The 72,089-nt window shown below is 37.3% G+C and overlaps 1 protein-coding gene across 4 annotated transcripts; it reads right to left on the minus strand.

Annotated features, from left to right (window-relative positions):
* Positions 1–17,877: 17,877 nt before the first annotated feature.
* Positions 17,878–35,722, minus strand: LOC101693299 (P2Y receptor family member 10). 4 transcript variants are annotated; one of them, XM_045066211.1, is made up of 3 exons: positions 35,577–35,656; positions 25,282–25,387; positions 17,878–20,250 (listed from the first exon to the last, which is right to left on the minus strand). In XM_045066211.1, the coding sequence occupies exon 3, from the start codon at positions 20,199–20,201 to the stop codon at positions 19,224–19,226; it is 978 nt and encodes a 325-aa protein (XP_044922146.1). In that variant the 5' UTR covers positions 20,202–20,250; positions 25,282–25,387; positions 35,577–35,656; the 3' UTR covers positions 17,878–19,223. The 4 variants fall into 4 exon arrangements, with proteins under 4 accessions (XP_044922146.1, XP_044922145.1, XP_004777150.3 ...); XM_045066210.1 differs by lacking the exon at positions 25,282–25,387 and adding an exon at positions 20,625–21,220 and having other exon boundaries at positions 35,577–35,643; XM_004777093.3 differs by lacking the exon at positions 25,282–25,387 and having other exon boundaries at positions 35,577–35,722.
* Between the last annotated feature and the right edge of the window lie 36,367 nt (positions 35,723–72,089).

A 72,089-nucleotide genomic window follows, 5' to 3' on the forward strand; every position in this document is an offset into this window, starting at 1 on the left:
GGTTGCATCAGTTTGCATTCCAACCAACAGTGCATGAGGGTTGCTTTTACCCCACATTCTTGTCAGTGATTGCCTCTTGTGCTTTTTATTTTAGCCATTCTAACAGGTGTGAGGTGATATTATGTGGTTTTTAATTTGCATTCCCCTAATAATTTGAGATGTTGAACATTTTTTTCATGTGTCTGCTGGCCATCTGTGTATCTTCTTTGGAGAAAGTTTTTGCTTTTATATAAATCAATAGTCTAATGTTGGGTGATTAATTATTTACAATTTTTAGATCTTGTTGGTGTGTTGACCACTTTATCATTATATAATGACTTACTTTTTCTCTTTTTAACATTTTTATGTTCAAGTTTATTTTGCCCGATATGTGTAGCTACTCATGCTTTTTGCCCAAAGTGTCTTGTTTTCATTTTTCACTCTGTTTATGTGTATCTCTAACACTAAAACAACTCTCTTTAAGGCAGCCTATTGTTTGATCTTGCTTTTGCTTTGTTTTTAACCCATTGAGCCATTCTACATCTTAACACTAGAGAATTTGTTTATGTTTAAAGTCATTATTGATAGTAAAGACTTGCTATTTCCATTTTGTTATTTGTTTTCCCAGTGTTTCATAGATTTGCTTTTCCTCACTTATTATAGTGTGTGTGTGTGTGTGTGTGTGTTCCTGTCTTTTGGGTTCAGTATACTTTATTTATTGTGTTCTTTTGTGTAACTTTTGTAGGACTTTCCCTCAATCTTACCATGAGGCTTATGTAAAATATCTTAAACTTGTAATACCTTATTTTAAATGGACAGCAGCTTAAATTCAATAGAATTTGTACATTTTATACTTTTACTTTTCTTCCCCCTCTTATTTTAGGTTATTGTTGTTATAATTTACAAATTTTTAAATTGTGTAATGAACAACAGATTGTTGTAATTATGGTTATTATTATTATGTTTGTTTTATTTTTTAACTATTACATTAAGGTTATAAATAAATTATGCACCACTCTTAACCATATTGCAGAATCTGACTGGGAGTATATATATTCATTATTGCCAGTGATATTTACACTGAAATTTTTTATTTTTATAATATTAATTAGTGTTCTTTTACTTGCACTCAAAATACTATATCACTTTTTTGTATAACAGGTTTGGTGGTAATGAACACCCTTAGTTTTTGCTTGTTAGGGAGTCTTTAGTCCTTTTTTTTCCCCAAAAAAGACTGCTTTTCCAGGCATGAAAATCTATTTTGACAATTATTTTCTTTAAATATTTTGAATATATCATACTATTTTCTATTTTCCTAAAATATTTCTTCTGTGAAATATGTTGATAGTCTCATGGGGTTTCCCTATTTTGTAATTTATCTCTCTTATTTTTCTGCTTTCAAAATTACTTCTTTGTCTTTGACTTTGACAATATAATTATAATGTGTCTAGGTCTAGCCCCAATTGGTTTTAGCCAATATGGTACCCTTGGGCTTCATGGATCTGAATGTCCATTTTTCCCCATGTTTGGGAATTTTCTAGACATTATTGCTTTAAATATGCTTTATTCCCTTTTCTCTCTCCCTTCTCTTTCTGAAATCCTGAAATATGAATACTGTTTCTCCTCATTGTTTTCTTTACTTTTTTTTTTCTTCTCCTACTAGGTGAATTTCAATACCCTAGCCTTTCTTCTGTGTGATTAAGTCAACTTTTGAAACTCTTGAATTCTTCAGTTTGATTATATTTCTCAACTCTAGGACTTCTATGTTTTGTTTTTCTGTTACTATCTCCTTGTTGAATGTCTTGTTCAATTTATGCATTATTTTAATAATTTCATTTAGTGGCCTGCATTTTATTTTACCTCATTAACCTTTCTTAATGGGATTATTCTAAATTTTTTGATACTTCACAGATCTCCATTTCTTTAGGGTAAGTTATTAAAGTTCTATTAATGTCATTTGGTGGTGTCATTATTTACCTGACTTTTTTGTGATCTTTAATTACTTACATTAATATCTAAGCATTTGAGTAATTGGCCCTATTTTTAGACTTTATATGTTTGCTTTGACAGAGACAGTTCTTCACTAGTCAGCTCAGTAGGATTTCTAGTTGTAACTACTGATAATGTCCTTGGAGAGATGAAGTCTATTATTATGGTCTATTTTTGGGTGAAGCAACTGTTTGAGCTCTGAGAGTTGGGGGCCTGGAGTGTACCACTGTATGATAATGATTGGATAGGGCTGCTGGCTTTATTCCCTATCCAGATTATGTTGTAGGGTAGGCTCCACAATGGTTTGCGTTCTCTGTTAAGACTTACTAGATGGGGGGCGCCTGGGTGGCTCAGTGGGTTAGGCCGCTGCCTTCGGCTCGGGTCATGATCTCAGGGTCCTGGGATCGAGCCCCGCATCAGGCTCTCTGCTCAGCGGGGAGCCTGCTTCCCTCTGTCTCTGACTCTGCCTGCCTCTCCATCTACTTGTGATTTCTCTCTGTCAAATAAATAAATAAAATCTTAAAAAAAAAAAAAAGACTTACTAGATGGTAGGGACTGGGTATTATATTCAGTAGTAGATGGGGCTATGAATTAACTTATGTGCCCTTGCTAGGCAACTGCATGGAACCCAGAGCCTGTACAACTTGTTTTCAGGATCCAAATCAGTCATGTATTTAATTCCCTGGTCAGGTGAGGATGGATACCTGTTGTGCTCTGCAGAAAGGGGAAGGCACAGTTTTTGTTCTCAGTTAAAGTGCCATTGTATGCACAGCTTTTGAATGGGCTATGCATTTTCCTGTATGGTCTGGTTATATTCCCTGGTTGGACAGCTAGAGGTATATTCAGCAATGAACAGAACTACAAATTATATTCTTTGCCTGGGCACAGAAGGAAAAGCAGCTCTAAAGCTTGTAAAACTCTTCGTTGTCTTAAGTCAAGATGACCCATACTCCATGTTCCCTGATCAAAGAGGGCCACTGACTTTTCTCTGAAAACTATAAGCTTTGCCTACCTACCTTTTGGCTCATGTGACACTGGAGTGCACAACTTCCAGGAGATGCACAAGTCTTTTGCAGGAGCTCAGTTGAAGCTGAAAGATACTTTCCACAGTAGGTGGATTTATGTCACAGATTCCTTACCTGGGCAGGAGTGGGAGGAACCTCTCCAGGCTACTTTAATTTTCCCAGTCTTTTTACATGGGAGGTACTAGGAGCTATTCTCAGTTTTGGCTATGAATTAATGTCCCAGCTTGTATATACGACGGGAATGATCCACACCTAGTACTGGCTTTGCTCTGGGTCAATCATTTCTGTCCTCCTGCCACTCAGTTTGAATGCTTCTGAGATGTATTCCTTCAAGAAATTGTTTCCAGGCTTTCTGACTCTTAAAGATATTCTCCACTGCAGAAAGTGTTGTGATTCAGCTTCTTGCTTGGGCATAGGCAAACCAGGTTCTAAGCCAGCAAAATTCCTCATCAGAGGATCCAAATCAGGCATATCCAAACCTTGCAAAGTTCCCTAGTCAGAATATGCCCCTGAGATGACTCTTCAGACCAGCAAAGCTACTGGTTAGGATTACTTTTGGGGAAGTTTACATATGAACTTGGTCTGCTAAGATCCATGTATTGGTTGTTGCAAACCCCATGCTTCTTCTCCATCACAGGCAGATTCCCAGTAGTTGAGTCCTGCAGAATCTCTTGCAATCCTCATTGTGAAAAATCAGAGTAGGGGCTACCACAAAGCAACCTACAATGTTGAAGAGGAGCTGGCTTCCCCCTGGGTTCTTTCTTATTGGAGGAGCCAAAGACACAGAGGAAACTTCTCAGTGTGGTGCTCTGCTAAACTGGAGAAGGGACAATGTAGTCAATGTGTGGCCATTTCTCTTACTCTTATTGTAGTCTGTCTTGGTCTCTGTGGTACAGGAGAGTGCTTCAGTCTCACCCCAGTGATCTAAGATTCTCTCATTTTTCTTAAAAAATCATTAGTTATTCTTCTTGTGATGGGTCACAAAACAGGAACCACTTATGTCACCATTTTTGTGACATAACTCCTATAAGTTTCAGCTTTGTGGTTACTATGATGATTTCATGTAACAACTTATGGTTGTAATAGTCTATTTTAAGTTGATAACAACTTATGTTTGAATTCATTTTAAAGTTCTCAATTTTTACTCTCCCTCCACGTTTTATGCTTTTGATGTCACATCTTAAATCTTGTGTATTCCATAACTAATTATTGCAGTTACAATTATTTGTACTACTCTTTTTTTAACCTTCATACTAGGTATATAAACAATCAATCCACTATATTTACCATATTTACCTTTACCAGTGTGATTCATACTTTCATGTGCTTTCTTGTTACTGATTTGTGTCTTATCTCTTCAGCTTAAGGAAATGTGTTTAATATTTTTTGCAAGTCTGGTATAACCAGAACACCTTTAGTTTTTACTTGTATGAAAAACTGTTTATCTCTCTTTCAATTCTGAATTATGACTTTTCCAGATAAAGTATTCTTGGTTGGGATTTTTTTTTTCTCTTAGTACTTTGAATATACCATGCTATACTTTCTGATTTGAAAGATGTCTGCTGAAAAATTTGCTTACATTTTAATCATTTTTTGTATGTAACAATTTGTTTTTCTTCTGTTGATTTTAAGATTTTTTCTTTATCTTTAATTTTAGACATTTTAAATTATGTGTCTTGGTATGAGTTCATGTTATGTCTATTTCCCTCCTCAGGTTAAGGAAGTTTTCGGCCATACTTGAAATAAATTTTCTGTCTCTGTCTCTCTTCTCCTTCTGGGACCCCTACAATGTGAATGTTAGTTTGATGCTTTCCTATAAATTCCTTAAGCTATTCACATTTTTTTTCGTTTTTTACTGCTCTGATTGGTTGACCTTCTTTCCTTGACTTTGAGTTCACTGATCCTTTCCTGTTTCAACTAGTCTGCTATTGATCCTGTCTAATGTATTTCTCAGTTCAATCAATATATCCCTTAGCTCTGTGACTTCTGTTTGGTAATTTCTTCTACTTACTGTCTCCTTGTTGAAATTCTCACTGTACTTATTTATTCTTCTCCTGAGTTCAGTTAGTATCTCTTTAATTTTTTTTAAATATAATTTTATTTCTTTATTGTGTTATGTTAGCCACCGCAAAATACATTAGTTTTTGATGCAGTGTTCCAAGATTCATTGTTTACATACAACACCCAGTGCTCTGTGAAATTTGTGCCTTCCTTAATACCCACCACCAGGCTCACCCATCCACCCCCACTCTCCTACCCTTTAAACAACTCAGTTTTTTTCTTGAAGTCCACTGTCTCTCATGGTCAGTCTTCCCCTCTGATTTCCACTGTTCATTTATCCTTTCCTTCTCCTAATGTCCTCCATGTTATTCTTTATGTTCCACAAGTAAGTAGAACCATATCATAATTTACTTTCCCTCCTTGACTTATTTCACTCAGCATAATCTCCTCTAGTCTCATCCATGTTGATTCAAAAGTTGGGTATTCATCTTTTCTGATGGCTGAGTAATATATCATTGTATATATGGACCACATCTTCTTTATCCATTCATCTCTTGAAGGGAATCTTGGCTCTTTCCACAGTTTGGCAATTGTGGACATTGCTATTTGAACAATAAGGTATCCATGGTCCTTCTTTTCACTACATCTTTATCTTTAGTGTAAATATCCAGCAGTGCAATTGCCAGGTCATAAGGTAACTCTAATTTTATTTTTTTGAGGACTCTCCACACTGTTTTCCAAAGTGACTATACCAACTTGCATTCCAACCAAGAATGTAAGAGGGTTCCCCTTTCTCTACATCCTCTCCAACATGTGATGTTTACTGCCTTGTTAACCTCTGCCATTCTAACTGCTGTAAGGTGATATCTCAATGTGGTTTTTATTTGAATTTCCCTGATGGCTAATGATGATGAACATTCTTTCTTGTGTTTGCTAGCCATTTGTATGTCTTAATTAGAGAAAGAAGTGTCTGTTCATGTCTTCTGCCCATTTTTTGACATGATTATCTGTTTTTTGGGTGTTGAGTTTGAGAAGTTCTTTATAGATCTTGAATATCAGCCCTTTGTCTGTAGTGTCATTTACAAATGCCTTCTCCCATTCTGTGGGTTGCCTCTGTTTTGTTGACAGTTTCTTTTGCTGTACAGAAGCTTTTTATCTTCATGAAGTCCCAAAAGTTCATTTTCTCTTTTGTTTCCTTTAACTTTGGAGATGTGTCTTGAAAGAAGTTGCTTGGACCAATGTTGAAGAGGTTACTGCATATGTTCTCCTCTAGGAGTTTGATGGATTCCTGTCTCACATGGAGGTTTTTCATCCATTTTGAGTTTGTCTTTGTGTATGGTATAAGAGAATGGTCAAGGTTCATTCTTCTATACATAGGTGTCCAATTTTCCCAGCACCATTTATTGAAGAAACTGTCTTTTTTCGACTAGATATTATTTCCTGCTTTTTCGAAGATTATTTGACCATAGGGTTGAGGGTCCATATCTGAGCTCTCTATTCTGCTCCATCAGTCTATGTGCCTGTTTTTGTGCCAGTACCATGGTGTCTTGGTGAACACAGCTTTGTAATAAAGTTAAAATCAGGCAACGTGATGCACCCAGCTTTCTTTTTCTTTTTCAACATTCCCTTAGTGGTTTGGGGTCTTTTCTAGTTCCATACAATTTTAGGATTGTTTGTTCCAGCACTTCATGGCTGCTGCTCTTTTGATTGAGATGGCATTGAAAGTACAGATTCACTGGGCAGCATAGATATTTTAACAGTGTTTACTTTTCAGATCCATAAGCATGGAATGCTTTTCCATCTTTTGTGTCTTCATTTTCTTTCATGAGTGTTCTATAGTTCCTCAAGTACAGATCATTTATCTTTTTGGTTAGGTTTATTCCAAAGTATCTTATGGTTTTTAGTGCTATTGTAAATGGAATCAATTCTCTAATTGCCTTTTCTACAGTTTAATTGTTAGTATATAAGAAAGCCACTTATTTTTGTGTATTGATTTTGTATGCTGCCACATTGGAATTGTTGTATGACTTCTAGATTTGTGGTGGAGTCTTTTGGATTTTCCATATAAATTATCATGTCTTCTGTGGAGAGAGAGTTTGACTTCTTCTTTGCCTATTTGAATACATTTTATTTCTTTCTGTTGTCTGATTGCTGTTGCTAGGACTTCTGGTACTATGTTGAACAGTGGAGAGTGTGTCTTTGTCATGTTCTGGATCTCAATGGGAAGGCTGTCAGCTTTTCCCCATTAAGAATGATATTTGCTGTGGGTTTTTCATAAACAGATTTTATGAAGTTGAAGAATGTTCCTTCTATCCCTATATTTGGAAGAGTTTAATCAGAGAAGGATGCTATATTTTGTCAAATGCTTTTTATCTATCAATTTAGAGGACCATATGGTTCTTCTCTCTTCTTTTATTGATTTATTCTATCACATTTGATTGGTTTGCAGATGTTGATCCACCCTTGCATCCCAGAGAAAACCTCACCTTGTCACAGTGGATAATCTTTTTAATGTACTCTTGTATCCTATTAGCTAGGATCTAGTTGAGAATCCTGGCATCCACATTCATCAAGGATATTGGTCTGAAATTCTTTTCGATGGTTTTGGGATCAATGTAATGCTGGTTTCATAGAAAGAGTCTGGAAGTTTTCTTTCTGTTTATATTTTTTTAGACAGTTTCAGGAGAATAGGTATTATTTTTTCTTTGAATGTTTGATAGAATTCTCCAGAGAATCTGTCAGGTCCTGGCCTCTTGTTTTTTGGGAAGTTTTTGATTACTGCTTCAATCTCATTACTAGATATTGGTCTATTCAGGTTCTCAATTTCTTCCTGTTTCAATCTTGGAAGCTTATAGGTTTCCAGGAATGGATCCATTTCCTCTAGGCTGTTTGACTTATTGGCATATAACTGTTGACAATTTCTGATTATTGTTTCTATTTCCTTGGTGTTAGCAGTGATCTCTTCCCTTTCATTCATAATTTTATTAATTTGGGTCCTTTCTTTTTTTCTTAGGATTAGTTTAGTCAGTGATTTATTGGTTTTATTAATTCTTTCAAAGAACCACTTTCTAATTCCTTTGATGGGTTCTACTGTACCTCTAGTTTCTAACTCATTGATCTCTGCTCTAATCTTAATTATTTCCCTTCTTGTGCATAGGGTTGGCTTAATTTGTTGTTGATTCACCAAGTTCTTTAAGTTGTAAAGAGAATTTGTATATTTGGGATTTTTTTTTTTTGAGTGAAGCTTGGATGGCTATGTATTTCACGCTTAGGACCAACATTGCATTATCCCATAGGTTTTGGACTGTTATGTCTTCATTCTCACTGGTTTCCATGAATTGTTTAAGTTGTTTTTTGACTTTCTGGTTGATCCAAATTTCTTGGGCCAGATGGTTTTTAGCTTCCAAGTGTTTGAATTCCTTCTAAACTTTTTCTTGTGTTTGAGTTCCAGTTTCAAAACATTTTGGTCTGAGATTGTGCAAGGAATAATTTCGGTCTATTGTTATGGGTTGAGTCCTGAATTGTGACCCAGCATGTGGTTTATTCTGTAGAAAAAGTTCCATATGCACTCAAGAAGAATGAGTACTCTGTTGTTTTAGGGTGGAATGTTCTGTATATATCTATGAGATCCATTTGATCCAATGTATCATTCAAAACTCTTGTTTCTTGGTTGATTTTCTGCTTAGATGATCTGTCTATTGCTGAGAGTGGCATGTTAAGATCCCCTGCAGTGAATGTATTCTTATCAATATGATGCTTTATTTTTGATTAACAGTAGGCTTGTGTAGTTGGCTCCTCCCGTGTTGGAAGCATAGTTACACTTGTTAGAACCTCTTGGTGGGTAGACCTTTTAAGAATGATGTAGTGCCCTTCTGTATCTCTGGCTGCAGTCTTTAGCTTAAAATATAATTTATCTCACATGAGAATCACTACCCCAGTTTTCTTTTGAGGTTCGTTGGTATGAAAGATGGTTCTCCATCCTTTGACTTTGACTCTGAATGTAGCTTTAGGTTCAAAATTAGTCTTTTGAAGACAGCATATGGATGGGTCCTGTTGTTTTATCCAGTCTGCAACCCTCTGCCATTTTATGGGAGCATTTAGGCCATTCACATTGAACATAATTATTGAAAGAGAAGTTTTTATTGTCATCATGTTGCCTGTGAAGTCCTTGTTTCTGTAGATTGTCTCTGTAAATTTCTGTTCTCTAGACTCTTGGGGTCTGTATTCTTTTGTAGAACCCCCCCTTTAATAGTTCTTATAGTGCGGGCTTGGTGGTCATATGATGTTTTAGACTTTGTCTGTCTTGGAAGCTCTTATCTCTCTATCCATTCTGAATGTCAGCCTTGCCAGATAAAATATTCTTGGCTGCATATTCTTCTCATTTAGTGCCTGAATATGTCTTACAGCCCTTTCTGGCTCTCCAGGTTTCTGTGGACAGGTCTGATGTTATTCTGATGGTCTTCCCTCTGTACATAAGTAAACTCTTCCCCCTAGATGCCCTTAAGACATCTTCTATAAATTCATGATTCGCTAATTTAACAATTACATGTCTGATTGTCTTTCTACTCTTGTTGATATTAGGGGGTGTCCTCTGCCTCTAGGACACAAACACTTGTTCCATTCCCCAGATTAGGGAAATTCTCACCTAGTGTGTGTTCAACTATATCTTCTAGCCCTCTTTCTCTCCACCCCTCTGGGATCCCCATAATTCTGACATTGGAACCTTTCAGGGTGTCATTTATTTCTCTAAGAATGTTTTCATGGATCTATGTTTTCATTTTGTTCCAGGCCTCCTCCTGATCCTTCTTTTCTATCAGTTTGTCTTCTAGGTCGATCTTCTGCCTCATTTACACCAGCTGTTAGAGTATTTAGATTAGATTGGATCTCATTGATAGCACTTTTAAGTTCTGCCAGATCAGCTCTCACTTCTGTCCTTAGAGATTCTATGTTGCCACTAATGGTCTTCTCCAATATAATAATTGTCTGGACAACTGTTACCCTGGATTATATTTCCAACATATTGTTTACATCCATATCCAATAGTTCTGTGGCAGAGGTCACAGTCTTTGAACTTTTCCTCTGTTGGGTGTTCCTCCTTCTTGTCATTTTGGTGAGAAGTGGTTGAGGGGATGTATAGCTGAAAATATCAACCACGATCCAGGCAAGGTGTACCCTGGAGAGTTTCAGAGCAATTGGAAGTCACCTCCAAAAAGAAAAGAAAAAGGAAAAAGGAAAGAAAAAAAAAAAAAGGAAAAAGAGAAAAAAGAAAAAGAAAAACCCTGCAAAATAAGCCCCAGAAGTAATATTTATAAAGTACAAATACAAAAATGAACAAACAAAAAGACTGACAAAAGAAAAAGAAAAAGAGAAAGAGAGAAATCCAGCCAAAATGAACCCTCGGAATAAGATTCATAAAGTATAAGAGCAAAAATAAATACACAGGAACACCAAAAAAAGAATAAGATGGGAAGGTGTTTATAAACCTACAATGTAGGCAATGAAGTTTATTTCAGTTCTTCCTGAGTGTATCTTGTTATCTTTGTTAAAGGTCTCAACTTTGCAGAGATACAGGGAAATTAAAACTGGTGTGTGTGTGTGTGTGTGTGTGTGTGTATATATAATATATATATATAATTAAATTAAAACATATATTATTTTTATATTATAATTATAAATATCTATTATTATTTGTATATAAAATATATTATATATTTATATATTTCTTTATATTTATAATATTTATATATATTATATAAAATATATTTTTAATATATTATATTTATATATGTATTTAATTTAATTAAAATTAAATTACAATATATTATAAATTATATATATAATATAAACAGGTATATATATTTATAGTACTGAATAAGAGAAAATGACTACCTTGAAGCCTATATCTATCTATTTCTAAATATCTCTATCTATATATAGATATATATAAAGAAAAAGAAACAAAGGTATATGCATGACAAAATTTCAAGTTAAAAAGATACTATGGAATACGTTGTATTAAACATCTAGTTGAAATGGTAAGTAGGTAAAAATAAATAAAAGAACAAGAATCATGGGAATGAATTAAAAAGAGAGAGAGAGAGAGAGAAGTTGTATCTGTGAAATACCAGGTTTGGGGGAAATACCAGGAGCTTAGTATATTGTTTTCCCCTGATGCTGGGGTTTTACAGTTTTGTGGAGAACCTGTGATTGTTGTCCTCTTGTTCTTTTGACTTGTCTTCTTGGGGCAGAGCCTGAAAAGTTGTTTTTCAGTCAGTCTTCTTAGGCCAAGTTGCCCTGCCTCCTATCAAGGGACTGGTCTCTGTGGAAACCAGTTTTTCAGGCTTTTGTTCTCTGGAGGTTTTTGTTCTTTGGTGGGTTTTTGCACATTTTTGGAGGGTCAGAGCAAAGTAAACTGTGTGCTCTCAGACTTCCACCTCTGAGAGAGGTCACAGTCACTCTTAATCGTCCAGAACACACAGACTCCTGCTCTGCAATCTCTGCCAAATGCTGCAACCTCCCACAGGTGGTGTGCACTCCAAGCCACTGTCTCAGTGGTCACCCAAGGCCCCCACTTTTCTCTGCATCCCCGTGCCAACAAAACCACAAGCAATATTGGTCCAGGCCAGCCCAGTACTGGCAGCTGCCATTTTCTGGACCGCTGTCTGGAGCCCACGCCCATGCTGGGTGCATTCAGCCCCTGTGGTGGTGGAGGCAGCAGATGGCCACAGATCCAGTGACCAACTACAACCTGCATCAGGCTCTCTCAGATGCAGGCGGGTAGCTGACTGTGGGCATCCTGGGACTGTGACTTAAGTTCATGCCTGTGAACACCCAATCCCAGCAATTAATTGCCCCTTAAGTCCCCCCCTTTTTTTGGCTATGTTTTTGTTTTTTGGGGTTTTTTTTTGAGTGCTGCTAACCAGTCTCCAAACTAATGCCAGTCCTCAAGCACAGGGCACTGTATTAGGGTATTACTTTCCAGTGGGTCACTTCTGGTGGCTCCCTCTCCCTTCTGTTTATCCTCCAATATCAGTCTGTGCACTGTCAACTCCTTTGTACCTCTACACTGATGATCCTCTGCCCCTTTAGAGATCCAGAATGTATAATCTTACATTTCAGGCTGATTTCAGGGGTGTTCAGAGTGCTCTGGTAGATATTTAGCTCAATTCAGGAGACAAGTTGAAATATGGTCTCCTACTCCTCCACCATCTTGTCCCTTCTCAGTGAGTGTCTTAAAAAATAAAAAAAATTTTATTTATTTATTTATTTGAGAGAGAGAGAGAGAGAGAGAGAGCAGGGGGAGGAAGAGAGGAAGAAAGAGAATATCAAGTGGTCTCTGAGCTGAGCATAAAGCCCAATATAGAGCTTGATTTCACAACTCTGACATTATGACCTGAGCCAAAATCAAGAGTTGGATGCTTAAGCAACTGAGTCACCCAGACACCATAGTGAGCTTCTTTACAAAAGTTTCTTTGAACTTTTTTTTTAAAGATTTTATTTATTTATCTGACAGAGAGAGCACAAGTAGGCAGAGCAGCAGGCAGAGGGAGAGGGAGAAGCAGGCTTTCTGCTGAGCTCGGAGCCTGATGCAGGCTCCATCCCAGGATCCTGGATCATGACCAAAGCTGAAGGAAGCTGCTTAACTGACTGAGCCACCCAGAGCCATACTCTGAGCACTTTATCAAGTAAATTACTTATCTCTGTTGCATTGTTTTTTTTTCCCCCTGAGGTTTTATCTTTTTCTTTCATTTTGAATATGCTCCATTCTTTTTTTATTTTCATTTTCCTTGACTCTTTATTTTGATTTATGCATTGGATAAAACAGCTGGCACTCCCTGTCAATGAAGGGTTAGCCTCATATATGAAATGAACCTTATTGTTCAACTCTGCCCTAGCTCTTGGTTGTCTCTAAAAACTTTGTGACTGCATATTTTCAGACCACAACACTCTGAAGCTAGAACTCAACCACAAGAGAAAGTTTGGAAAGAACCAAAATACATGGAGACTAAACAGCATCCTTCTAAAGAATGAATGGGTCAACCGGGAAATTAAAGAAGAATTGAAAAAAATCATGGAAACAAATGATAATGAAAATACAATGGTTCAAAATCTGTGGGACACAACAAAGGCAGTCCTGAGAGGAAAATATATAGCGGTACAAGCCTCTCTCAAGAAACAAGAAAGGTCTCAGGTACACAACCTAACCCTACACCTAAAGGAGCTGCAGAAAGAACAAGAAAGAAACCCTAAGCCCAGCAGGAGAAGAGAAATCATAAAGATCAGAGAAGGAATCAATGAAATAGATACCAAAAAATCAATAGAACAAATCAATGAAACTAAGAGTTGGTTCTTTGAAAGAATTAATAAAATTGATAAGTCCCTGGCCAAACTTATCAAAAAGAAAAGAGAAAGGACCCAAATAAATAAAATCATGAATGAAAGAGGAGAGATCACAACTAACACCAAAGAAATACAAACTATTATAAGAACATACTATGAGCAACTCTACGCCAACAAATTTGACAATCTGGAAGGAATGGATGCATTCCTAGAAACATATAAACTACCACAACTGAACCAGGAAGAAGTAGAAAGCCTGAACAGACCCATAACCAGTAAGGAGATTGAAACAGTCATTAAAAATCTCCAAACAAACAAAAGTCCAGGGCCAGACAGCTTCCCGGGGGAATTCTACCAAACATTTAAAGAAGAACTAATTCCTATTCTCCTGAAACTGTTCCAAAAAATAGAAATGGAAGGAAAACTTCCAAGCTCATTTTATGAGGCCAGCATCACCTTGATCCCAAAACCAGACAAGCATCCCATCAAAAAAGAGAGCTATAGACCAATATCCTTGATGAACACAGATGCGAAAATACTCAACAAAATACTAGCCAATAGGATTCAACAGTACATTAAAAGGATTATTCACCACGACCAAGTGGGATTTATTCCAGGGCTGCAAGGTTGGTTCAGCATCCGCAAATCAGTCAATGTGATACAACACATCAATAAAAGAAAGAACAAGAACCATATGATACTCTCAATAGATGCTGAAAAAGCATTTGACAAAGTACAGCATCCCTTCCTGATCAAAACTCTTCAATAGTAGGGATAGAGAGCACATACCTCAATATCATCAAAGTCATCTATGAAAAACCCACCGCAAATATCATTCTCAATGGAGAAAAACTGAAAGCTTTTCCGCTAAGGTCAGGAACACGGCAGGGGGTGTCCATTATCACCACTGCTATTCAACATAGTACTAGAAGTCCTAGCCTCAGGAATCAGACAACAAAAGGAAATTAAAGGCATCCAAATCGGCAAAGAAGAAGTCAAATTATCACTCTTCACGGATGATATGATACTATATGTGGAAAACCCAAAAGACTCCATTCCAAAACTGCTAGAACGTGTACAGGAATTCAGTAAAGTGTCAGGATATAAAATCAATGCACAGAAATCAGTTGCATTTATTTACACCAACAACAAGACAGAAGAAAGAGAAATTAAGGAGTCAATCCCATTTACAATTGCACCCAAAACCATAAGATACCTAGGAATAAACCTAACCAAAGAGGCACAGAATCTATACTCAGAAAACTATAAAGTACTCATGAAAGAAATTGAGGAAGACACAAAGAAATGGAAAAATGTTCCATGCTCCTGGATTGGAAGAATAAATATCGTGAAAATGTCTATGCTACCTAAAGCAATCTACACATTTAATGCAATTCCTATCAAAGTACCATCCATCTTTTTCAAAGAAATGGAACAAATAATTCTAAAATTTATATGGAACCAGAAAAGACCTCCAATAGCCAATAGGATATTGAAAAAGAAAGCCAACGTTGGTGGCATCACAATCCCGGTCTTCAAGCTCTGTTACAAAGTTGTCATCATCAAGACAGCATGGTACTGGCACAAAAACAGACACATAGATCAATGGAACAGAATAAAAACCTTGTTATTGTCCAGGCAGCCTATTCTATTTTTAATAACTCCTAGTACTTGATGGTGTGCCAAGATACCAGTGTCTCAAAGGGGAGGATCTCAATCAGCATCTAGCTTCAGTCTGATTAGAAACCAGGCCCTCAGGCAATAGCTTTTAAAGAATGCAAATATATACAGTCCTGTAAAATTGCAAGTGTGAGCCCCACAGGATACCAGAGCCAGGCCAGAGTTGTTCCCTGAGCAGCAGTCACAAAAACTAGGCCTCCACATAAATGTATAGGTTCTAATCTGGGAGATGCTAATGAGCTGTAGTGAGGTAGAAGGATAGCACAATGGTAATATTCCCCAGCCTATGTTTTCGAAGAGCAACTTTATAGCTCCTATTTGTATGCCAAACCTTAAACCTGCCCCTAAGACTGAAGTTTAAGGGCAAGAAAGTAGGTTTCTTTCATAGAATAGCTGGGTGTGTATTCCAGTCTGCTGCCTGCATATGCGGGGTCTTGGGGGTTATAGCCTGCCAAGAATTATCATTCTGGTGGTTATAGACCTGTGGGGCCCAGAAACAAGATTCCCTGGCCACCAGAGCCAGGTATCAAGGGTTATTCTCTGGTGGCAGCTGCAAAACCCATGGCACCATACATAAAACCTGGGGCACCAGAAACATATAAACACTCACCTTGAAGATGCTAGCACTCTGAAGTATGACAAAAGAAGAGTATGAAAATGTTGCCACTCTCTAAGTTCTCAAGAAAAGTTTATAGTCAGGCCTTAGATATATGCTTAATTAGAAACCTGATGTTAGCTTATGACAATAAGCTAATTAAACCTCTTTCACTGAAAGACTAAGGTCTCAGGTATGTTGTCCTTGCTGTGCCCTCAGGGTAATAGCTGTTAAAGAACATTTCCTCCATTGGGTACAGTTCTGTGAAACTAGAGAGTGTAAGCCCTGCTAGCCACTAGAGTCAGGTAATGTAGAGGTGTCCTCTGGCAGCAGCCACAAAAATCATGGCACCAGAAAAGGTATAAACTCCTTTATGTAAAATACCAATGAGCTGGAGCAGGCAGGGGAGGGTAAAGATCAAACCCAAAGAGTCCTCTTTCTCAGAAAGACTAAGTGTGTATTTCAACCTGACAACCTGTGCAGTACCGTGGTAGTGGTAGTATACCACAAACTGCCTCTCCAATTGTTACAGTCCCATGGGTCTCCAGAGTCAGGTGATCAAGAGTCATCCCTTAGGCAACAGCCACAAAAGTCAGCTCACCAAATGTAAAGATTTGGGCACAAGGTATGTGTGGAAGTTTTCTTCCAGAAGATATTAGTGCTTTGGAGTGTGACAGAGGGAGAATTAAAAAGTTGTTTCCACTGGCTGCAGTGAGGTAAAGTAATACAAAGGTAGAAACTTCTGTAAAAAGGGGAAAAAAAGGAAAAATGGAAACATAAAAATAAAAAGGAAAGGAAAATAAAGTAAGTATTAAAAAGTAAGAATTTAAAAAAGTAGGAATTAAAAAAAAAATGGTGCCTGCTAACTTTAGCAGTGAGGAAGAGCAGGAAGATGTTGTCTGCTTGCCTCTGTCCTAAAGAGTATTGAGTATTTCAACAGATACCTGACCCTCACACCAATGTTCTAAAATATAAAAAGCAATCTCTTTCACATAAAGTCTAAGCACTTTTCAAGGAGCTGCTTTGGACTGAGCCCTAAAATGGGTGACTGCAAAGGAGGGCTTTAAGAGCTGTTTCTCAGTTTGCCACAGCCCCATGGGTTTCATGGTGTTGTGGCTTGCTGGTCTTCAAAGCCAGATGTTTTTGAGGTTTGTCTCTCACATATCAGTCTTAAAAACTGGGATGCCCAATATGGGGTATAAACGCTTTGCTCCTCAAGTTGAAGTTCCAGATTTTGAATCTCCCTCTACCCCCCACCCACCAATTGTGGATCACTGAATCAGGGCAAGAGTTTATGATGAGATTGCATATCAGCTTTCCTTACACACTTTCATGTGGTTTCCCTTTCGTTTTCAAATGTAAAGGGGTCACTCTGCTAGTGTTTAGTTTTTAATTTTTGTCTTTGTTTTCCCCATAGAAAAGTATTCTATATTCTATATTCTCTAGATTTGATATGTCCTTGATCAGGAAACCTGCTAGTCTATAATAATAGCTACTGGAATTTTGCTATTTCCTTTCCCCATAATAGCCAATTTGAAGGTGAGTTTCTGTAAACCAGTTGTTCTCCTTCCGCTTTATCAATTTCATACATTGAAAATTCTCAAAATATCTTAAATATTCATGAGTAGTAAATTTTGAACCCTGGGAGATCAATTAACTCTTTCAGAGGCTTAGAGGATAATAGCATACTTTTACTTGTAATTACATTTTGAATTTGTAATGCACCTAAAGCCTTGGTATTTGGTCTAAAGAGTTACTATGACACCTAAAGTACTTACTATTTAAAAGCAGAATGTAGTTTTAAGTTTGTATTATAAGCACTAGCTTTACTTTTAAGGTGGGTTAATTTAATTTCTCTGTTTTAGTTTTCCCTCCTTCCTTCTCCTCAGCCAGACTATTCGAGAAAACCACTTCCCTTCTCCTTCCTGCATGCAAAGTGTCCACGCTATTTAAATTTCAAGCGTAAGTGTTGAAAGTGATGTATTGAGTTTCATAAATACCAAATTGAAAAGCTGAGGAGTGCCTATACTCAAATCCTCTATAATGGCTCTGAAATAATGAATATAACCCCTAGAAAAATGAAGATAAAGAGATTGCCAGAAGGACTCATGTTTTTCTCCCATTCATTTATGATGTGATAATGTTTTCTATTTCTAATGAAATTCTGTGAGCTCTACTGACAGAACTTTCTTAATAAACACAAATTTGTCAATGTTCAAAAAGAAAGAATCTGGGCAAGCTGCAAAAAAATCCAAATTTCACAGAATGTTCATTTCTCCAATTTTTTTTTGCAGCCCTCTCCATAGCAACATTAGATATGTCAACTAAGTCAAGAGAAACAACAACAACAACAACAACAACAACAACAAAAGTAAATTCTTTGAACTACATCAGAATAAAAGATTTTGCACAGTGAAGGAGACAAACAATAAAACAAAAAAAGCAGCCTACTGAATGGGAGAAAGTATTTGCAATGAAATATCCAATAGAGGGTTAATATCCAAAATACTTAAGGAACTTCTACATCTGTCAGCTTTATAGTCTTCTTTCCTTCATCTATTTATGGGTTCTGTATGACATTAAGCCCTAAAATATATTTGGTAAGACATCATGAACAATGTGGGTCTCCTATACCCCTAATCATTAGACTGTAGATTGGGACAGTATTACAAAACAAAACAAAACAAAACTATTTATCATTTGATAATCTGTAGCCGGAAGTTTGATCTGCCATTCCTATAACCCAGACTTTTCACATAATCTCCAGAAAATTGTGTAGAAATGGCCTAATCTGATGCAGCTTAGCTTTGGCCTGTGTCTTCACCATTTAACTCAAGTTTAATGTTGACTTAGTAAAAGTAACAACACAAATAGAGGGAACAATTTAAGCATATGAGATATATACAGAACTAATTTTACCTCACCACTGTTTATCCTCAGGCAAGTTACTTCCCTTTCTGACGTTCTACTTACTCATTTGTATTGGAAATTTCCACAATTTTATTAGAAGGGTCAGATGAGATGCTTGCTATATTGTGACAGTACCTAAGAAATTGATAACCCAGAATATAATAGGAATCCAGTATATTTTCAGTGAATGGAAAAATTTCCATGCCCTTTATTCAGTATTAGGTTTATGGCCCTGAAATTTATGCATACACTACTTCAGTTGTCACTCCCCCCTTACCTGTGCATTTATTTCTTAGAAAAACTGAAGAATTTTATTCTCATCCACAATTAAAAGTCTTCATATAAAAGAGATTTACAGTTTGGGAAAAGAATTATGTATTTATTGCATCGTATTAACAATATATTTACTAAAATGTTTAGGATAAAATATCTAATTTTTGATTGAAAACATCTGTAAAATTTGAGCTAGGTCTCTTAAGAAAGTATCTTGAATTTCAAAGAGAAAACTGGCAAATTCTATTTTCCCTACCTCTCCCACATTTCTTACACACCGTCATCCCCATTACATCCCTGTGACCACAACTATTATACAACAAGACTTCCATTGTTCATAAAATTCCATTAAACAAATTGTCTGGTTATTCTGGCCTTTGGGAAAAGCTAGGAAACATAGTTAAATTCATAACTGAAGAGTTATTTTATGTTTAGCTAACCATTGATGAACCACTCTCTCTGCTCATAAGGCGGGAACGGATCACAGAGCTTCCATGGCGAGATAGCTGGTCACGGAATTCTGAGGCCATGAAATAATAGAGAATTGGATCCAAAAGACAGCAGAGACTGGCAAGGCACAGACAAAAAGGGTGGAAATAAAGTGTGCTTTGGACAATGGGACAACTACTAATGATGGTTTCCTTCACCATAGTGTAAAAAATAAAGTTAATATGGTAAGGAGTGAAGCAGATGAAAAAGACTGCAGCACACATAAAAACCATCCGCAGTGCTTTCTGCCGCTCACTGATTCCTTGGAAAGCCACTGGTGGCTGTCTCAGGGATATAATAGTTTTCCAAGTACACCATGCGATGATAACCACTGGGACAACAAATCCTGCCAGCTCAGCAACTGTAATCATTCCAACCAAAGCCACTGCATTCATTTTCTTATAACCAAGATCAGCAAAACAGGACTCAGTTTTGTTGCCTAAGTAGGTGCTTCTCAGAAGGGGAAATGGCAAGCAGGCAGTTCCCACGATGATCCAGATGGCAGCACTGATGCCCACATCATACCTACGTTTCCAGTTTCTGGCCCTAAAGGGCTTGAGGAGAAAGAAACATCTCTGAAGGCTGATGCACGTCAGGAAACAAATGCTTGCATACATGTTGAGATATTTCAGGTAGAAGCACAGTAGGCAAAGGGCCTTCTGGAAGGGCCAGTGGTGGCTGATGTAATAGTAAATCCGGAGGGGTAAGGACAGTACATGAGCAAGATCAGCCACGGAGAGGTTGATCATGAAAATGATGGCTTTATTTTTTTTGCTGATGAAGCGGCACAGAACCCACAAAGCTGCACTGTTGGCCAGAAGACCAGGGATGAATATGAGGATGTAGGTGCCTGCATAGAGGGAGTTCTGAAATGTCACATTAGTAGCACTGCAGTCATTGCTGGTACTGTTGCTATCCATCTTGAATATTTCAGTATACTCATCAAGGTAAGCAGTGGAGTTATAATTCCTGCTTGATCAAAGAAAAAAAGAGTATAATGACTAAACAGTTCTATAGCCAAATCCAGATTCCTTTTTATACTTGAAGCGGCAGATTATTAGATTTAAAAAAGACCTGTGTTCAGATGAATTGGCAGATGCTTAAAGAATATCTACTGATCAAAGGTCACCTAATGAATCAGGAAACCATGGGGCTGTCTTCAAACTGCCCTCCCAAATTGTCTAAGTTGTGTCATATAGGCAAGGATGTCCTAAAATACTTAGTTTCTTTTTCTTACCACAACAAAAAGGGTATGGCACTTCAGTCTGTTCCTTTTGCACCCAAATTTTTCCTGCCCCAAACCCTGTTCATGAACACTTGCAATGATAGAAATCCAACCTTACCTTTTACATCCCCTTTCTTCTCTTTTGGGTTCTGACTTCCTACCTTGGTACTACAGCACTTGAAAAATGACCCTGCATCTTTAGCCTACATTGCTAGTATGCTAGTTGAGTTTCAGGACTTGGGACCCCTATCTTCTTAACATTTTATCACAATAGCATAAGTGGTTCTCGTGCACATTGTCATTCTCTCTTGGCTTAGGTCTTTTTCCAATTTACATGAAAAGGATCATTAATACACAAATTCAGAATTTGAACTAGGAATTCCCTTTAGTGATCTGAAAAGGAAGAGACTAATTTTCTTGCTAAGAATTCTGTACTGGTATGACATCATGGACATAGTAGATTATCCAATGGACACAGTAAACATTGATTAGGGAAAGAGTAAAATAGGCCACAAAATCATTTTTGGAAACAATTTAAAGCTTAATACATTTTTTTCATTAAAATAGTCATCATAAGAAGAAAAAAATGTGAATGTCCTTAATCTTATTTTATGTTTTAGTGCGTTTTTTATTATGTAATAAATATGGGACATGGGGAATATAAAGTAATCTTTAGGGCTTCTCAAGTCCTGGTCATAGATTTACGCAGGTTGCCTGCAAGTAAAAGAGAGCAACAACTTTATTATTTTAGTTTAACACTCTTGTAGACTTTTAGACTGGAAAGAACATTTAAAAGATCATTTAATCCAGCCTTCATATAATACATAGAAGTAAGGCCAAAAGGGAGGCTTATTAAGGCCACAAAGCTACAAAACAGAAGATCTGGGACTTCAAATGGGAGTAGAAGATACCTAATCCTTATAAACACCCTTCTCTTCATTTGTTTTCCTCCCCAAAACAAATTTTTACAAACTTAGCTTCTGTTTATATTGCAAGCATGTTTACTGAATTTAGGGCTAGAACTGGTATACAGTAGTGAAGTTGTTTCTTAGGTTAAATAACATTTTTGTTGTCTTCATTGTTTCTCTTCTGTTTTATTTTGTTTTAAGTACATTTACAAAACAAAGGAGTGTTTTGCTTTTAGATTCTCCTCATAAGTAACAGAATGACTTCCTGTATCACGTTTTAAGTCCTATTCCAGGAAATAGAAATGTGGATTAAAAGCAGAACCCCAAATGATTAGTTCACATATAAAAATGTCAACATTGTGAACTACCATTATTCTAAAGGGTACTTTCACTTTGTCTCCCCTAATATTTCATCCTTGCTACTTGACTTGTGATATATCCTAAAAAGTCATGCAGTCATCTTGCTTATGTATGTATAACTTTGAATAGAAGGTGAAGGGTTGTTCACAAGTGAAAATAATAAATAATTATCATGGTGTGACTATCAGCAATGTACCCCAGAATCTGCAATGAAAGTTTTCACTTTCTAACTTGCATTATCTAATTTCATTTTATAGCCATCATCAGAAGCAGGTACTACTATTATTACTTTTATATTGCAGATGAGGTAACTGAGGTTCAGAGAGAGGCAGTTAATTTTCTGGGGTAACAAACCTAGAAAATAGTAAAAATGAGATATATTATTATCCCTTATTTTCTCCAAAGTCTATGAAATTTCCGCTACACCACTTTCTTCTCTCCGCTTAGGAGGGACTACTTAATAGAATGAGGCTCATGTCATCTGGGGGCACATTATAAAAGAACATTTCTAATCCCATAGTAGGAGCTTATAATCTTATAACACTAGAATTACTCTAGTTAGGTTATTATAATATAACCAAATACCTGTCCCCACGAATATCACCCATCGCTCCTCAACACCCACTTCATTATTGACATTTTTGACATTTTTCTACTATTATCTATTATCCATGCAAAAACTGTGAGAAACCAAGGAAAGATTCATCAAGTGCACTACAATTCCAAGACCTGAGAACAACTCACACCCACCCAAATAACACTTCCACTTTTGTACTGTACAGACATGAGTATTTGTTCCTGATTCACTGGTGTAGAAAGTTTCACTTACTAAAGAGAGATGTTCCATCCACACCCATGTGTTAAATAACAGAAACCAATTAAGCCAGAACAGCAAGCTAGAAATCAAGTTCAGACCTTTTGAGTGGGTGGGCAGTGGGGAGGTTATGTCTCTGCAATTCACAGTTTATTGCAATCTTAGAGATTTGCATGGTCCACTTTCCAAAATCTCTTCTCCAGACTGAAAGGAAGATAGGTAGGTTTTGCCAAATCTGGTGCCAAATTTTGTGACAATTAAATGTAAAATTCCCATTGTAGGGTGAAGCTCGGGGAATTTGGTTTGGGTAGGGAAGAAATATAAACCTCATGGAGCCCTGGGTGTTATACACAAACAATCATGGGACACTACATCAAAAACTAATGATGTACTTACTGTATGGTGATTAACATAACATAATAAAAAAAGAAATATAAGCTCTCTCAGGAAATATTTAGCTTGCTGTGGAAAATCTGTGACATTTCTGAAATTTAAGAAAGGAGAACAACCTAAGAAGCCACTAATAGAAAAATACTGAATAGAAGGGCTAAGGTTGGAGTACCTTCCTTCTCTTTCTTTGCTTCTGCCACTGTTTCTCTCTCTGTTGTTGACTATTTCTAGTTGGCTGTGCCACTTTGTTGCCAATTTTTCTACCCTTCAACCTAGATACATCTTTGGTTCCTGTCTCAAAAAATGTGTAAGATTGGTGACTCACTCCTGAGTCTGATCTCCCTTCTCAGTAAGTGTCATGACTCTCCTCCCAGACACTCAAGCTGAAAAGTGGGGATTTAACTAACCCCTATCACTACATTTCTTCCATATCCAGTCAGAAACCAGGTGGTTCTTCCTTTGAAATATCTCTCCAATCCAAATATATTTCTACTGCTGTCATCCTAACATAGGCCACCGTCACCTTTCTTCTTGACTACTGAAACAGATTGATTTACCATACTCCCCACACTCCAGTCATAACCTCTGCAGTCCATTCCCCATACTGTGTCTAGCACTAACATTAATTTTCACTACCATTTATTGAGGGCTACCATTTATTTACAGGCTAAGCACGCTTCATGTATTATCTCATTAATCCTCATAGCGGTGCTATGACTATCTCCATATCACTGGTGAGGAAACTGAGACAAAAAAAATTAAATAAGTTGCAGCAAAGTCACAAAACTTGCTTTGTGTAGAGGTAGTATGTTGGAATTGGAGTCTATGCTTGTTTCCATACTTTCTTACTTTTGTTGTGGCACTTATTAACTCTTTCTAACACTTTCTATACTGTAGCCCAAATAAACTTTCTTTGAAAAGTTTATTATTCTCCTCCCTAAAATCCTTTGCTGGCCCTCTATTATATGAAGGCCAAACTTTTCACCATGTCTCCTGTGTCCTTCAACATCACTTCATTCCATTCCATTTTCTTCCTCATTCTCTATGTTTCAACTACACTGAGATGTTTTCAGTTTCTAGACAAAGCTAATATTTTTTCCTGGTGAAGGTCTCTGCACATTTTTTCTCTGTCTGGAGTTATCTCCCCCCAGGTCTTCACATGTCTGGTTCCTTTTAATCTCAGTTTGCAGGTCAGAAAGACCTTCACTACCAGTGTTATCTAGGTAAACCTGCACATCATTATATATTCTCATGCTCTGTCCCTTCCTTCATAGCATCAACATTTATAATTTAAATGTGTGTTTACTTGTCTGTTGGATTTTTCACCCATTGTGCCATTAGATTCATTCGTGTCAAAACAAGATATGTTATGTTAATCACCATATAGCTAGGACAGCCGGCTACTTAAGAATCACTCATGGAGAATTTGCGTGATGGATTGGCAGTAGTTTAAAGTCCCTGTTTGGAAGCATTAAACAAAAATGCAAACTTGGATGTGTTACCTAATACATTGCTTCTGCTTTCTATTTCCCTATGATGTTGTCTCCTTATTTGCGTTATTATCATCAGTATTCCTTACACCTACCCTTTTCAACTTAGAGAATTCATACCTGTAGAGCTTGAGAAAAATGCAAAATAATTAATTTAGAAATAACAAGCGGTCAGATATATCCTATGGGTAGAAACTAGCACCATTCAAAGTCTCAGAGTATCATTAAGACTATTATCTGGACTTCATGAAGAAGTTAGTCCTTATTGTCTACTTCTAAGAGCACTCAACCCTTTATTTTTCTTGGCTGCCATTCTGCAGAGGGAAAAACTGCTTCATCTCATCAGCAAATAACTTCTTACTTGCCCATGCATAGGAACTGAAAGGAGAGTGAAAATGTTCCATCTCTAATCACCAAAGCTCTCCATACATTAAAAGTAAGCATAAAGGAAAAGATAACTCTATTTAGGTTTTTATTTCCCCTGGCTTTTTGAGGACTCTGGCTGCCTTAATCAACATATATTTAATACATGCAATCTTATAAACTCTGTGCTAGGGTAGGCCCTGTAGCAAATACAGAACTATCTGCCATAATCTCTGTCCCTGAGAAGCTTCTGGTCTGGTGGGGGAAATACTTTTAAAATCTCCAACATCATAATCAGTGCATGACAAGAACCATGGTAAATGGCATAAGTGATAAGAAATCCTCATATTATCATAGCATCAACCCTCTAAGGTAAGTGAGACAATACCAGTAACTACCCCACCATAGTGTTTAATTGACAAAGAGATGCATTCATGAACAATTAAATACCTTGTTCAAGGTCACCTAGGAATAACATGATTGAAATAAGACCAGGAGTCGGAATTGTGGGCCTCTTAATGCTCTTTTTGCAATGTCAGTCTGCTTCTATTAAATTCTGAAATATAGAGCACAGAAGAAATGGCACTTGTTCCAAGTCATCTGCATTTTCTTATTGGTCCCTGTAGGGACAGGGTTGGAAAGAAAAAATAGAAATGGTGCCTGAGGAAGAGATAAAGTTAACTTACTTTGCCTGAAGTATAAATTTAAATCCTAAAAAACCTTTTTTTTTAAAGATTTTATTTATTTGACAGACAGAGATCTCAAGTAGGCAGACAGGCAGGCGGAGGGAGAGAGGAGGAAGCAGGCTCCCTGCTGAGCAGAGACCCCCCCACCATGTGGGGCTTGATCCCAGGACCCTGGGATCATAACCTGAGCCGAAGGCAGAGGCTTTAAGTTACTGAGCTACCCAGGTGCCCCCCTAATAACCCTTTAAAGTTTTGGTCAAGTTTCATCTTTTCAAGGAAACCTGCACTGAGTATCACCAATGCCATTCATCTGGGATTCAGTGGATTATGATTTCATACAGCAAATTAAAAGTATGCTACATGCATCTAGTATGTTGATTGCTAAGAATGTTGGAGTGAGGTGGGAAATTTCATAGAAGGATAATGCATGATTGTTGTCCTCAAAATGTTTATAGTTTTTTAAGAGAGATAGACATAAGAAAAATTACCCATAACAGATTTTTCAAACCTGCTATGAAAGAGATAATGAAGTTTCTATGGGAGTAGAAATTAATACTGCACAAAAGAGGAGGATTGGAAGTTCAACTTAAAGGTAAATCCATTTTCAACAAGCAGTTTGGGTGGGCAGGATACAAGAGAAGAAATAGTAGAAGAATGTCAGCAATGAATAGACAGCATTCAAATATCCTGAGATTAACAAATGATCTATAGAAAGCAACAGCAGGTGTTCTAGTATAGCTGGAAAACAGAGTGAGATGCTGGGGAAGATGGAATGAGAAGTAAGAATGGGAGAAGGTAGCAAAATGAAAAAGAAACTTAAAAAGTAGATGCAGCCCAGTCATAGAGGGTTTTATGGGGAATCATTGAAGGATTCCAGGAAGATATGTCATATTACCATGCTGATGTTTTAAAACAATCACCCTGGCAGAAGTGTAGAAGATGAATTGGGTAGTGTAGAAAATGGGACACAAGAGACAGGAAGTCTATATCAGCTGGAAGTTTGTAGAGTGACTGACAGTTTCGTTTGTCTAAGACTGGGGGTTTCCTGAGATATAGAATTTTTAGTGCTAAAACTATGAAAATCCAAGGAAATAGCACAGTTGGTTACCCTACTGGTGCAACAGTTGAGGTAACAACAAAAACAACAAACTTGGCAAGGCAGGAATAATAGAATTTCAAGTAAAAATCATGTTTGCAAATAGCCAGTTTGGAACACCATTTGACTGAGGAGTCAAAGATACATTCAGTTATAGAATGTGTGAAAATTTATAAAAGATATCAGTTTTGCACCTTTTCAAAGCTCCTTCAGATTACCCTTAATACAGGATTTTTCAAATTTGCACTCTTTGCCAAACCTCATCAATTCTTTTTTTTTTTTCTTTTCGGTATAACAGTATTCATTGTTTTTGCACCACATCCAGTGCTCCATGCAATCCATGCCCTCTCTAATACCCCCCACCTGATTTCCCCCAACCTCCCACCCCCCGCCCCTTCAAAACCCTCAGATTATTTTTCAGAGTCCATAGTCTCTCATGGTTCACCTCCCCTTCCAATTTCCCTCAACTCCCTTCTCCTCTCCATCTCCCCTTGTCCTCCATGTTATTTGTTATGCTCCACAAATAAGTGAAACCATTTGATAATTGACTCTCTCTGCTTGACTTATTTCACTCAGCATAATCTTTCAGTCCCGTCCATGTTGCTACAAAAGTTGGGTATTCATCCTTTCTGATGGAGGCCTAATACTCCATAGTGTATATGGACCAGATCTTCCTTATCCATTCGTCTGTTGAAGGGCATCTTGGTTCTTTCCACAGTTTGGCAACCATGACCATTGCTGCTATAAACATAGGGGCCTAGATGGCCCTTCTTTTCACTACATCTGTATCTTTGGGGTAAATACCCAGTAGTGCAATTGCAGGGTCAAAGTAGAGCTTCCTTAAACCTCATCAATTCTTGACTCTCTAACATTATAATTAAGTTTCACCATACTAGCTTGCATCATACACTCCTAGAGACTTTGAGTATGTAAATCCCTCCAATTCTGATGGTCCAACCCAGCACCCACCCTTATCCTACTTCCTCCCTTACTCAGCCTATAGTAAATGGTTAAACCAACTACTCTCACACATGAAACCTCAACTTCCTTGTTCATCATTCTTCTGCTGTACCAGACTAGCAATGCCTTAATCCCAGATCAAGTCCACAATTCATTTTCTTTCTTACAATCCAAACTGCTGAATGATCCTATTAAAAATACTAGGCCTTATTTGGAATGACAACACTAGAAATTTATGATCTCCAGCCTATGATTTTGTTTCTCCATTATGTTTTTCCATTTTCATGGTGGCCATTCAGCACCTTTATAACTCACTGAAACTTTTTCTCTCCTACTCTGTCATCCCCCACCTTTCTTGGCAGAGTGTTTTTTAAGTTTTTATTTAAATTCTAGTTATTTAACATAAAATATAATATTAGTTTCAGGTGTAAAATATAGTAATTCAGCACTTCCATATAACACACAGTGCTCATCACACAAAGTGCACTCCTTAATCCCCATTGTCTACTTTATTCATCTCCCCACCCACCTCCATTCTAGTAACGATCACTTTGTCTTCTATAGTTAAGAGTCTGTTTCTTGATTTGTCTCTCTGTTGTTGCCTTTGTTCATTTGTTTTCTTTCTTAAATTCAACATATGAGTGAAATCATACTGTATTTCTTTCTCTAATTTATTTTGCTTAGTATTATACTCTCTAGCTCCATCCATGTCATTGTAAATGGCAAGATTTCATTCTTTTTTATAGCTGACTAATATCCCATAGTGTGTATTGTGTGTGTGTGTGTGTGTGTGTGTGTGTGTATCACATCTTTATCCATCCATGAGTTGATGTATGTTTGCACTGTTTCTATAATTTGGCAATGGTAGATAATGCTGCTGTAAATATCTGGATGCATGTATCCTTTTGAATTAGTATTTTTGTATTCTTTGGGTAAATTCCCAGTAATGCAATCGCTGGGTCATATGGTAGTTCAATTTATAACTTTTTGAGAAACCTCCATACTGTTATCCAGAGTGGCTGCCCCAGTTTGCATTCCCAACAACTAACTCTTCAGCAGAAAGTCTTAACTTCTCAAATCACAGAAAAAATTTAGGTTATTGGGTGAGAAGCAACTTAATTTTATCTACTGTCTACCCCCAACACAAATAATCTTAAGTATAGCTACATCTTTCTTACTTCTCAACACAACTACCTTTCCTGTTGCTCAAGATGAATTCCCATATCTTTTATTAATTGTTCCCTTTTCTCTAGGGATCCTCTTTTATTAATTGTTCCCTTTTCTCTAGATCATCATGCTCTTCTCCTTTCTCAGTTGGATCTTTTTCATTAAGTCTCACCAAACTCCAAAATAATTCTTCTCTTGTGCATTCATCTTATTCTATGTCTTTGTACTTTCTTCTGTTGTTTCTTCTTATTTTTTTATTAATTTTCAATTTTATTTCCAATATCGTTAACATACAGTTTTATATTAGCTTCTGGTGTATAATATAGTGAATCAACAATTCTATACATTACTCAAAATACTTGTTTACACTGAATGTTTCCTTTTCTTCACTCTCTATTCTTTATGCACTTCAAGGTGGTTTATATACCCTTACAACCTCACTGAAACTGTTAGCAAAAGTGACAAGTGGCCATCATGTTGCTAAATCATGCAGGGCTTCTTAGCTGCCCTGGACACAGTCTGACCACTTCCATCTTTTTGCAAAGTTCTCTTCCTTTGGCTTTCAAACAAGAATTTCTTAATTCACCTCTTAGCTATTTGTCCATTTATACTGAGTTTCTCTCATGGTTTCTTTTATTTTTTTTCACATCCTTTAAATATTTGTTTTCCCTGGGTCTGCATCTTCTCTTCTTATTCATCATCTTCATGCTGAGTAACATCACCTACCTTAATGGCTTATTCCCTGACATTTTACTTATCTGCCACTATCTATCAGACTTCATAGAATAATCTTAGACTCCTACTCTCTCATTTAATTAACCATGTTTTCTCTCCCTCCCTCACCGTCACACTCTCTCTTCCCTCTCTGAGTTATTGAAACACTCACTAACTGATCCATTTCCCTTGAAGACTGCCCTGTTAAAATCTATTATCTACTCTGCTGTCAAAATAATGTATTAAAAATGCAAGTTGGGGCTACCATGTCACGATAGAAATTCCTTTAACAATATACTCACTGCATTATATCAAATGTTTCTGTTTATATCCATGTTTCTGACTAAAATGTGAGCACTTTGAAGGCAAAAAACACATCTCACTCATTTTTAAATCACTAGAATCTAACAGAATGACTGGCACATAGTCATTCAGTAAATATCTTTAACTGAAAAAATACTCTGCTTTATGACAACTCATATTGTTTAACTATATATGGATCTCTCTACATTGGATTGTGAGGTCAGAGGTCATACTCTAAATTTCTTTATTTCTTTCTCTCTAACTCTAGAACAAGGCTAAACATACAACACTCTTAAAAGAATTAATTTTAACTGGCACATGTAGGAATTAATTGCAAGGACTTAATTTCATTGTTGTACACTCAACTCAGCTAACCAAAACCATACTGACAATAATGTCCAGGAAAAATTATAACCTGTGAAAATACCACATCCTCAGCATATATTTTAGCCCTTTGCTCTGCAGATGTGAGCCACCTAGGTAGAGATAAGAGCAGAATGTTATGTGCCTCTAACACCACCCTTATAGAAGTAAATGCCTCTTGGTCATTCCAGTCCAGGTTACCTATTGCTTACACCAAGGGCCAGGGCCATGGTAGGAGATGCCTCTTCTTTTACAAGAGGGACCTGATGACAGAAGCCAACCCCAAAAGGGAAGATTCTTCCTAGACCCTGTCTCAGAAGCCAATATTTTACTCTTTCTCAGGGTTCTCTCTCAACTTTCATCTTTTCCTTGCCCTGGGAAACCCTATTATGACATCTCCTCCTTTGTACACATATAGTACTTTTATATGGACTTATAGCCTCCATATAAAATGTAGTCTCTCTGACAGAGGACTTAGACTTTTATATTCCTCACTTTGCTTAGCAGAAGGTTAGGCATGTGATGTGGTAAGTGTTCAGTTTGTTTACATTAATTTGCAAAGTCAAGAATATGGAGAATAAGCACATATTGATTGGGCTTTAGGCAGCTTTACTTCTAATATCTTTACCATGAGCTACTCTCACAATCAACAGTCATAGTTTCCTCTGCTACTGAATATATGGTCAAGGCAAGGATAATAAGGCTGGAGTCTAATAAATCTGGATGCCTAAGAATTCCAAAGCATGACACCCTAGATTTTTATTTAAAATCCAACAGGAACCCCAAAATCTTAAGTAGGAATATGGTCATTAATCTTTAACTTTATGGAAATAACTAAATTTTTTCACAGAAAATAAAAGTATGCCATGTATTTAAATCTAACTCAGTGGAGCTGAGTCCAAAAACTTGGGAGGTACCAATATCATCTAACCGAAGGTAGCTTTGCTTCCTAATGCCTAAATGCTGTGATTTTACAAAGGTACAACCAATGTGAAATTATATTATCATGTCATTGCAATTTGTACCAGACTTCTAAGTTTCAGTGAAGTGTTAAGTCCAAGAAGTTTCCACATGCATCCTGTTAGTCCAAGTGTTATTCATATATTACTTTTAATCCTTGTAAGAGCTCTGAGGAAATTAATATTATACTATTTTTACAGATCAGAAAATGGAAGCTCATCAGGATTAACTTTCTTTCTCAAAGTCAGCTATTATGATTTCCATTGTAATAAGGTGTTTATGAGCAGAGAATGCTAAAACTCTTCTGATACAAACAACTTTTTGCACAAATAAGAATTTATTTTAAAGTGGCATTTCTATGGATAAGAGTGTTCATCAAAGATGAAGCTATTCTCAGTTCTAGTTCTAGCCATTTTATATCTTTGCATATATGGCAAATGACTGCCCACCAAGTGTCAGGGTAGTATTGCATCAAAACCAAGGATTTTGGGGGAGTTTTGCCTATGAACCCAAACCATAACAGATCTGTGAACAGAGTACTGGGACAATTTCTTTATAACAGTAGCAAGCTCAATATTTGCTGTAGGTTGGGGAAGACTTAAAAGCAGTAGGATATATTGAAAAGAGTACTGGATTTGGAGCTAAGACATTTAGATTCTAGTTAACTATTAGATTGTTCTTTGTGTTGTTCTGCTAAACCTCTTCCCTTGTGTGGTTTTCATTTGCCTCATTATTAAAATAAGACAGTTTGAACTAGATGATTTTTAACTCCTTTCCAGCCCTAACTTGCTATGATTTTATGGGCATGGCCCCTTTCAAACACTGCCTCTAAATAATACTACCAGCACTGACCCTGTCATCATTAATGCAGCAACCACCATTTCAACCCATCTACTGATTTATACTTTACAAACAATTACTACACATATAATTACTGTTAATCTTTAGTAAAGGTATGTATTATGAATAATCAGGCTATAGAATATCATCCCTGTCTCACAGATCAGAAAACTGAGGCTAAAAGTGTGACCTTATTTACCCAAAGACATAAGGTTAGCAAGTGGCAGAGTGAGGGGAGTGAAACCTAAGCTACTGGCATCAAGGTGATTGCTCTTTTCCTATACAACTCAACAAATCTTCACTCTCTCAGTCCTCCCCTTCTTTTCACCCCTCAGCATTAAGTCATTAATAACATGAAGTGAACATGTTTACCAAATTTGCTTCTCTTATTTTCTTTGATAATAGGGCAGTATGTGGGGTTGTCATCTTTGGAGGAGAGGGGAAAATCAATATGGAAAGTTTTCTGAGGGGTGCCCTCCCACTCTCCACAGGACAGCTTTTACAAGCCATTTGGAAACCTAACTTGATTTGTTTTACTTGAACTTTTTTTTTCTTTAAGCCATGAAATTCTCACATGTATTACCTAAGCCAATCTCACCATGAACATGGTGTCCTTCATTCAATCACTCACAATCACAGCCAAAAAAGAACAACTGGAATTTGGAACTCTGTTATTTCCTGAATTGATTAGAATAAACTCTAAATCACTTACTTGATATTAGAAATGCTAAGATTTGGATATACTCTGTAAGTCTAGACATTTTTTCTATAAATTAGAGGAAGTGAAAATTATTTTTCTCCCAAAAATGAGTTAAAGAAATTATACTGTTCACAAACAAAATCTTAAATGCTTGAATTTAATTTCCCTGCATGCATCTTTATTAGATTTTTAATCATTTAGGAAAGAGGCCTAATTAGATACCATTTTTGCAGTTGGGGCATTATTTTGGAGGTGGAAAGAATCAGGTTCTTTAGGCAGTACTGGGGTCATATCTTAACTCATTTATCAGCTGACTAGCCTGAAGCAACTTTTTCATATCTCTGGGCTTCAGTTTCCTCATTTATAAAAGTAAGATCATAGTCTTTGCAACATAGATTGCTGTAAAGATTAAATGGAAAATGTACAAAAAATGACCTATTTTCATGTCTGGTATACAGTGACATTAAATAAATGTTAGCTCATTTCCCCTTTACTTGTACAGAAAGTAATCTCCATAGGTTTTTGGTTGGATCCTGTACTTCTCTGGGTTTAGAAAATCCCCCAAAATGTATAGTTGTGAGAGATGGCTAAAATAATTCTTAAAGTGGAAGCCTGGAAAGGATGTGTTATTTGAAAAAAGAATATTCTTTATTATAGTAAATATATTTGGGAATCAAAATCATTGTTCCTATAATAGAAACTATTGAAAGTACAGATCTATAAAATCTTTGTAGTTGTTTCACACATAGTTCTCAGAAAATGTCAATGTAATGGGTAAGTTTTTCAGGGAATTCCGGGTCTGGTTCCTAGGGAAGCAAGTCCACAATAACCTTGTAGTGACATTTTTAGGTCTCTCAAAGGGAACTCTGGTTTTAAAAGATTGAGAAATAGTGATTGGGTGACAATGTCATTGTGGAAATCAGATTTCAGAGCTATTTCCCTTGTGTGTTGTTTGTGTTTTTCATTTTAAAAAAAGGAAATTACTTACCAAAAAAAAAACTTGTCTGTGATCTAAAAGTTAAGTCATCATGATAACATTATTCTGAAAGAAATATAATGGCCTCGACAAAGTTTACTGGGTTCCACTTATGATCTAGATTATATTTCCAGAAAGTCCCCTCTGGTTATATTTTCATGTTATAGCCCTATTACTTACTGCTTAATGATACATAACTCTTCTCAGGTCCTAGGAGCCCACAGTCGAGTCACTGCATTGTTACAAAGAAAAGTAAAGACTATTCTAACCGTCCCACTTATTACAGTTAAGAATATGGAGATCTACAAAAATAAAACAACTTACCAAAGGCTATACAGTGAGCCGCTAGCAAAACTTGAACTAGGACAGAAAAATTTTTGATTCTGTGTTTATTGATCCATGTACTTCATTACTCTGCCTGTGATACATACAAACCAATACTAGGTGAAAAACTTCTTTGTAAAAGGAATCTGGATGTAAGCAGACTTCTTGACCAAAAGTTTTATAATAAATCACAGACTCTCTACCAGTCATTGCCCTGACTATTGGAACTCTTAGAATGGTTTCACAACAGACAGCTCTGCTCTCTTTGCTTGAACTGTGCCTGAAAGGTAGAAACTGCCCTATTAGGATATCAGTTGACTTACCTTAAACACAACTGGCCATGAAAAGCCACCCCAAATCTCCCAGAAGTAGGCTTACTCATTTTTTAGCCTTATGCTCCACCACTGCCAGGGTTTGAGCAATCTGTACAACATGAACTCAATGACTTCCCTGGTTAAGTTTCAATAGGAACTGATTTTAACTAAAAAGGACCTATGTTCAACCTTTGTATGCAAAGACAATTACCTGAATGCATTACTTGATTCTTGGTACAATTCAGTCATTTCCCACCTCCGTATATCAACATACCACCTACTTCAGCAGTGAATAATTTTACTGTGTCACAACCAATAAGTGATAAACTCCTTAATTAATAGAAATCGCCATGACATCCTGCATCCATTTAAGCAATCAAAATAAAAATTTCCCCACTGGTAGGATCTTTGGGAGTGTGACTACTCCCCACCAAAATTATAACAAAGCTTATTGTTTTATTCAGAATCATCTTGGTACCAATAGGCACAGCACAGCCCACCTTTAAGGATTCCCCAACAGAAGTTTCCTTTTGACTCGGTCATCTTGACTCATAACCAGAGAGGTTGCTAGTACTCAGAGTAATAAGAAAAATAATCACTTGAAAGATAGGTGCCTCTCTAGGGCTTTGCTAACCAGTAGGGCTAAACTTGGGTCAACAAAGCAACTTATAAAAGATCAAGAAACACCTCTGAACACACTCTTAAATCATTTGTCTTTACTTTCACATTGGTCTGAAATCAAGTGTCTTTACTTCATTGACTCTCAATTTCCCCATCTGTATTGTGCTGGATTTGAATCTCTAAGAGCTCTTTCAACTCCAAAATCTGTGTTCGGATTCCTTTTACCCTAAAAGAACTTACTATTTCTGTATATGTAAAAACTAAACTTACCAAACCAAGAAGCTTATACACAAACTTTTCCTTCATTATGAAACTAGATAAATTATAGAGAGAAAAAATTCAAATACTCTTTTTCTGGCTGAATATGCCAAGTTGTCCCAATAAATCTCACAAAACTGTATTTGTTTATTATTAACATTTTTTGCTATCTTCCCGGGTTGATGGAGAAACAAAGAGCCCTCATCAAAAAGTGAGCTGCATGGCATACTCTATGCTCCTTGAGTAATGGCAGTGACTAATGGCATTAACTGACTTTGTTGTACTCTAGTTAGAGTCAAGGGCAATCAGCATTGATCCTGCTATAAGAAGTCTGAAAAGAGAAACCAGGGACCATTTTAAATTTGGTCAATGGTTTCACATCTTCCTCGATCCTGGATCTTCATGCCCCCACCAGTCTTCCCACATTGAACAATCAATTCCCAGATACTGGGCTATAACTTACCCTGGAGCCTTGTCAGGATTAGCACTCTTGTTTCTTTGCAGGGAGCTGAGGGTGAAAGAGCTTAACTCCGGGTGGCACAGATCCTGCTGATAACTGACAAATTTGTTGTTGAAAGAGGAAGTTGAGTTCATTTGGTGTCTCACCACAGAAACCTTATTTGCACAAACCAAAGGTAAGTCCCTTGAGCAGATGACAGTACTGAAGTTTTATTTCATTTGTACAGAGAAATTCAAAGGAAATGGAGCCCAAGTTTGTGCAAAATCATATAATAACTGCATACTAGCCTTCTTCACTGTTCTTCACCTTATCTCCTTCCACCAAAATATCCCTGTCTATCTGGCACACTAGAATCTCTATGGAAAGATAGAATTTTGAGGCAAAATATGAAGAGAGTTTACTTTAGAACAAGAAAGTTGCAACTTCTTCAAGCCTGAGGTCACAGTGTGAGGAAACCTCAAAAATCTAAGACAGAATTAACAGCAGTAAAACCACCTTTGCTACATTCTTCCCTCACCATGAAGGCTCTTCCCTCAACCTCTAATCCCATAATTTAATGTGTATGTTAGTTATTTTTGTTGATGGTTTATCCCCTGTGTATACTACAAACTGATTGAGGGCAAAGATCATTTTTGACTCTTATCTGTATTCCCAATTAGTCTAGCACAAAGACTTTTTGTGTTTATTGAATGAATAAGTGAAGTAATGAATGAAAAAAACTAAATGCATGAATAAATAAATAAATAAATATTGCTGATTACAGAATCTTTCTCAGTGTACTAAGATTGTGGTCTTCATGTATAATGTTTATGGGGCTTTGTAAGTATGCAAATAAAGAAAAAAATATACACCTGTGGATTATAATGTTCCAAGTCTGAAAGTAGTTATGAAAAAAACAAGACTTGCAAAGCATACAAACCTCTGTTTACATGTAAGAGAACCACATTCAGAACCCAGGGCCAAGAGTTGCAAAGAGCCTTCTGGGTAATAACCATAGCAAAGAGAAAACAAGAAAGTACAGTGGGTTAAGTCGAAAAGTAGTACTTTAATTTATAGATTAAAATAAATTTTAAAAAGTGGATGACAACATTTTTGTAGACTAGACATTTTGTCAAACTAGATCTGCAGCAAACTCTCCTTATAAAACCAGAACCATTCAAGAACTAGATGAAACCATGACTAACACTCAGAGATTTCTAATATAAATTTTAAGGTTATTAAAAGTTAGAAAAGATACACTTTCAGCACTAGAAACTAATAATTGAACTGCTTTATGAAAATACCATGACTTGTGAGGACTGTCAAAAGGAAAGGATACCTATCCTGGCTGAGGTATATCAAATGAAATATGCTTAACCTTGCAATTCCCTTCTTAATTCTGACTTCATATATTTACCCAGCTTGAACCTGTTGTTAATTTAGTTTTCTGACTTCTCCAACTAAAAGAATACACTGACAGTCCAACACACATTTCAGTCCACTTGGCAGTTCTGTTTCTCAGTATAAATTATTAAGTTGGCTTCCTCATAAAAAAAAATCCATTCTTTGTGAATTTGAGCCTACAGTGTGAGCCAGTTTTCCTGAGGTCTGATTATTTTCTGGACAAAGAAAGTTCCAGACTTGTTGAGCTTTAAAGCCAAACCCTGAGACAGTAAGAGAAAAAGATCCCTTTTCTGATAATTAGCTATTGTCACCTCCCGCCTTCATTTCACAGTAAAAAACTTAACATTGCTGAGAAAACCAGCCAGCTTACCTCATTTCTCTTTTGCATGCAAGTATCTCTCTTTTCATTGGTCCTAAAAAGGGAACAGAAAGTTGCTCAGAAGTCAGTGACCCAGTTTAGGCAAAGACAAATACAACTGAGATAAAGCTTTGAGTATTAATTAAAAGGAGTAAATCTGAGGATAAACCAAAAAAGCTGATAATTGAAATATCTCCAATTAACTTTTAGAAGAAAGTTTTTGGTTATTTAATAACAATATCAACTCAAAGTAATAAATATTCAGTCATAAGAGACTAAAAAATAGTATATATTTCATATTTTGCCACGGTTCTGAGCTCCCCTCTTCTTTATATATATCCCCTCAAAGTTTATGTTTAAGTGATACATAATATCTTCCCTAGGCTGGGGTAAATTTATGAGTTAGTGCTTTAAAGGCTTAGGGTATTATTTAATAATATGAGTAGATCAGGAGTGATAGCTATCCTTAAGGACATTATTCATGAAAATATACTATGTTTTTTAGGAGGACACAAGACTACTACCTGATTTTAATATTATGAAGAACTAAATATTTCCCAACCAATTGGTTTGATTTAATTTGATTCTTATGGATACTAATAATTGGTCATATATGTCTTTTTTTTTAATATAGTCTGCTGAAAACACTGGAACTAATTTACAGTCTACTGGGAGCAAATTTGGAGATCTTTTTATGATAATTTTTATTATCATCTTTCATGGCTTTATCTTAATTCCCTTGTTCATTTTCTCTTTATTATTTTACACCTACCATTTATTTATATTATCTTGCTATAGTATGCATCATTTTAAATCATTTTCAATCCTTCCTGGAACAATAGTGAAACAAATAATTTTTTAAAAAGAGTGGATGTTATTTCAATTCCTTTTGTGTTACAACTAGTGAATATTAATTGATTTAGATAAGCAGTATTCAACAGTTTCCCATATCTGGAGAGGAGATAATGGGGGAGATAGCAGAGTAGGTGGATCCTAAGCTCACCTTATCCCATGGATACAACTAGATATCACTCACATTTGTGTATATAACCCAGAAAATGATGCAAAAATTGGCAGGAAAAAAAATTCTACAAAAGGTAGAGAAGGGGCCACATCAAAAAAGTTAAGAAGAGTGAAGATGTGGTTTGGGAGTGAAATCAATCATGGCAGTCCATGCTCAGTAGGAACCAGGTGACACAGAGAAGGGTGAGAAACACATTATCCCACTGGGGAGTGTGCATGGGGAAGACAAATACCCAAAATATTTAGTCTTGAAAACAATAGGGTGAGAGGGGCCAAATTTCATGAATTCTGAAGCAGGAATTAAAATCTAGAACATTAAAAGTTATCAGGATTAACTCTGGATGAACCTGGAGGGCATTAGGAAGCTGAGTCCCAAAACTCTAAAGAGAGAGCACAAAAAACAGCCAGAGGAGATAGAGCCTTAAAGCAGAGTTTGAAAAACTCCAGAGGCAGACAGACAGGAGAGTTATTTACTCATCTCAGTATGGCCCAGAAAGGCAGGGATCATGAAAAACCCTTTCAGGAACAAAGTAGCTGGGAAATGACATTTCCCTCCTCTGCACTTCAGCATAAACCCACAGTCACCTGAGAGAACAAGCTCAAAGTCAACAAACTCTACCTAATTTGCTTACAGCAAGTTCCATGCCCCCATGCTTCAGCAGATCTGTCCTTGCCAGTCACTTTTGCCTCAGTCCCAGTGCTGCAGGTTCCTTCCCTCAAAAAACTGCATAAACCCCACCAACAATTTGTCTCCCAACCCATGAGTTTTGTAAAAATTCATTTCTGGTGACAGTGGCAGCAGCAGGTCTTATTCTGCAAACAGACTGGGGCATACCTTCTTAAAATGTGCTTCACCCAGACGGGGACAAAACACTGCCCACAACAAACAAAATAAAGACTCTTCAGACAACTAAATTGAGGGAAAAAGTGACCAGGGTTCAGCAGGAAGGCACAGGCAACATACATAGGAGATAATCTTTGAAGCACTACATCCCAGGGAACAGACGACACTGCACTACAGAGAACTGCAGGACACCTTATTCAAAAAGCCATTACCTTCAAGAACAGGAGATGGGGTTGACTTTCTTAACACACAGAAACAGACATAGAGATTTAGACAATATGAGGATACAGAGAAATATCTCCCAAATGAAACAACAGGACAAAAACCACAGCAAGAGACCTAAGTGAAACAGATGTAAGTAATAAGTGTGATAGAAAATTTGAAGTAATGATCACTAAGATACCAAGAGTGGAGGACATCAGTGAGACTCTTAATAAAGAGATCAAAAGAATCAAACACAGATGAAGAACACAATGAAGGAAATTAAAAATACACTTGATGGGAAAAATAGCAGGCAAGATGAAGCAAATGAATGAATTAATGACCTGGAAGGCAGAGTAATGGAAAGTATTTGAGCCAAAAAAAAAAAAATGAAAGCAAAAAATTGTGCAAAATGAGAGTAAACTATGAGAATTTAGTTATTCCATCAACCATAACATTCACATTATAGGCATCCCAGAAGAAGAGCTGGAAGAGGGAGCAGAAAATTAATTTGAAGAAATAATAGCTAAAAAATTCCCTAATCTGGGAAATCCAGGAGGCATAGAGATTCCCCCTAACACACAATCAAACCAAGGAGGTCCACATCAAGATACATAGTAAAGAAAAAAATTTTAAAGCAAGAGAGAAGATAGTTATATATATACAGAACCTCATTAGTATATGAGCATATTTTTCAGCAGAAACTTTGCAGCCCAGAAAAGAGTGGCATACTATATTCAAAGTGCTGAAAGGAAAAAATCTATAGGCAAGAATACTCTACCAGCAATGCTATAATTTAGAATAAGAAGGATAAAGAGTTTCCCAAACAAACAAATAAATGAGTTCATGACCACTAAACCAGCCCTATAAGAAATAATAAAACAGGGTGGTGCTTGGGTGGCTCAGTTGGTTGTGCATCTGACTCCAGACTTCCACTCAAGTCTTGATCTCACCACAGTGAGTTCAAGCTCTACATTGGGATCCATGCTGGGCATGAAGCCTATTAAAAAAATAAATAACAAAAGGGATTCTTTGAGTGGAAAAGAGACAATAAGTGAAGGGAAGACATGTTAAAAAAACACAAAAACTGTAAAAATAAATATTTCTATAAAAATCAAGTTATGAAAAAAATAAAAAGAAGTAAAATATGACACCAAATACCTAAAACATGAAGAGAAATAGAGAAGTAAAGAGTGGTTTCAAACTTAAGTGGCCATCAACTTCATATAGATTGCTATATGCAGAAAATACTATCTATAAACCTAATGGAAACCATAAACCAATACTAGATATGCAAAGAATAAAGAGAAAGAAATCCAAATATACCACTAAAGAAAGAAAAACAACAACAACAATAAGAAAGACCCAAAAGAAGAAAGGATCAGAGGAAAGCTACAAAAACAACCACAAAACAAGTAAAAAAAAAATGACAATAAATACATATCCATCAATACTTACTTTGAATGTGGAGTGGGAAGATGATGGCAGAAAGGCAGAACCTAGGCTCACCTCATCTCACAAATACAACTATATAACTATCAAATCATCCTAAATACTCCAGAAATTGTCCTGAAGACTGGCAGAACAGGCACCATGACTGAAAGTAGAGAAGCCACATCAAATAAAGTAGGAACTCTTGAGACACAGTTTTAGAGAGTAATAAATCCTGCAGGTTGAAGGGAGCCACAGTAGTGAAGAAGGGGGAAAGACTAACACACAGGGAATGACATAGGATAAATCCCCCAGAGCAATCATTTTGGAAAGCTAAAGGGGTGAAACTCGTGAATTCTGGCAACTAGCCGAGCTTCAACCCCGGAGGTTTAAAGGTCAGCAAACTTGGCTGGGATAAAACCCAGAAGGCATTGTGCTGATATTTGTGAGAAGGCAGTTAAACAACTTGGGGACGTACAGAATGGTATTAGCAATCTGAAATGCACCCGGGGAGCGTGGTGGGGAAGTATTTGTTCATCTTGGAGTATATCCCAGAGAGAAAGCATTCACGGACACAGCCCTCTCAGAACAAAAGAACTGGCTGGTGCCATTTCTTTCCTTCCATCAGTTAACATAAACACAGGGCAACTTACAAGAACCACCATAGTGCCAACACTGGCTACTAGCTTGCTTACACCAAGCACCGCCCCCCCCACTCCAGCAGAACCACCATTACTAATCATGTTTGCCTCAGTCCTAGCACAATGGGCCACTCTCTGAGAAGACCAGCCCAAATCCCTGCACACATTGCATCTCCAGTGGCAGCGGGGACAGCTCTCATTTCATAGAGAAGAGCACACTTACTTAAAACACCACATTCAGACCATGGACAAAACACTACCATAATAGGCAAAAACAGTCTCTACAGATAACTGGCATGAAAGATAAAGCAGCCAGGACAAAAGAGCAGACCACAAGAAGCACATATTGGAGACACTCTCAGAAGACCCTGGGGAATAGTAAACACTACACATCAGGGAACTACAGGACATCTTCTTCATAAGGTGATAACCTTCAAGAACAGAAAATGTAGCTGACTTTCCTAATACACAGAAACAGGCACAGAGATTTAAAGAAAATGAAAGTACAGAGAAATTTATCCTAAATGATGAGCAGGATAAGTCAGAGATCTAAGCTAAACAGACATAAGTAACATGCCCCATAGAAAATTTAAAGTATTGATCACAAGGATATTCACTGGACTTGAAAAAAGAGTAGAAGACATCAGTGAGACACTTAACACAGAGATAATGAATAGCAGCAGAGAAAAGGGGCCTAACAAACAAAATAAGAAATACACTTGATGGAATGAACAATGGTCTAGAAGAAGCAGAGGAATTAATTAATGAACTAGAAGTCAGTGTAGTGGAAAGTAATCAAGCTGAACCAAAGAGAGAAAGAAAAATTGTGCAACACAAGAATAGACGGGGAATTCAGTGAGTCAATAAATGTAATAACATTTGCAGTAAAGGGATCCTAGATAAAGGAGAGAAAAGGGTGCATAAAATACATTTGAGGAAATAATAGCTAAAAACTTCCCTCATGAGGGGAAGGACACAAATATCCAGATCCAGGAGACAGAGACTACCCCCTTAAAATCAACAAAACCACATCAATACCAAAACATATTGTAATTAAATTGGCAAAATATAGTGATAAAGAAAAAAATAAAAGCAACAAGACAAAAGAAGACAAAACTCAGAAAGGAAAACCCAAAAGGCTTACAGGGGATTTTACAGAAGAAATTTGCCAAGCAAGGAAAGAGTGGCATGATACATTCAAAGACCTGAATGGGAAAAATCTGCAGGCAGAAATGCGATATCCAGGAAGACTATCATTCAGAACAGAATGAAAAATAGAGTTTCCCAGATAAATGAAAAACTTAAGGAGTTTGCAACCCCAAACAAGCCCTGCAAGAAATATTAAAGGGGATTCTTTCAATAGAATGGAAAGACTAAAGTGGTAGTATAAAGGCAAGAAACACAATAGCAGTAAAGATTATTTTTCTGTTAAAAAAAAAAGTCAAGAAACTCACAAAATAAAAAGATGTAAAATATGACAATATTTACCTAATGTAAATTAGGTGGGAAGGAGAATAGTAAAGAATGGGTTCAAACTTAAGTGACCATCAACTTCATATAGACTGCTATATGCAGCTGATGTTTTATACAAAGCTAGTAGCAAACCTCATATTGAAAACCAGTAACAAGTATGCAAAGAATAAAGGCAAAGAAATCTAAATACATCACTAAAGAAAATCAGGAAAGCAAGAAAGAGAGAGACAAGAAAGCATTGGAGAAAATCATCAGAAGCAACCACAAAACAAATAATAAAATAGCAATAAATACATATCTACCTATAATTACTTCAAATGTAAATGGACTAAATACTCCAATAAAAGACATAGGATGTCAGAATGAATTTAAAAAATTAAGATCTGTATTCTCCCTATAAGAGCCATTGTTTAGACCTGAAGGCATGTGCAAATTGAAAGTGAAGGAATGAAGATATGTCTATCATGCAAATCATTGCCAAAAGAAAGCCAGGTAACATTACCTACCTACACAGAAAAAAATACACATTAAAAAATTGTAACAGGAGCCAAAGGACTCTACATAATAATAAAGGGGACAACCAAAAAGAAAATATAACAGTTGTAAATATTTACAGAAGAAACACCTAAATACATAAGACAGTTAATAAGAAACATAAAGGAATTAATCAGTAATAATATAATAAGAGTAGGAGACCTGAATATCCCACTTACCTTAATAGACAATCATCTAAACAGAAAATAAATAAGGAAACAGTGGTTTCGAAGGACATTTTGGACCAGGTAGATTTAACACATATATTTAGAACATTCTATCCTAAACAGCAGAGTACACATTCTTTTCAATAGCACAGGGAACAATCTCCAGAATAGATTACATTCAGCCCACAAAACAAGCTGCAACAAATTCAGGAAGATTGAAATCATACCATGCAACTTTTCCAAAAACAACACTATGAAACTAGAAGTCAACCAAAAGAAAAAATCTGGAAAGACTATAAATATAAGAAGGTTAAATAACATGCTACTAAACAATAAATGGATCAATGGAAATAAAACTAAAAATAAAAAAGCACATTGAAACAAATGAAAATGAAAACACAATGGTCCAAAACTTCTAGGAGGCAGTAAAACAGGTTCTAAGAGGAAAGTTCATACCAATACAGGTCTACCCCCAAAAGAAAACAAATCTTAAATAAACAACCTAACCTTACACCTTAAGGAGATAGAAAAATAACACAAAACTTAAAACCAGCAGAAGGAAAAAATTACTAAAAGTTAAAGCAGAAATAAATGATAAAGAAACTTAAAAAAATGTATCAATGAAATCAGGAGCTGGTACTTTAAAAACCTAAATAAAATTAATTAAACTCTAGCCAGACTCATTAAGAAAAAAAAAGAGAAAGGACTCTAATAATTAAAATCACAAATAAGAGAAGAGAAATAGGGGCGCCTGGGTGGCTCAGTGGGTTAAGCCGCTGCCTTCGGCTCAGGTCATGATCTCGGGGTCCTGAGATCGAGTCCCGCATTGGGCTCTCTTCTCAGCAGGGAGCCTGCTTCCCTCTCTCTCTCTGCCTGCCTCTCCATCTACTTGTGATTTCTCTCTATCAAATAAATAAATAAAATCTTTAAAAAAAAAAAAAGAGAAGAGAAGAGAAATAGCAACCAACACCACAGAAATACAAATAAAAGACAAAGAGAAGACCATATTATGAAAACCTATATACCAACAAATTGGACAATCCAAAATAAATGGATAAATTCCTAGAAACATACAGACTATCAAAACTGAAACAGGAAGGGGACACCTGGGTGGCTCAGTCAGTTAAGCATCTGCCTTCAGCCCAGGACATGATCCAGCATCAAACTCCTTGCTCAGCAGGGAGCCTGCTTCTCCCTCTGCCTGCTGCTCTCCCTGCTTGTGCTTTCTCTCTCTCTGGCAAATAAATTAAATCTTAAAAAAGAATTGAAGCAGGAAGAAACAGAAAATTTGAACAGAACAATAAACAACAAAAATGTTGAATCAGTACTCCAAAAACTCCCAGCAAACAAAAGCCCAGGAACAGATAACTTCACATGTGAATTCTAACAAACATTTAATGAAGAATTAATACCAATTACTTTCAAACTATTCCAAAAAACAGAAAAGGAAGAGAACTTCCAAATTCATTCTATGAGTCCAGCATTACCTTGATAACAAAACTAGATAAACACACCACTAGAAAAGGGAACTATAACCCAAAATACCTCATGAACATAAAAGCAGAAATCCTCAACAAAATACTATCAAAACAAATCCACTAATACATTAAAAAACTATTCATCTAGATCAAGTGGTGTTTATTTAGGGTTGCAAGGATGATTCAATATTCATGAATCAATTAATGTGTTTTGTTGCATCAATAAGAAAAAGGATAAGAATCATATTATCATTTCAATAGATGCAGAAAAATATTTTGAGAAAGTACAGCCTCCATTAACGATAAAACCTGTCAACAAAGTAGGTTTGGAGGGGGATGTCTGGGTGACCCAGTTGGTTAAGTGCCTGCCTTTGGCTCGAGCCATGATCCTAGGGATCAAGTCCTATGTTGAGTTCCTTGCTCAGCTGAGACCTGCTTCTCCTTCAGCCTGCTATTACACTTCCTTGTTCCCTTTCTCTATCTTCCTCTGACAGGTGAATAAATAAAACATTTTTTAAAAATTTAACAATGAAGCTTTGAGGGAACATACTGCAACATATCAAAGCCCATCTATAGAAGAAACCACAGCTAACATCATCCTTAATGGGAGAAATTGAGAGATTCTCCCTGAAGGTTGAGAACAAGACAAAGATGTCTATGCCCACCACTACTGTTCAACATAGGGGATGTCCTAGTCACACCAATCAGACAACCAAAAGAAATGAATATCACCCAAGTCAGTAAGAAAGGCCCAAAACTTTCATTCTTTGCACATGGCATGATACTATATGTAGAAAACCAAAATACTTGACCAAAATACTCCTAGAACTTATAAGTAAATTCAGTAAAGTTGCAGGATACTAATCAATGCACAGAACTCAATTTCATTTCTATACACCAATAATGAAGCAACAGAAAGAAAAATTAAGAAAATAATCCCATTTATAATTGCAGAAAAAGTAATAAGACAACTAGGAATAAACCTAACCAAAGAGGTAAAAGACCTGTATTCTGAAAAATATAAAACACTGATGAAAGAAATTGAAGATGACACTATAAATTGAAAGAAATACTATGGTCATGGATTGGAAGAACAAATATTGTTAAAATGTCTTTACTAACCAAAGTGATCTATACTTTTAATTCAATCCCTATTAAAATACCAATAGCAGTTTTCATAGAATTAGAACAAATACTTCTAAAATTAATATTTAACTGCAAAACACCCAGAATAGCCAGAGAAAACTTAAAAAGAATAAGCAATGCTGGAGGAATCACAATTCTGGACTTCAAGTTACATTACAAAGCTGTGGTAATCAAAGCAGTATGATATTGGCATGGAAATAAACACATAGATAAATGGACCAGAATAGAAAATTGATAAATAAACCCACAATTTTATGGTCAAGTAATCATCCAAAAGGAGGAATCTTCCAAAGTGGGAAAAAGAGTCTCTTCAAAAAATGGTGTTGGGAAAACTGGACACCAACTTGCAGAAGAATGAAACTGTATCACTTTCTTATACAGTAAACAAAAATAAATTCAAAGTTGATGAGAGACCTAAATGTGAGGCAGGAATCTACCAAAATCCTAGAGGAGTATACAGGCAGCAGCCTCTTCAACCTCGGCCACAGCAACTTCTTGCTAGACTTGTCTCCAAAGACCAGGGAAACAAAAGCAAAAATGAATTATTGGGACCTCATCAAGATAAAAAGCCTTTGCACAGCCAATGCAATAGTCAACAAAATTAAAAGACAACCTACGGAATGAGAGAAGATATTTCTAAATGACATATCAGATAAAGGGCTAATATCCAAGATCTATAAAGAACCTATCAAACTCAACACCCAATAAACAAATAATCCAGTCAAGAAATGGACAGAACACTCAAACAGACATTTCTCCCAAGAAGACCTACAAATGGACAACAGACACATGAAAAAAAAATGTTCCAGGGGAGGAGTCAAGATGGCGGAGAAGTAGCAAGCTGAGACTGCTTCAGCTAGCCAGAGATCAGCTAGATAGCTTATCTAAAGATTGCAAACACCGGAAAATCCATAGGCAGATCGAAGAGAAGAAGAACAGCAATTCTGGAAACAGAAAATCAACCACTTTCTGAAAGGTAGGACCGGCGGAGAAGTGAATCCAAAGCGACGGGAAGATAGACCCCGGGGGGAGGGGCCGGCTCCCGGCAAGCGGCGGAGCAACCGCACACAAAATCAGGACTTTTAAAAGTCTGTTCCACTGAGGGACATCGCTCCAGAGGCTAAACCGGGGCGAAGCCCACGCGGGGTCAGCGTGGCCTCAGGTCCCGCAGGGTCACAGAAGGATCGGGGGTGTCTGAGTGTCGCAGAGCTTGCGGGTATTGGAACGGGAAAGCCGGCTGCAGAGACAGAGCCGACAGTAAGCTCACAGCTCGGTGTTACCTTGAACCGGTTGCAGGCTCGGTGAGCTCGGAGCGCGGCCGGAGGTCAGGCAGACGGGAGTAACTGGGCGCTGTTCTCTGAGGGCGCACTGAGGAGTGGGGCCCTGGGCTCTCGGCTCCTCCGGCCCGAGATCAGGAGGCCACCATTTGTATTCCCGTCCTCCGGAACTCTATGGAAAGCGCTCAGGGAACGAAAGCTCCTGAAAGCAAACTCGAGCAGATTACTCACCACGGCCCCGGGTAAGGGCGGTGTAATTCCGCCTGGGGGAAAGACACTTGAGAATCACTACAACAGGCCCGTCCCCCAGAAGATAAACAAGAAATCCAGCCGAGACCAAGTTCACCTACCAAGGAGTGGGGTTTCAATACCAAAGAGAGCAGCAGAATTCCAGAGGAGGAGAAAGCCAAGCACGGAACTCATGGCTTTTTTCCTGTGATTTTTTTTAGTCTTGCAGTTAATTTAATTTTTTCTTTTTCATTTTTTTTTTTCTTCTCGCCTTCGGGTAAAATTTTTTTTTAACTGTTACCTTTTTCTTTTTTAACGATTTTTTACTAGTTTATCTAATATATATATTTTTTCTTTTTTACATTTTTCTTAGGTGTTTTCTTTTTTAAAAAATTCTTTTCTTTTCTTTTCTTTTTTTTCTTTTTCTTTTTTTTCGTTCTTCCTTTTTGAACCTCTTTTTAGCCGCTTTCTCCCCACTCACGATTTTGGATCTCTTCTAATTTGGTTAAAGCATATTTTCCTGGGGTTGTTGCCACCCTTTTAGTATTTTACTTGCCCCTTCATTTACTCTTATCTGGACAAAATGACAAGACGTAAAAATTCAACACAAAAAAAAGAACAAGAGGCAGTACCGAAGGCTAGGGACCTAATCAATACAGACATGGGTAATATGTCAGATCTAGAGTTCAGAATGACAATTCTCAAGGTTCTAGCCGGGCTTGAAAAAGGCATGGAAGATATTAGAGAAACCCTCTCGAGAGATATAAAAGCCCTTTCTGGAGAAATAAAAGAACTAAAATCTAACCAAGTTGAAATAAAAAAAAAGCTATTAATGAGGTGCAATAAAAAATGGAGGCTCTAACCGCTAGGATAAATGAGGCAGAAGAAAGAATTAGTGATATAGAAGACCAAATGACAGAGAATAAAGAAGCTGAGCAAAAGAGAGACAAACAGCTACTGGACCACGAGGGGAGAATTCGAGAGATAAGTGACACCATAAGACGAAACAACATTAGAATAATTGGGATTCCAGAAGAAGAAGAAAGAGAGAGGGGAGCAGAAGGTATACTGGAGAGAATTATGGGGGAGAATTTCCCCAATATGGCAAAGGGAATGAGCATCAAAATTCAGGAGGTTCAGAGAACGCCCCTCAAAATCAATAAGAATAGGCCCACACCCCGTCACCTAATAGTAAAATTTACAAGTCTCAGTGACAAAGAGAAAATCCTGAAAGCAGCCCGGGAAAAGAGGTCTGTAACATACAATGTAAAAATATTAGATTGGCAGCTGACTTATCCACAGAGACCTGACAGGCCAGAAAGAGCTGGCATGATATTTTCAGAGCACTAAACGAGAAAAACATGCAGCCAAGAATACTATATCCAGCTAGGCTATCATTGAAAATATAAGGAGAGATTAAAAGCTTCCAGGACAAACAACAACTGAAAGAATTTGCAAATACCAAACCAGCTCTACAGGAAATATTGAAAGGGGTCCTCTAAGCAAAGAGAGAGCCTACAAGTGGTAGATCAGAAAGGAACAGAGACCATATACAGTGACAGTCACCTTACAGGCAATACAATGGCACTAAATTCATATCTCTCAATAGTTACCCTGAATGTGAATGGGCTAAATGCCCCTGTCAAAAGACGCAGGGTATCAGAATGGATAAAAAAACAAAACCCATCTATATGTTGCCTCCAAGAAACTCATTTTAAGCCCAAAGACACCTCCAGATTTAAAATGAGGGGGTGGAAAAGAATTTACCATGCTAATGGACATCAGAAGAAAGCAGGAGTGGCAATCCTTATATCAGATCTATTAGATTTTAAGCCAAAGACTATAATAATAGATGAGGAAGGACACTATATCATACTCAAAGGGTCTGTTCAACAAGAAGATTTAACAATTTTAAATATCTATGCCCCCAACGTGGGAGCAGCCAACTATATAAACCAATTAATAACAAAATCAAAGAAACACATCAACAATAATACAATAATAGTAGGGGACTTTAACACTCTCCTCACTGAAATGGACAGGTCATCCAAGCAAAAGATCAGCAAGGAAATAAAGGCCTTAAACGACACACTGGACCAGATGGACATCACGGATATATTCAGAATATTTCATCCCAAAGCAACGGAATACACATTCTTCTCTGGTGCACATGGAACATTCTCCAGAATAGATCACATCCTCGGTCCTAAATCAGGACTCAACCGGTATCAAAAGATTGGGGCATTCCCTGCATATTTTCAGACCAAAATGCTCTAAAGCTAGAACTCAACCACAAAAGGAAGTTTGGAAAGAACCCAAATACATGGAGAATAAATAGTATCCTTCTAAAGAATGAATGGGTCAACCGGGAAATTAAAGAAGAATTGAAAAAAATCATGGAAACAAATGATAATGAAAATACAACAGTTCAAAATCTGTGGGACACAACAAAGGCAGTCCTGAAGGAAAATATATAGCGGTACAAGCCTTTCTCAAGAAACAAGAAAGGTCTCAGGTACACAACCTAACCCTACACCTAAAGGAGCTGGAGAAAGAACAAGAAAGAAACCCTAAGCCCAGCAGGAGAAGAGAAATCATAAAGATCAGAGCAGAAATCAATGAAATAGAAACCAAAAAAACAATAGAACAAATCAACGAAACTAGGAGCTGGTTCTTTGAAAGAATTAATAAAATTGATAAACCCCTGGCCCGACTTATCAAAAAGAAAAGAGAAAGGACCTAAATAAATAAAATCATGAATGAAAGAGGAGAGATCACAACTAACACCAAAGAAATACAAACTATTATAAGAACATACTATGAGCAACTCTACGGCAATAAATTTGACAATCTGGAAGAAATGGATGCATTCCTAGAAACATATAAACTACCACAACTGAACCAGGAAGAAATAGAAAGCCTGAACAGACCCATAACCAGTAAGGAGATTGAAACAGTCATTAAAAATCTCCAAACAAACAAAAGCCCAGGGCCAGACGGCTTCCCGGGGGAATTCTACCAAACATTTAAAGAAGAACTAATTCCTATTCTCCTGAAACTGTCCCAAAAAATAGAAATGGAAGGAAAACTTCCAAACTCATTTTATGAGGCCAGCATCACCTTGATCCCAAAACCAGACAAGGATCCCACCAAAAAAGAGAGCTATAGACCGATATCCTTGATGAACACAGATGCGAAAATACTCAACAAAATACTAGCCAATAGGATTCAACAGTACATTAAAAAGATCATTCACCACGACCAAGTGGGATTTATTCCAGGGCTGCAAGGTTGGTTCAACATCCGCAAATCAGTCAATGTGATACAACACATCAATAAAAGAAAGAACAAGAACCATATGATACTCTCAATAGAAGCTGAAAAAGCATTTGACAAAGTACAGCATCCCTTCATGATCAAAACTCTTCAATAGTAGGGATAGAGGGAACATACCTCAATATCATCAAAGCCATTTATGAAAAACCCACTGCAAATATCATTCTCAATGGAGAAAAACTGAAAGCTTTTCCGCTAAGGTCAGGAACACGGCAGGGATATCCATTATCACCTCTGCTATTCAACATTGTACTAGAGGTCCTAGCCTCAGCAATCAGACAACAAAAGGAAATTAAAGGCATCCAAATCGGCAAAGAAGAAGTCAAATTATCACTCTTCGCAGATGATATGATACTCTATGTGGAAAACCCAAAAGACTCCACTCCAAAACTGCTAGAACGTGTACAGGAATTCAGTAAAGTGTCAGGATATAAAATCAATGCACCGAAATCAGTTGCATTTCTCTACACCAACAGCAAGACAGAAGAAAGAGATATTAAGGAGTCAATCCCATTTACAATTGCACCCAAAACCATAAGATACCTAGGAATAAACGTAACCAAAGAGACACAGAATCTATACTCAGAAAACTATAAAGTACTCATGAAAGAAATTGAGGAAGACACAAAGAAATGGAAAAATGTTCCATGCTCCTGGACTGGAAGAATAAATATTGTGAAAATGTCTATGCTACCTAAAGCAATCTACACATTTACTGCAATTCCTATCAAAGTACCATCCATATTTTTCAAAGAAATGGAACAAATAATGCTAAAATTTATATGGAACCAGAAAAGACCTCGAATAGCCAAAGGGATATTGAAAAAGAAAGCCAACGTTGGTGGCATCACAATTCCGGACTTCAAGCTCTATTATAAAGTTGTCATCATCAAGACAGCATGGTACTGGCACAAAAACAGACACATGGATCAATGGAACAGAATAGAGAGCCCAGAAATAGACCCTCAACTCTATGGTCAACTCATCTTCGACAAAGCAGGAAAGAATGTCCAATGGAAAAAAGACAGCCTCTTCAATAAATGGTGCTGGGAAAATTGGACAGCCACATGCAGAAAAATGAAATTGGACCATTTCCTTACACCACACACAAAAATAGACTCAAAATGGATGAAGGACCTCAATGTGCGAAAGGAATCCATCAAAATCCTTGAGGAGAACACGGGCAGCAACCTCTTCGACCTCTGCCGCAGCAACATCTTCCTAGGAACAACGCAAAAGGCAAGGGAAGCAAAGGAAAAAATGAACTATTGGGATTTCATCAAGATCAAAAGCTTTTGCACAGCAAAGGAAACAGTTAACAAAATCAAAAGACAACTGACAGAATGGGAGAAGATATTTGCAAACGACATATCAGATAAAGGACTAGTGTCCAGAATCTATAAAGAACTTAGCAAACTCAACACCCAAAGAACAAATAATCCAATCAAGAAATGGGCAGAGGACATGAACAGACATTTCTGCAAAGAAGACATCCAGATGGCCAACAGACACATGAAAAAGTGCTCCATCTCACTCGGCATCAGGGAAATACAAATCAAAACCACAATGAGATATCACCTCACACCAGTCAGAATGGCTAAAATCAACAAGTCAGGAAATGACAGATGCTGGCGAGGATGCGGAGAAAGGGGAACCCTCCTACACTGTTGGTGGGAATGCAAGCTGGTGCAACCACTCTGGAAAACAGCATGGAGGTTCCTCAAAATGTTGAAAATAGAACTGCCCTATGACCCAGCAATTGCACTATTGGGTATTTACCCTAAAGATCAAATGTAGTGATCCAAAGGGGCACATGCACCCGAATGTTTATAGCAGCAATGTCTACAATAGCCAAACTATGGAAAGAACCTAGATGTCCATCAACAGATGAATGGATCAAGAAGATGTGGTATATATACACAATGGAATACTATGCAGCCATCAAAAGAAATGAAATCTTGCCATTTGTGACAACATGGATGGAACTAGAGCATATCATGCTTAGCGATATAAGTCAAGCAGAGAAAGACAACTATCATATGATCTCCCTGATATGAGGAAGTCGTGATGCAACATGGGGGCTTAAGTGGGTAGGAGAAGAATCAATGAAACAAGATGGGATTGGGAGGGAGATAAACCATAAGTGACTCTTAATCTCACAAAACAAACTGAGGGTTGCTGTGGGGAGGGGGTTTGGGAGAAGGGGGTGGGATTATGGACATTGGGGAGGGTATGTGCTTTGGTGAGTGCTGTGAAGTGTGTAAACCTGGTGATTCACAGACCTGTACCCCTGGGGATAAAAATATATGTTTATAAAAAATAAAAAATTAAAAAAAAAATGTTTTATATCATTTGGCATCAGGGAAATACAATTCAAAACAACAATAAGATACCACCTTACACCAGTCAGAATGGCTAAAATTAACAAGACAGGAAACAACTAATATTGGTGAGGTTGTGGAGAAAGGGGAATCCTCTTACACTGCTGGTGGGAATGCAAGCTGGGCAGCCACTCTGGAAAACAGTATGGAGGTTCCTCAAGACATTAAAAATAGAGCTACTCTGGGGTTCCTGGGTGGCTCAGTGAGTTAAAGACTCTTCCTTTGGCTCGGGTCATGATCCCGGCTTCCTGGGATTCAGCCCCACATCGGGCTCTCTTCTCCGTGGGAAGCCTGCTTCCTCCTCTCTCCCTGTCTGCCTCTCTGCCTACTTGTGACCTCTGTCAAATGGATAAATAAAATCTTTAAAAAAAATAGAGCTACCCTAGGACTGGGCAATTGGACTACCAGGTATTTACCCCAAAGATACAAATGTAGTGATCTGAGGGGCACCTGCACCCCAATGTTTATAGCAGCAGTGTCCACCATGGCCAAACTATGGAAAGAGCCTATATGTCCACTGACAGAGGAATGGATAAAGAAGATGTGGTCTGTATATATACAATGGGACATTACTCAGCCATCATAGAGGATGAACTCTTACCATTTACATCGATGTGGATGGAACTAGAGGGTTTTATGCTGAGTGAAATAAGTCAATCAGAGAAAGACAATTATCATATGGTTTCACTCATATGTGGAATTTTAGGGAACAGCACAGAGAATCACAGGGGAAAGTTGGGAAAACTGAATGGGAAGAAATCAGAAAGGGAGACAAGTGATGAGAGACTCTTAACTATAGGAAAAAAACTGAGGATTACTGGAGGGGAGGTGGAGGGGATGGGGTATCTGGGTGATGACCATTAAGGAGGGCATGTGATATAGTGAGCTCTGGGTATTATATGCAACTGATATATTATTAAATTCTACATCTGAAACTAATGATATGTTGACTAACCAAGTTTAAAATCATAATCTATCACCCCTCCACTGCTCACCACATCTATAGCACCCCACAGTTTGTTCACTAATGATATACTATATGTTGACTAACCGAGTTTAAAACAATCTATCACCCCACCACTTCTCACCACACCTACAGCACCCCACAGTTTGTTCACTATAGTTAAGAGTCTGTTTTCTGGTTTGCTTTTCTGTTTTTTCCCTCTATGTTCAGGTTTTGTGTCTGAAATTACACATATGAATAAAATATGTTTTTGTCTTTCTCTGGCTGACTGAATTTGCATAACATAATGCTCTCTAGCTCCATGACATCACTGTAAATGGCACGATTTCATTCTTTTTACGGCAGAGCAATAGCTCACTCTATATATGTACTCCTTTATCTATTCATCAGTCTGTGGACATTTGGGATCTTTCTATAACTTGGCTATATTGATAATGCAGCTATAAACATCAGGGTGCATATACCCCTTTAAATAATCATTTTTGTACTCTTGGGGTAAATACCTAGTAGTGCAATTGCTGCATTGTAGGGTATTTCTATTTTTAATTTGTTTTAAAAACCTCCATACTGTTTTCCAGAGTATCTGAACCTGTTGGCATTTCACCACAGTGTAAGAGGGTTACCTCTTCTCCACATCTTTGCCAACAACTCTTCTTTCCAACAACTCTTCTGTGTTGTTAATTTTCACCATCCTGACAGGCATGATGTGATATCTCATTGTAGTTTTGATTTGTATTTCCCTGATAATGAGTGATGTTGATCATCTTTTCATGTGTCTGTTAACCATTAGGATGCCTTCTTTGGGAAAAAAATGTCTATTTATGTCCTCTGCCCATTTCCTAAGAGGATTATTTGTTTTTTGGGTATTGAGTTTTATTAGTTATTTACATATTTTGCATAGTAATGCTTTATCAGATATGTCATTCACAAGTATCTTCTCCCATTCTGAAGTTTATCTTTCAGTTTTGGTAATTGTTTCCTTATTTTGTAGACACCTTTTATCCTGATGAAATCCCATTAGCTTATTTTCCCTACTGTTGCCCTTGCCTGGGGAGACATATCTAGTAAGAATTTGCAACAGTCGATGTCAAAGAGGTTACTGTCTGTGTTCTTCTCTAGGAGTTTGATGGTTTCCCACCTCATATTTAGGTCTTTCATCCGTTTTGAATTTATTTTTCTGTATGATGTAAGAAAGTGGTCCACTTTCACTCTTTTGCATGTTGCTGTCCACTTTCCACAAAACCATTTGTTGAAGAGACTGTCATTTTTCAATTGGATATTATTTCCTGCTTTGGTGAAGATCAATTGACCATAATGCTGTGGATCCATCTATGGGTTATCTATTTTGTTACATTGATCTATGTGTCTCTTTTGTGCCAGTACCATGCTGTCTTCTTGACCACAGCATTGTAATATAACGTGAGGTCTGGAATTGTGATACCTCCAGGTCTGCATTTCTTTCCCAAGATAGCTTTGGCTATTTGGGCTCTTTTGTGGCTCCATACAAATTTTAGGATTGTTTATTCTAGCTTTGTGAAAAATGATCATGGTATTTTGATGGGGATTGCATTAAATGTGTAGATTGCTTTGGGTAGTATAGACATTTTAACAATGTTTGTTCTTCCAATCCATGAACATGGAAAGTTTTTTCATTTCTTTGTGTCATCTTCAATTTCTTCATCATTGTTTTATACTTTTTAGCGTATAGGTCTTTCAACTCCTTAGTTAGGTTTATTCCTTAATATCTTATGGTTTGGGGTGCAATTGTCATTGGGACTGATTCCTTGATTTCTCTTTCTACTATTTCATTATTGGTATATAGAAATGAGCATATTTCCATACATTGATTTTGTATCCTATGACTTTATTGAATTCATGTATCAGTTCTAGCAGTTTTTTAGTGGTCTTTTTGGTTTCCTACACAGAATATCATATCTTCTGTAAATAGTAAAAATTTGACTTCTTCCTGTCTGGTTTAGATGATTTTTATTTCTTTTTTTTTTTTTTTCTGAATGCTGAGGTTAGGTCTTCTAATACTATGTCAAATAACAGTGTTAATAATGGACATCCCTGTCTTATTCCTGACTGTAGAGGGGAAAGTCTGTTTTTCCCCATTGAGGATGTTAGCTGTGGTATTTTTATATATGGCATATATGATAACAAAGTATGGTTTCTCTAAACCTACCTTGTTCAGTTTTTATCATGAATGGATGTTGTAATTTGTCAAATGCTTTTTCTGCATCTCTTGAAAGGATTATATGGTTATTTTGTTGTTGTTGTTTTAGTCTTTCTTTAATGACAAACCAATGGATACAGAGGATAATAGGACAGAATGAGAAGAAAACAGAACTGTTTTATCCACAAATTGGTGGCTGAAGTAGACTGTAGAATATGTGCTATATTATATTCTCTTATCTGGACAAAATGACAAGACGGAAAAATTCACCACAAGAAAAAAGAACAAAAGGCAGTACCGAAAGCTAGGGACCTAATCAATACAGACATTGGTAATATATCAGATCTAGAGTTTAGAATGACAGTTCTCAAGGTTCTAGCCAGGCTCAAAAAAAGCATGGAGGATATTAGAGAAATCCACTCGAGTGATGTAAAAGCCCTTTCTGGAGAAATAAAAGAACTAAAATCTAACCAAGTTGAAATCAAAAAAGCTATTAATGAGGTGCAATCAAAAATGGAGGCTCTCACTGCTAGGATAAATGAGGCAGAAGAAAGAATTAGTGATATAGAAGACCAAATGACAGAGAATAAAGAAGCTGAGCAAAAGAGGGACAAACAGCTACTGGACCACCAGGGGAGAATTCGAGAGATAAGTGACACCATAAGACGAAACAACATTAGAATAATTGGGATTCCAGAAGAAGAAGAAAGAGAGAGGGGAGCAGAAGGTATACTGGAGAGAATTATGGGGGAGAATTTCCCCAATATGGCAAAGGGAACGAACATCAAAATTCAGGAGGTTCAGAGAAAACCCCTCAAAATCAATAAGAATAGGCCCACACCCCATCACCTAATAGTAAAATTTACAAATCTCAGTGACAAAGAGAAAATCCTGAAAGCAGCCCGGGAAAAGAAGTCTCTAACATACAATGGTAAAAATATTAGATTGACAGCTGACTTATCCTCAGAGACCTGGCAGGCCAGAAAGAGCTGGCATGATATTTTCAGAGCACAAACGAGAAAAACATGCAGCCAAGAATACTATAAACATCTAGGCTATCATTGAAAATGGAAGGAGAGATTAAAAGCTTCCAGGACAAACAATAACTGAAAGAATTTGCAAACACCAAACCAGCTCTACAGGAAATATTGAAAGGGGTCCTCTAAGCAAAGAGAGAGGCTAAAAATAGTAGATAAGAAAGGAACAGAGAAAATATACAGTAACAGTCACCTTACAGACAAAACAATGGCACTAAATTCATATCTCTCATTAGTTACCCTAAATGTTAATGGGCTGAATGTCCCAATCAAAAGACACAGGGTATCAGATTGGATAAAAAAACAAAACCCATCTATATGTTGCCTCCAAGAAACTCATTTTAAGCACGAAGACACCTCCAGATTTAAAGTGAGGGGTGGAAAAGAATTTACCATGCTAATAACATCAGAAGAAAGCAGGAGTGGCAATCCTTATATCAGATCAATTAGATTTTAAGCCAAAGACTATAATAAGAGATGAGGAAGGACACTATATCATACTCAAAGGGTCTGTCCAACAAGAAGATCTAACAATTTTAAATATCTATGCCCCCAATATGGGAGCAGCCAACTATATAAACCAATTAATAACAAAATCAAAGAAACACATCAACATTAATACAATAATAGTAGAAGAATTAACTCTCCCCTCACTGAAACAGACAGATCTTCCAAGCAAAAGATCAACAAGGAAATAAAGGCTTTAAACGACACACTGGACCAGATGGACATCACAGATATATTCAGAACATTTCATCCCAAAGCAACAGAATACACATTCTTCTCTAGTGCACATGGAACATTGTCCAGAATAGATCACATCCTTGGTCCTAAATCAGGACCCAAACGGTATCAAAAGATTGGGATCATTCCCTGCATATTTTCAGACCACAATACTCTGAAGCTAGAACTCAACCACAAAAGGAAGTTTGGAAAGAACCCAAATACATGGAGACTAAACAGCATCCTTCTAAAGAATGAATGGGTCAACTGGGAAATTAAAGAACAATTGAAAAAAATCATGGAAACAAATTATAATGAAAATACAATGGTTCAAAATCTGTGGGACACAACAAAGGCAGTCCTGAGAGGAAAATATATAGTGGTACAAGCCTTTCTCAAGAAACAAGAAAGGTCTCAGGTACACAACCTAACCCTACACCTAAAGGAGCTGGAGAAAGAACAAGAAAGAAACCCTACACCCAGCAGGAGAAGAGAAATCATAAAGATCAGAGAAGGAATCAATGAAAGAGAAACCAAAGAAACAATAGAACAAATCAATGAAACTAGGAGCTGGTTCTTTGAAAGAATTAATAAAATTGATAAACCCCTGGCCCGACTTATCAAAAAGAAAAGAGAAAGGACCCAATAAATAAAATCATGAATGAAAGAGGAGAGATCACAACTAACACCAAAGAAATACAAAAAATTATAAGAACATACTATGAGCAACTCTACGCCAATAAATTTGACAATCTGGAAGAAATGGATGCATTCCTAGAAACACATAAACTACCACAACTGAACCAGGAAGAAGTACAAAGCCTGAACAGACCCATAACCAGTAAGGAGATTGAAACAGTCATTAAAAATCTCCAAACAAACAAAAGCCCAGGGCCAGACGGCTTCCCGGGGGAATTCTACCAAACATTTAAAGAAGAACTAATTCCTATTCTTCTGAAACTGTTCCAAAAAATAGAAATGGAAGAAAAACATCCAAACTCATTTTATGAGGCCAGCATCACCTTGATCCCAAAACCAGACAAGGATCCCATCAAAAAAGAGAGCTATAGACCAATATCCTTGATGAACACAGATGCGAAAATACTCAACAAAATACTAGCCAATAGGATTCAACAGTACATTAAAAGGTTTATTCACCACGACCAAGTGGGATTTATTCCAGGGCTGCAAGGTTGGTTCAACATCCGCAAATAAGTCAATGTGATACAACACATCAATAAAAGAAAGAACAAGAACCATATGAAACTCTCAATAGATGCTGAAAAAGCATTTGACAAAGTACAGCATCCCTTCCTGATCAAAACTCTTCAAAGTGTAGGGATAGAGGGCACATACCTCAATATCATCAAAGTCATCTATGAAAAACCCACCACATATATCATTCTCAATGCAGAAAAACGGAAACTTTTCCGCTAAGGTCAGGAACACGGCAGGCATGTGCATTATCATCACTGCTATTCAACATACTGCTAGCAGCAATCAGACAACAAAAGGAAATTAAAGGCATCCAAATCGGCAAAGAAGAAGTCAAACTATCACTCTTCGCAGATGATATGATACTATATATGGAAAACCCAAAAGACTCCACTCCAAAATTGCTAGAACTTGTAGAGGAATTCAGTAAAGTATCAGGATATAAAATCAATGCACAGAAATCAGTTGCATTTCTCTACACCAACAGCAAGACAGAAGAAAGAGAAATTAAGGAGTCAATCCCATTTACAATTGCACCCAAAACCATAAGATACCTAGGAATAAACCTAACCAAAGAGGCACAGAATCTATACTCAGAAAACTATAAAGTACTCATGAAAGAAATTGAGGAAGACACAAAGAAATGGAAAAGTGTTCCATGCTCCTGTATTGGAAGAATAAATATTGTGAAAATGTCTATGTTACCTAAAGCAATCTACACATTTAATGCAATTCCTTTTAAAGTACCATCCATCTTTTTCAAAGAAATGGAACAAATAATTCTAAAATTTATATGGAACCAGAAAAGACCTAGAATTGCCAAAGGGATATTGAAAAAGAAAGCCAAAGTTGGTGGCATCCCAATTCAAGACTTCAAGCTCTATTACAAAGCTGTCATCATCACGACAGCATGGTACTGGCCAAAAACAGACACATAGACCAATGGAGCAGAATAGAGAGCCCAGAAATAGACCCTCAACTCTATGGTCAACTAATCTTTGACAAAGAAGGAAAGTATGTCCAATGGAAAAAGGACAGCCTCTTCAACAAATGGTGCTGGGAAAATTGGACAGCCACATGCACAAAAATGTAATTGGACCATTTCCTTACACCACACACAAAAATCGACTCAAAATGGATGAAGGAACTCAGTGTGAGAAAGGAATCCATCAAAATCCTTGAGGAGAACACAGGCAGCAACCTCTTTGACCTCAGCCGCAGCAACATCTTCCTAGGAACAACGCCAAAGGCAAGGGAAGCAAGGACAAAAATGAACTATTGGGATTTCATCAAGATCAAAAGCTTTTGCACAGCAAAGGAAATAGTTAACAAAATCAAAAGACAACTGACAGAATGGGATAAGATATTTGCAAACGACCTATCAGATAAAAAACTAGTGTCCAAAATCTATAAAGAACTTAGCAAATTCAACACCCTAAGAACAAATTATCCAATCAAGAAATGGGCAGAGGACATGAACAGACATTTCTGCAAAGAAGACATCCAGATGGCCAACAGACACATGAAAAAGTGCTCCATATCACTCGGCATCATGGAAACAGAAATCAAAACCACAATGAGATATCACCTCACACCAATCAGAATGGCTAAAATCAACAAGTCAGGAAATGACAGATGCTGGCGAGGATGCGGAGAAAGGGGAACCCTCCTACACTGTTGGTGGGAATGCAAGCTGGTGCAGCCACTCTGGAAAACAGCATGGAGGTTCCTCAAAATGTTGAAAATAGAACTGCCCTATGACCCAGCAATTGCACTACTGGGTATTTACCCTAAAGATACAAACGTAGTGATCCAAAGGGCACGTGCACCCGAATGTTTATAGCAGCAATGTCCACAATAGCCAAAATATGGAAGAACCTAGATGTCCATCAACAGATTAATGGATCAAGAAGATGTGGTATATATACACAATGGAATACTATGAAGCCATCAAAAGAAATGAAATCTTGCCATTTGCGACAACATGGATGGAACTAGAGCGTATCATGCTTAGATAAATAAGTCAAGCAGAGAAAGACAACTATCATGTGATCTCCCTGATATGAGGAAGTGGTGATGCAACTTGGGGGCCAAAGTGGGTAGGAGAAGAATCAATGAAACAAGATGGAATTGGGAGGGAGACAAACCATAAGTGACTCTTAATCTCACAAAACAAACTGAGGGTTGCTGGGGGGAGGGAGTTTGGGAGAAGGTGGTCGGATTATGGACATTGGGGAGGGTATGTGCTTTGGTGAGTGCTGTGAAGTGTGTAAACCTGGTGATTCACAGACCTGTACCCCTGGGATAAAAATATATGTTTATAAAAAATAAAAAAATTAAAAAAAATTTATCCACTATGATGAGGTGGGATTCATCCCTGTATTGCAAGGATGATTCAACATTTGCAAATCAATCAATGTGATAGAACAAATCAATAAAAGAAGAGAGAAGAAACACATGGTCCTCTCAGTTAGTGCAGAAAAAGCATTTGACAAAATCCAACATCTGTTCCTAATTAAAGCGCTTCAATGTATATAGATAGAGGGAAAATAACAACTTCATAAAATCTATCTATGAAAAACACACAGCAAATATCATCCTCAATGGAAAAAAAGCTCACAGCCTTCCCGCTGAGATCAGGAACATGACAAGGATGCCCACTCTCACCACTCTTGTTCATCATAGTATTAGAAGTCCTAGGAACAGCAATCATACAGGAGAGAAAATAAAAGGTATCCAAATTGGCAATGAAGAAGTCAAACTCTCTCTCTTCTCAGATGACATGATACTTTATATGGAAAACCCAAAAGACTCCACCCCAAACTACTGGAACTCATACAGCAATTCAGTAATGTGGCAGGATACAAAGTAAATGTACAGAAATCAGTTGCTTTCTTATAAACTAACAATGAAAATACAGAAAGGGAAATAAGAGAATTTATTCCATTTACTATAGCACCAAGAACCTTAAGATACCTGGGAATAAACCTAACCAAAGAGGTAAAGGATCTGTTCTCAAGAAACTACAGAACACTCATTAAAGAAATCGATGAAGACACAAAAAGATGGAAGACCACTCCATGCTCTTGGATCTGAAGAATAAACATTGTTAAAATGTTTATACTACCTAGAGCAACCTATACTTTTAATGCCATTCTGATCAAAATTCCACCGGTATTTTTCAAAGAGCCGGGGTAAATAATCCTAAAATTTGTATGGAATCAGAAGAGACCCCAAATTGCTAAGGAAATGTTGAAAACGAAAAACAAAACTGGCAGCATCACATTACCTGATTTCATGCTTTACTACAAAGCTGTGATCACCAAGACAGCATGGTACTGGCATAAAAACTGACACATAGACCAGTGGAACAGAGTAGAGAGTAGAGAGCCCAGATATGAACCCACAGTTCTATGGTCAAATAATATTTGACAAAGCAGGAAAAAATATACAGTGGAAAAAAGACAGTCTCTTCAATAAATGGTGCTGGTAAAACTGGACAGCTATATGTAGAAAAATGAAACTCGACCATTCTCTTACACCATACATAAAGATAAACTCGAAATGGATAAAAGACCTCAACGTGAGACAGGAATCCATCAGAATCCTGGAGGAGAACATAGGCAGTAATCTCTTCGATATCAGCCACAGCAACTTCTTTCAAGATATGTCTCCAAAGGCAAAGGAAACAAAAGCGAGGATGAACTTTTGGGACTTCATCAAAATCAAAAGCTTCTGCACAGCAAAGGAAACAGTCAAGAAAACAAAGAGGCAACCCATGGAATGGGAGAAGATATTTGCAAATGACAATACAGACAAAAGGCTGATATCTAGGATCTATAAAGAACTTCTCAAACTCAACACACACAAAACAGATAACCATGTCAAAAAAAGGGCAGAAGTCATGAACAGACACTTCTCCAATGAAGACATACAAATGGCTATCAGACACATGAAAAAATGTTCATCATCACTAGCCATGAGGGAGATTCAAATTAAGACCAAATTGAGATACCACCTTACACCAGTTAGAATGGCCAAAATTAGCAAGACAGGAAACAACGTGTGTTGGAGAGGATGTGGAGAAAGGGGAACCCTCTTACACTGTTGGTGGGAATGCAAGTTGGTGCAGCCAATTTGGAGAACAGTGTGGAAATTCCTTAAGAAATTAAAAATAGGGCTTCTCTATGACCCTACAATTGCACTACTGGGTATTTACCCCAAAGATACAGATGTCGTGAAAAGAAGGGCCATCTGGACCCCAATGTTCATAGAAGCAATGGCCAGGGTCGCCAAACTGTGGAAAGAACCAAGATGCCCTTCAACGGACAAATGGATAAGGAAGATGTGGTCCATATACACTATGGAGTATTATGCCTCCATCAGAAAGGATGAACACCCAACTTTTGTGTCAACATGAACGGGACTGGAAGAGATTATGCTGAGTGAAATAAGTCAAGCAGAGAGAGTCAAATATCATATGGTTTCACTTATTTTTGGAGCATAAGAAATAACACGGAGGACATGGGAAGATGGAGAAGAGAAGGGAGTTGAGGGAAATTGGAGGGGGAGATGAATTATCAGAGACTATGGACTCTGAAAAACAATCTGAAGGGGTGGGGGAGCCTTGTGGTGGGTATTATGGAGGGCACGTATTGCATGGAGCACTTGGTGTGGTGCATAAACAATGAATTCTGATTACACTGAAACAAAATTAAATTTTAAAAATGGATTAAAAAAAAAAGAATGAATGGTGTGTCACTGTTCCACTAGGCAATTTTCAGATCACATAGTTTGCCCTGGGGTTGTTTGCCTTCTTCTGCTCCAGGAATAAGGTAGGATCCTCATGTATCTATCCCAGCCAAGCCCAGGGACCTCTGAAACCTCAATCGTTGAGCCCTGCTGGTTGCAAAAGCATATGAAATTCAGCCAATCTCCCTTTCCCAGCCAGAGGTTTTGGATCATTGTTTTCCTGGCACATATGCTTGTGCATTTCACTCCTCACCTTTTTCCATGACCAGGGCTCCCTCCCATCCACAGCACCTATAACCCATTTCTTTCCCAATCCATGTCTCCACACTTCTTACATTTCTTGAAATGGCTTCTTCTCTCCCTCTAGTTGTGCAGTTTGTTCAACTACATATGGCCTTGATCATGGGGCACATGGGTGGCTCAGTGGGTTTAAGCCTCTGCCTTCAGCTTGGGTCATGATCCCAGGCACCTGGGATCAATTCCCAAATCAGGAAGTCTGCTCAGCAGGGAGTCTGCTTCCTCCTCTCTCTCTGCCTGCCTCTCTGCCTACTTGTGATTTCTGTCAAATAAATAAATAAAATCATTTTAAAAAGGAATGATTTGATCATTATCTAGCTGTGTTCAACATATGAGTCAAGCCTAGGGGCCTCCTACTATGCCACCATCTTAGTTCCCTGAAGGGTTTTAATTCTCGCATTTTTTCACTAAAACTTTTTTGAGCCATACACTGCAGTACCTTTCTTCAAATAGAAAAAAAAAATACTTTGTAGAAGAGTTAAGATGGCAGAAGATTAGGGGAACCCTAGGGTTTCCTCTTCCTTCAAACATAACTAGATAGTTATCAAATCATTTGGAACACCCAAGAAATAAACTGAAGTTTTGAGAGAACAAAAACTGCTAGTCTGCAAGTAGAAAAGCAACCATTTCTTGGAAGGAAGGAGGTACAGAGACTTGAATTGGGAAGGATTTAGCTATGGAAATGGTGGTGGGGAGGGACCCTGCTTACAGAGGCTATAACAAAGTATTATAAACAGCAAAGAGTGCAACATATGGCCTTGTAAAAGTCTGCCACAGTGGGGGATGTGCCTGGCTTATAGGTTTTTGGGTGATGAAGTGGGATGGATTCCTAGGTGTGACACCATGATTTCAGTATCCCCTGGGTTGCAAGAAGAATGGGTAGCACAGTAGTGTTACACTGTTCCCAGGCACAGAGGCTCAGAAGCTGGCTGAGAACAGCAAGTCGTGGTGCCAGCTTTCTGCTCTGATTTGCCATAAACTGAGAACTGCCGTACAGTTGTGTGACCACTCTCCTGGCATTGACCCAGTAAATGACAAAAGCTTATCCAGACCATCCCATGGAGCAACAATGCAGGTTTGCACATCAGGAATCCTGAAAATTTGGAGGGTTGAAACTCAGCCATGTGCCTGAGATAAAAACAACAACAATGACAACAGCAATAACAACATGCCTAAGCCACAGGCAGGGATAAATGCAAGGTTCTGATGGAAACCAGAGACACAAGAGTGATTGATTGGTCTTATGGAAGAGCTCACTGAAGAGTGGGGTTGGGGAGCAGGACTTTCAGCTCCGGGTACAACCAACAGGGAGGGCACTGCCATATTCATCTTACCTATCAGTGCTGAAAGCCCTCAAGGAGCAAAACAGCGCCACCTAGTGGAGTCTAAGAGTTGCTTACATCAAGTCTTGACCCACTGTGACCAGGAAAAGCATTTCCACTAGAGCAAGACAACCTGAGAATAAGTGCAACAGGCTCTTCCCCCAGAAGACCAGAAAAAGCCTCACTTAAACCAAGTTTACTGATCATAGAGAGTTGCAAAGCTTCAACTATAGGAGAAAACAGGATCCAGCTTCCTTTTTCCTTATATGTTCTAATTTCTTTATTACCATTTGTTTTCTTATGTTTTCAATTCCTTCTTTTCATTTTTAATTATTTCTAATTTTATATTTATATACTTTATATCTTTAATATTTTTTACTTTCAATTTATTTTGTTTAATTAATTAATTTATTTTTATTTATTTGGGGGAGAGGGAAAATCTAGGTTCTATTAACAAACAGAACTAAACACAACCAGAATCTTGGTTATTTGTTTTTCTGCTTTTTTGTTTTGTTTTGTTATTTTTCTTTTCTGGACAAAAAGACAATATAGAGAAATTCACCCAGAAAGAAAGAATAGAAAGTAGAACTCATGGCCAAACATTTAATCAATACAGATATAAGTAAGATATCTGAACTAGAACTTAAAACAACAATTATAAATATATTAGATGGGACTTTTAAAAGCCTAAAATATCATAAAGAATCCCTGAAAGCACAAATAAAAGAACTGAAAATCTAGTCAGGCTGAAATAAAATATACTATAACTGAGACACAATCCCAAGTGGAGCACAAAAAAAATGAGGATGGATGAAGAGGAGGAGCAAATCAGTGATATAGAAGATAAAATAGAATATAATGAAGTACAGAAAAGGGGGAAAGAAAGGTATGTACCTTGAAAGTAGACTTAGAGAAGTCACTGACTTATTAGATAGTATGTATGAATGTAATAAGATTCACATCATTGGAGTCCCAGAAGAAGAAGAAGATGTTACAAAGAGGACCAGAGATTTATTTGGACAAATTATAGCTGGAAACTCCCCTAATCTGGGGAAGGACACAGAAATTAAAATTCAAGAAGCACAGAGAACTCTCATTAAATTTAACAAAAGCTAAACATAACCAAGCATATCATAACCAAATTCACTAAATATACAGACACGGAAAGAATCCTGAAAACAGCAAGGGGAAAAAAATTCCTTAACACACAACGAAAGACAGATCATGTTTGCAGTAGATCTGTCCACAAAAAGGTGGCAGGACAGAAAGGAATGTCAGAAAATATTCAATGTACTGAATGGGAAAAAAATATGCAGCCAAGAATTTTTTACCAGCAAGGCTGTCATTCAGAATATAAGGAGAGATAAAGAGTTCCTAGACAAACAAATATTAAAGGAGTTACTGATCATTAAACCAGCCCTGCATGAAATTTTAAGGGGAACTCTTTGAGTGGAGGGGAAAAAAAGACCAAAAGCAACAAAGACTAGAAAGGACCTGAGAACACCACCAGAAACACCAAATTTACATGTAACACAATGGCACTAAATTCATACCTTTCAGTAATCCTCTGAATATAAATGGAATAAATGCTCCAGTCAAAAGATGTAAGGTATACAAGAGATTCATTTTAGACCTAAAGACACATACAGATTGAAAGTGAAGGGATAGAAAAATATCTATCATGCTAATAACAATAAAAAAAGCCAGTGTAGAAATGCTTATATTATACAAACTAGATTTTAAAAACAAAGAAAGACTGTAAGAAAGGATGAAGAGCATAATTAGAAGTCTATCCATCAAGATGATCTAACAATTATAAATATTTATGCTCCCAGCTTGGGAGCACCCAAATATATTAATAAATTAATAAATATAAATCAACATTGATATAAGATAATAATAGTAAGGACTTTAACACACCACTTACAACAATGGTTATATCATCTAAGGAGAAAATCAATCAGGTTACAATGGCTTTGAATGACACTCTGAACCATATGGACTCAACAGCTATATTCAGAACAATCCATCCTAAAGCATCAGAATACATATTCTTTATGAGTGCACATGGAACATTCTCCAGAATAGATTACATACTGGGTTACACATCAACCCTCAACAAGTACAAAAAGATGGATATCATACCAAGCATACTGCAGGCTACAATACTGTGAAACTTGAAGTCAATCACAGAAAAATTTGGAAAGACTACAAATACATAGAGGTTAAAGAATATCCTATATAGAATGAATAGGTTAAATAGTAAATTACAGAAGAAATCTAAAAAAAAAAAAAAAAACACATGGAAGCAAATGAAAATAAAAACATGTCAGTCCAAAACCTTTGGGATGGGGAAAAGGCAGTACCAAGAGGGAAGTATATTGCAATAGGCCTACCTCAAGAAGCAAAAAAAAAAAAAAAAGAAAAAACAATCTCAAATACACAACCCAACCTTATGTTTAAAGGAGCTAGTAAAGAAACAGCAAATGAGGGACGCCTGGGTGGCTCAGTTGTTTGAGCAGCTGCCTTCAGCTCAGGTCATGATCCCAGCGTCCTGGGATCGAGTCCCACATCGGGCTCCTTGCTCAGCAGGGAGTCTGCTTCTCCCTCTGCGTCTGCCTGTGTTCACTCTCTCTCCCTCTCTCTGACAAATAAGTAAAATCTTAAAAAAAAAAAAAAGAAACAGCAAATGAAGCTTTAAGACAGCAAAAGACAGGAAATAATGAAGATTAGAACAGAAATATACAGTACAGAAACGTGCAAACAAACAAACAAAAACAGAACAGATTTACAAAACTAAGAGCTGGTTATTTGAAAGAATTAATAAAATTGATGAACCCCTAGCCAGACTTATTAAAAAGAAAAGAGAAAAGACCCCAATATACAAAATCATGAATGAAAGAGGAGAGATCACAACCAAACCCAAAGAAATACAGACATTTTAAGAGAACACCATGAAAAATTATATGCAAAAAAATTGGCCAATCTGGAAGAAATGAAAAAATTCCTAGAAACCTACAAACTACCAAAACTGAAACAGGGAGAAAATTTGAACAGACCTATAGCCAGCAAAGAAATTGAGTCAGTAATCAAAAATCACCCAACAAAAGTGCTGGGTCTGATGGATTCCCAGGGGAATTACACCAGCCATTTAAGAAGAGTTAATACCTCTTTTCCTCAAACTGTTCCAAAAAATAGAAATGGAAGAAAATTACCCAACTCCCTGCATGAGTGCAGCATTATCTTGATTCAAAAACCAGAAAAGACCCCACTAAAAAGAATTACAGGCTAACATCCATCATGAACATGGATGCAGAAATTTTCAACAAGATATTAGCAAATTCAATCCAACAGCACATTAAAAGAATTATTTACCATAATCAAGTGGGACTTATTCCTGCAGGAGTGGTTCAATATCTGCAAAACCAGGAAATGTGATATACCACATTAATAAAAGAAAGGATACGAACTATATGATCCTCTCAATAGATGCAGAAAAAGCATTTGACAAAATACAGCAACTATTCTTGACAAAAACCCTCAAAAAGTAGGGATAGGGAGAACATACCTTGACATCATAAAGGCCATATAAGAAAGACCCTCAGCTAATATAATTTTCAACAGGGAAAAACTGAGATCCTTTTTCCTACAGTGAAGACCAAGACAAGGATGTCCACTCTCACCATTACTATTTAATATTGTATTGGAAAACTTGGCCTTGACAACCAGATAACAAAAAGAAATAAAAGGTAATAAAATTGGCAAGGAAGAAGTCAAACTTATGCTATTTGCAGATGACATAATACTCTATGTAGAAAACCTGAAAAACTCCACCAAAAAATTGCTAAAACTAATATATAAATTCAGCAAATTTGCAAGTTTTAAAAATCAATGTCAAGAACTCTGTTGCATGTCTGTACACCAATAATGAAGCAGCAGAAAGAGAAATCAAGGAATCAATCTTATCTGCAATTGCACCAAGAACAATAAGATACTTAGGAATAAACCTAACTAAAGAGGTAAAAGACATATAAAATTATAAAACACTTTTTAAATAAATTGAAGATGACATAAAGCCATGGCAAATTATCCCTTGCTCATGGATCAGAAGAACAAACATTGCTAAAGTGTCTATGCTACCCAAAGCAATCTACACATTTAAGCAATCCCTATCAAAATGCCACCAGCGTTTTTCACAGAGCTGGAACAAAAAAATCCTCAAATTTATATGGAACCAAAGAAGACCTCAAAGAGCCAAAGCAATTCTGAAAAAGAAAAACAAAACTAGAGGCACCAGGATTCTGGATTTTAAGCTATATTACAAAGCCATAGACATCAAGATAGTATGATACTGGCACAAAAAAACAGATACATAAATCAATGGAACAGAATACAAAAACCCATAAATGGGCCCACAGCTATATGATCAACTAAACTTTAACAAAGCAGAAAATAAAATCCAATGGGAAAAAAGAGTCTCTTCAAAAAATGGTGTTGGGAAAACTGGACAGCAAAATGCAGAAGAATGAAACTGTACTACTTTATTACACCACACACAAAAATAAATTCAAAATGGAGGAAAACCTAAATATGAGAAAGGAAACTATCAGAATTCTAGAGAACACAAGCAGATACCTCTTTGACCTGGGCCATACTAATTTCTTATCAGACATGACACTAGAGGCAAGGAAAACAAAACCAAATATAAACTATTGGGACTTCATCAAGATACAAAACTTCTGCCCAGTGAAGGAAACAATCAATAAAATTAAAAGGCATCCTATAGAATGGGAGAAGATATTTACCAATGACATATCTGGTAAATTATTAGTACCAAAATTGATGAAGAACTTTTCAAACTCAACACCCAAAATACAGTCCAGTTAAGAAATGGGAAGAAGGCATGAATATACACTTTTCCAGAGACATTCAGATGGCTTACAGACACATGAAAAGATGCTCAACATCACTCATCAATGAAATACATATCAAAAGTATGATGGGATAACATCTCATCTCAACCCTGTCAGAATTGTTGAAATTAACAAAACAAGAAACAACAGATGTTCACGAGGATGTGGACATAGAGTTACCCCGTTGCACTGTTGGTGGGAATACAAACTAGGGCAGCCTTCCTGGAGAACAGTTTGGAGGTACTTCAAATGTTAAAAATAGAACTATCCTATGATCTGGCAATTGCACTGCTAGGTATCTACTCCAAAAGGTAACAAAATACAAATTTGAAGGGATATATGCAACCCAATATTAATATTATCAACAATACCCAAACTTTAGAGAGAGCCCAAATGTCCATTTAGTGATGAATGGATAAAGAAGAAGTGATTATGTATATGTAATAGAATATTACTATGCCATTAAAAAATTGAAATCTTGAAGGGCGGAGTCAAGATGGCGGAGAAGTAGCAGGCTGAGACTAGTTCAGCTGGCCGGAGATCAGCTAGATACCTTATCTAAAGATTGCAAACACCTGAAAATCCAACGGCAGATCGAAGAGAAGAAGAACAGCAATTCTGGAAACAGAAAAACAACCACTTTCTGAAAGGTAGGACCGGCAGAGAAATGAATCCAAAGCGAAGGGAAGATAGACCCCGGGGGGAGGGGCCGGCTCCCGGCAAGCGGCGGAGCAACGGCGCACAAAATCAGGACTTTTAAAAGTCTGTTCCGCTGAGGGACATCGCTCCAGAGGCTAAACCGGAGTGAAGCCTACGCGGGGTCAGCGTGGCCTCAGGTCCCGCAGGGTCACAAAAGGATCGGGGTTTCTGAGTGTCGCAGAGCTTGCGGGTATTGGAACGGGAAAGCCGGCTACAGAGACAGAGCCGACAGTAAGCTCACAGCTTGGTGTTACCTTGAACCGGTCGCAGGCTCGGTGAGCTCGGAGCTCGGCGGGAGGTCAGGCAGACGGGAGTAACTGGGCGCTGTTCTCTGAGGGCGCACTGAGGAGTGCGGCCCCGGGCTCTCGGCTCCACCGGGCCGGATACCAGGAGGCTGCCATTTGTATTCCCGTCCTCCGGAACTCTATGGAAAGCGCTCAGGGAACAAAAGCTCCTGAAAGCAAACCCGAGCGGATTACTCACCCCGGCCCCTGATAAGGGCTGTGCAATTACGCCT

The sequence above is a fragment of the Mustela putorius genome, unplaced genomic scaffold (genome assembly GCF_011764305.1).
Source record: "Mustela putorius furo isolate JIRA1106 unplaced genomic scaffold, ASM1176430v1.1 tig00003862_pilon_pilon_pilon, whole genome shotgun sequence".
In the NCBI taxonomy this organism is placed as follows: domain Eukaryota; kingdom Metazoa; phylum Chordata; class Mammalia; order Carnivora; family Mustelidae; genus Mustela; species Mustela putorius.

What these genes read in the sequence shown, in the direction of transcription:
- LOC101693299 (XM_004777091.3), bottom strand. Translation starts at nt 35,707, where the DNA reads ATGAACTCAACTTCCTCTTTCAACAACAAATTTGTCAGTTATCAGCAG. An exon ending in AATCCTGACAAGGCTCCAGG is followed by an intron (nt 20,254 to 35,576) that starts GTAAGTTATAGC and finishes TCTTTGATCAAG; the next exon opens with CAGGAATTATAACTCCACTG.